Source organism: Haplochromis burtoni, unplaced genomic scaffold (genome assembly GCF_018398535.1).
Source record: "Haplochromis burtoni strain Fernald_Lab_line unplaced genomic scaffold, NCSU_Asbu1 Contig_24, whole genome shotgun sequence".
NCBI classification, from domain to species: domain Eukaryota; kingdom Metazoa; phylum Chordata; class Actinopteri; order Cichliformes; family Cichlidae; genus Haplochromis; species Haplochromis burtoni.
Window position 1 is genome coordinate 907,818 of NW_024582385.1, and position 72,089 is coordinate 979,906.

Here is a 72,089-nt window from a genome sequence, read left to right on the forward strand (position 1 = left end):
TTATTAGGGGCAGTTATGATCATTTTCTCCTATCACAGCAACATTTCAAAGCTCATGACATCTGTTACCTTTATGGTATTTCATAGTTTGTGAACGCCAGCGTGGGGGTCTTGCAAGTGTAAGGCACTGAATTCAGCTGTCCACATTCTGTCCTAATTATTCAGACCGAGATAATAACACCAACATCCAAACACTGGGCTTTCAGGTCTGTCAGCTGTTATTAATTCAGTGCAAGATGGAAGAGAACAGTCCTCTCACACAGAACTGGGTCATCCTTTAGATGTTCAGGAATAGCATTGTTGTAATAGTTATAACTGTAGCTGTCAGCATGCTTTGTTAACATGAACTGTGTCATCTAACTAGTACATATAAATATTAATGGGAAACATCAGAACTTTATGATGGCACTGGAAGAAGGATCTGGCAACAGAACTGAGGATGTAAACAGGATTTGATCAGTGTACATTTTGTAGTTTCATTATAACAATAACTGCGATTTAGCTCAAACTGAGTTTGAATTTAATTCATATCCATAAACATATAGTAATATAAATATATAACAGTATTAATACATTATTTTGTCATAGCAACAAATCAAGGTTGTGCTGTTACCCCATGCTATTCAGCTTTTCTCCCAGCAGATGGCAACATCCTCCTTTGGAGCACCAGCTTGCATAATCACAGCCCCACACAGCAGCAGCAGAAATGTGGAAAAAGGAATGAAACATGAAAATGATTCCACTTGCCAAATCAAGTAGCATTATAAATCACAGAGTCTGTTTCCATTTTTCAGCACGGTGCCTTAATCAATATTTTATACTTCTATGTGCAGTGTGCTGAAATATTCACTGACCACCACAGAGTGTGTGAAGGTTACCTTAAACACCCAGGGCAGCCTCTTAAAACAGCCTTCTTGTCTGAGCAGACACATCACACAGTTTGACCTCAAGGCAAAAAGTAGAGCTATCAGTCAGAGAATCGGGGAAGCTGTCAGGAAACCAATCAGAAAATAAGTTGATGAATCAATTGGCAAAGTCAAACAGAAGCCGCTGCAGTCTGAATAGATCCTTGGCTGACAAGCTGATGTCTGCTTGTTTGTTGAAGATCAAAACAGATCCCGAAAGTGAGCCCGAGGGCTGTATGATAATAGCTCCACTCGCACCAGGACATTGAAAATCCTCCTTCTCGCTCTGCCCGATACAGTAATCCAACAACAACGCATGTACATTACAACTGTCCTTTAACACAAGGATGTAGCATTCATGTTAGTTCATGGGGCCCATATGGTCTAATCTGAACTTCAACAAACATTTTATAATAATGTATTTAAAGTTTGATCCAAACTACATGCCGAGATCCAGAAATATTTTCACTCCTGTGTAGTGATGCCAGTGCTACCAGCTTAAGAACAGCCGAGCATTTAATTGACAATTTGGCTCTATAAATGACTCCACTGTAACTGCCACACTTTGCAGACACATCCATCGCATTAATGACTTCATAAAGGAGTAAAATGTTGATACTTTCTTGCATCTTGTCACAGAGATACAACTGGATTTACTTATTGAAGCCATTTAAATATATTGAAATTTCTAATATATGTGAAAATGCAACAACATGATGAGCCCGTGCTCCAGGACATAGACCTGCCTTTTAGACCTGCCACACCAATATGTGGGATAAAGGTTTACCCCGCATACTGAATAAAACAGTTACACGTTATTGTATTGTAGAATTCAGTTAATCCACGACTGCACCGATGAGATTTCACAGTCAGTTTTGCTTCTTTAATTTAGCAAATGTTCTGGCTATACCAGCTCCGTGGAACCTGAAAGATAATAAAAATAAGCAGAACTAGAAAATTAATGCTTAAAAATGTTTTGAGATGTGCCCATTTCCCCCCAGGATCTCCCTCTTTAAGCAAATGAACCAACTATGGTGCTTCATTTGTGGCTAAAATAAGACCCTTTGCAAACAGACCAGGTTGGGTTGGCTTCAAGCAGACTTTCTGTATACACATTATATTGCAACAATGTTTTGGAAACAAAATGTTGAAATACCTGTATGGTTATGGGCCATGTGCTGCTCTTGAGTCTGCTTTTGTACCTGCCAGGTTTTCTTCAGTTTTTTTTCCTCAGGGGTTTTAGACACGAGCCAGTGTGCAAGAATGATTTGGTTTAAAGTCTATCTATCTATCTGAATTTTTTTATGAGTCCATGACGTCTTTAAGAAAAAGAGTCAGCATAAAAGTACATATAACTGCGAGGAGTGCAGGTTTTCCGATCGCACTGAAACACATCATTTGTTTTAAAGGCTTATTTGTTAATACAAGCCATTCAGGTGAGGGTAACTTATAAACAGGAAAAGAAAATACAATGCATCTACAGAAGCTGCAAAGGAAAGCAGACGGCCAATCAGTAAATCAATCAAATCCAGTCTTTGTTTTTTCATGCAGCAAACCTCAGTGGTTGTTTTCAACACTACTCACTTATTGTTCCCCAACAGCAAATTTATATGTCATAAAACATGAAGCTGTAAAAACTGATGGGTCATCTGAAAGCATTTTTCTTCACACTAAAGCAGGACCATGGTTCTGCTTTAGTGTGGAATATATATATATATTTCCTGGAAACAAGCAAGATCCGTGGACATCTCGGGATTTGATTTTCTTATTAAGTAAATTAGAATACAGACTCAATGGGACTACCATAGATGTTCCTATGTGATATGGAAATGATCAGGTGCCTTAAACCGTCGCAGCACAGCAGCGTCTACCGGCAGTGAAGACATATCACTGCATTTTTTCGGGAGCTGTCGTGCCAACAATAATACAAAGCTTGTTTCATTTTAAAATAACACTGATTGTGTTTTTCCCCTTTGCTTTTTTGAAGCTTAGAGTGCAGCAGGAGCATTGATTTTATGACAGCGTAAAGAATGAAGTAGTTAAACTCTGTCGTGGCTCGATGTCGGGTATCCTGACAAGATCATTATTTTTGAGGATTTCAGCCATTTTCAAGGTGTCTTTCCCAGATAATGGGCAGGACTTTCACCACTTCCCAAATAAACTATGTTTCAAATTCAGTACATTTTTTATAAAGCTTAACAAAAGCAGCATTAGTCTGTGTTTTACTGCTCATCTCGACCTTGTTGACAGAAATTACATGAGGATTGTTTAGTATCATCTTCTTTGTGTACACAATTAACTGTCACTCCCTGCACGAAAAAATTATTTGGATTCACGTAAAAAATGGAAAGCATTTCCACGGGACTGATTCTGTTGTTTCAACTTAATTTACTTGAGTTAAGCCAACTTAATTAATTAATGATGAATTGACTTATTTACTGTAGTTGAGTCCAACTTCATTGAGCTGATCCAACCCATTACATTACATTAGCCCAACAAAAATACTTAATGCTAATAGAAAGTCATTTATTAATGTAGAAATCTTTTCTGTGATTGTTTTAAGTTCATTTAAGGAGGTATTTTGTGGCGTGTTAACATAAAATTTATCATGCACACCTTTTTTCCCTCCAATTTATAACAAATTCACATAGTTGTCCTTATCAGGGTTGCCGGGGGGCAATGGAGCCTATCCCAGCTCTCACAGGGCGAGAGGCGGCGTACATCCTGGACAGGTCGCCAGTCTAATGAAGACAAACACAGACAACCGTTTTGATTCACACTCACGGGTAATTTAGAATCACCAGTTAACCTAATCCCACTAACTGCATGTCTTTCGACTGTCGCAGGAAGCCAGAGAACCCATGCACACTCCACACAGAAAGGCCTCGGCCAGATGGTGGATTCAAACTCAGGATCTTCTTCCTGTTAGGCAACATTTCTAACCACTGCGCCACAGAGCTGTCACTCAAAGCTTGAAAAAAAAAGTAGGGAAGCTATGATTACAAGGCTTGATACAGAATTTTCTTCACGTTTTTGTCCTTGACAGGTTAAACTACAATAAATAGCAATAGCATACACATGGTGTGTGTATGCGTTTCTGCCTCTTATAACCTCAGTGAATAAATTTTGTGATATCTTATGATATTGTGAGTCCAGGCAACTAACCACTGTTGCTAGATTGCATCACGTCATCTCAAAAAAATAAGTTTGTTCACCATAGAAATCATAGAAACATGAAATTATCAGCATCATTTATTGACCACGACGTACCTGAGTGTTGTTGCTGACCATGCTTCGAGCAGGTTACAAAATTTAAATAATCACAAACTGGTTTCTTGAGCTGCGTTGATACTAACATGTTAAAAAGGACCAATATCTGTAAGTGATGCTTCCTGCATCTTGTTGAATCTATGACATCCAGAATGAAGGCAGTTCATAATGCAGACAATCATACAACAGTTCTGAACAATAAAATTAATCACACTCTTTATGATGACCCCATTTTCTTTCCATCTAAAGCAGCGGTATCCAACCCCCGGGCCCCGGACCATTACCAGTCCGTGAGTTGTTTGGTACCGGGCTGCGAGAGTTGAGGCTCAGGTGTGAAATTGATGGTTCTCAGGGTTTTTATCGGTTTTTAATGTTATTATTTTTATAATATATAATCCACGACACCTTAAAGGTTGTGAAAATATTGTCAGTCATAAACCGGTCCGTGGCGTAAGGTTGGGGACTGCTGACCTAAAGCACATAAATGCAGCTTCAGAAATTCAGAACTCCAGATTGAACAAACGTGGCAACATAGTGTCTGCGTGCTGATAGGTGTGGTTAGTTTTAGAGGTGATTCACTTAAGTTGTGCTATTTTCTGAAGCACAGTCATTTCATTTCTATTTCATACAAAGAAAAAGTCCAGCTGGCTGTAAATTGCATGTTGCAAACATTAGAAAACATTAGAAAATCAGTTTGTGCACTTTAAATATTCTGGGGTTTTTTTTTCTTTTGTTTTTTTTTTTTTACACCAAAACCCAGTGTGTGCTGGCGTAATGTGTTCGTAAATCTGTCCCCCAAATTTCATCAGTCACATCTGATCTGTTAAAAAGATGAATACCTGCCGGGTCTGAAAGGTGATGCCAGTGAGGCACTGCCTTGAACTTGACTTCTAATGACCAGAAAGGGATGACTTTTGTGAATGAGAGTCTGTTGGAACATGACCCTTGGGCTCCCTCTTCAGTAAATGCTTTCCTAATTGGTTTATAGTTTCATTTACTAGCTTCAAGTTTTATTTAAAACATGATCTTAATATTGTAAATTAAGATAAATTAAGGACATGTATGCCTTACCCTGTAACTGCAAGTTTCTAGACTGTGTCCCCCAGTTCCTTTGTTAGCTCTACGCCTCACTCATCCAGCCTTTAAACAGTAACATGGCAAAAACACCCAGCTTGAAGCTACACAGCAAGATTTTCCTAAATAAAGTAAGTTATTGACAATAAAGAAAAATCAAGATTCATTTGTCCTACAAAAATGGGCATCTATGCTCCATCTGCAGTTGCTGTGGGGCCCAGTTTGAGAACCACAGTGATGAATGAAGAGTCGTGGGATTGTCAAGATCATATATAACCTGGTAACCATGACGTAAAATGTCATATTTAAATGCAAAAGAGAAAAAAATTCAGTTTCTGCTGGTGGCCCTATAGTTAAAGTTCCTCACAGTCGATAAGATTAATCTCCTGTGAAACGTAGACATCTGTGCAAAATTTCATAGCAACATCAAGACTTTGTCGTCCATAAACTCCTGCTGCTGGCAGGCTGAAAAAACTCAACACTAAACAAACAAGCTAATGATTAAAATATGAGGCATGCCACACGAGTACAGGGGCAGCATTTATAATCTGGAGCTATTATATTCCCATATAAAGGTAAACTGGTGTTCCTCCCCGTGTCTTATGGATCGTCTTCCCTTCTAAATATTGTATCATGCTGTCAAACTAATAAGTGCTCTTAACATAACATCTTCACTTTCTGAAATGCAACCAAATCCCCTCTGACTGCCAGATACAGCTTCATTCTGTTTTTTCCCTTTATGACTTCACACTGAGTTGAATATTAGAAAGCTAATTCAACAGAGTTAAGTTTGGCAGGCTTCATCCTAAGTCTGCACAAAGTTCACATCCCAAGCTGGTCTTAGCCAGACTGGTTGACACTAAACTGCCCTTTCTCACTGTACCGGGGATTTTGAGAGATGTTTACTTGAAAAGTTCATGACCCTGCAGATCAACCACAGTGTCACGATTCATACAGGAAATTAGCGGTAAAAACGTTTCTCGAAGATGACATCGTTCACATGAGAGAGGTGGAAAATAAAGAGATGGCAGTTCATTGTTTGCTGTCACTCGATTTCAAACTGAGAAAATTAAGATTCAGATCAAGCGTGAGCTTAATCGCCTATGAAAACAGGAATGCTCGCTCCCGTCATTACTAATCGAATACCTCAGGATGTGTAAGCGAGAACTTCTTTGAAAGGAGAAACTTTCTGAGATGATCAGAAGCAATACAAGACGCCGGCAGACAGGAGACTGACACTGCTAGCTCTCCCTAGCCAGTTTGTAAAACATTTACCCTTGTGCTTATCTGACATGGCAAATACCATCCATGTTCTTTTAGTGTCAGCCAAGATCCCTCAAGCTGACAGCCTGCTCTGTGGACTACAGGGACTCTCACTCATCATGAATATTACATCGGGCCTGTTTACAGGCCTGCACATGGACATAAGTAAGGAAGCTTTATAAAACTGCCATCGCTGATCAGAGCTGCTGTATTTTCACTTGCAGTGTTCACCCTCTCTGCAGCCTCTCTGCACATTTGGGCTATTAGTCATTCGTGAATAATTACCACATCATGTATGAGGACTGGGAGGCCATGGGAAACAGTGAGGGTCAAGAGGCTATCGAGCTCAAAAGAAAAGAAAGGGCTTGAGCCATGCCGCCACTTGTCATATTTACATGAGAGATTGCGAGAGTGGCCTGAGTGTATTGCTGGGGAGCGGAAGCAGGGAGATGTGGTTTGTGGTTTGAGTGCATATGTGTGCAGAGGAGGTGTCGGGGGGGTAGGAAGAGAGGGGAGGGGGAGCTACAGCTGCGGGGCCAACAGTTGATCCTGTCCCGGGAAACAGGATCAGCCAGGTCAGGTCGAGGGAGGTGAGGCAAGAGGTCATGACCCTGGAGGGGGGTTAAGGGAAAGACTTCACAAAGAGGTACATCTTCAAAAGCCTCGGGGAGGGAGGGCTAGTATAAGGTTGTGAAATCAAACGTTGGGACCTTTTTTTCCTCAGTGCACGACTTTCCCCAGGTGTTTCGCTTCAATCCTTTTGAATACTGACTTGTGGCTCTGCTCATCCAGCCTCTGGAGAAGCATCACCTCAAGGCAAAGTACAGAAACAGTTGGACTGGTATCTGTGAGGCATATCAGCCTTTTATTTATATATTCTACTTTAATGACACTCCAAATGGGACATGAGACCCATAAAATGCTAATTAGATCGTATGTGTGACAGAGTGTGTGTGTGCGTGCGCACGCGTATGTTTACATAACATTTGAGGTCAAATCACATGCTCAAAGTTCAAAGGCTTCGCTAAGAAAAGGGCGATGAAACATCTGGGAGCGGATTTATCACACCCATCACTAAGACGACTGGTGACAAGTGTTAGCTCTGTATGGCCTCCATGTGAATAAACAAAGCACATAAAGAGGAAAGCATCTCATTTACACTAAAGTCGTCAGGCTTGCTGTTTCGAACAAGTTCCCATGCAGATAAACCCTTGGCCCAGCACGTTAAGTGCAGTCATTAAGTTGTTTGTCAGAGACTAAGCATCTGCAATGCCAGGAAATCATTTCTGGACATCTCGTAACTATGAAAACGTCTGTCGTGGGACTTCCGAGTGCTTGGTCTGCAGTTGAGTCGCTGGCGGCCTTATGTGCAGCGTTTACATCCTTTTGGCCTCATGCTGAGGTCAGGAAATCAAAGAGCGAAGCCACAGACAAACAGTCGATTGTCAAGTTTTACACCTTGACCTCAGCTTAAACTCGCAGCCGCCTACTTTAAGCTTGCCGCTGCTCCGGCAATCAGAGGAAATCGAGAGGTTACTGGTAGTTCAGCGTTGATAAGAATCTTGAAATGGAGAAGTTCACTGAGGGGAAAGGTTACTGGGAGTTTAAAGAGAGTGCAGTCAGTCATGGGGAGGATTAAATAAAAGGGAAGTCAGGGCTGAGGAACTGTGCTGCAATTTCAAAAGTGCACTGCAGACAAAAAGCTGTCTGTTCACTCGCTGGACTTCATATTCAGACGGTGCAGGGGAAGTTTAGCTTGAACTTGTCCTCACCTTTAGGAAATCTCACGCTACAGGCTGTTTTTTCTCAAGTCGAGAAAACTATCGCTAAATGGACAATTTTCCAGATGGGACACGAGAATTAAGGTTTTGTAACGACCGCACAAAGAAATCTATTGTAGGCTCTAAATCAAAGATATATGTTCCATTTGTGTAGGGCACATCCTTGGGCACTCCGTGTGCATCTGGTGACCTTCACGTGTCCTCCCTTCTTTCAGTGTCTTTCCTGCCTTTGTTAAAGACTCGGCAACACAGTGAACAGCAGCCAACTCAGAAGCAGGGGTTTAGGGGCAAATACAGGACATCCTCTCACTCTTTTAATAGATCGGACTCTTTGATTGCACGCAGCGCTGTTTGGCTTTGATGTCATTTTCTTTAAATAATAATGTGCTTTAATGTTAAACCTTACTCTGATATTGGGGTGCAGTAGTTGTTCAGTTTCACTGCTAGTTGCTTTGGTTGTGTTAAAGTGACTGCTCACAACAACTAGGCTGATCATGTCAATGAAGCAACATCTGGGCTAAATCTAATCGGCCTGTTGCAGCCTTAAAAAGATGTGGTTGTGTCTAATTTTGGCTAGAAATGTCATCTTTTTATGATCCTGGAATGCCTTATTAAATACATGGCCTGGTCTGACCCTGTCTGTACAGTTTACATGTTCTCCCTGTGCAAAAACATGCATGTTGGGGTAATTCTCAACTGACTGTGGCTGTGAGGGAGACTAAAGTGTTTGCAGTGCATTCGTAGTATCAGTCTGTGTATGCTAATGTAGCATGTAGTTTCAAAATGCTTTTCAGCAGAACCCACTAGAAGAGTGCTATTTGAAGCTGCTAATGCTAAATGTCATTTACATACATTCTTTTTTTCCATTGTAGTGTTATTATTAGTAGCTGTAGTAGTAGTATTCAAATTTAAAGGCAACCAGGCTATCATTTGTTTGTATACATGGTCAGAGAGACTTTTAAAGTTGTTTCTAAAGTACGGAAAATCCAGGTATGAAAATATTAATAAATCACAATGTAAGCTTAGTAAATGAGGCTCAATGAAAAGGCCTTGCATTTTTCAGATACACAATTCCACCAGCAACATAGTAGAAGATTACAGGTGAACTGGCCTGCCCTGAAACTAAAAACATTTTGTGCATCATGGAAAAAAAGACACAGCACTGTTGATGGTCTGGAACAGTATAGGACAGCATGCCTCCATCTAAAGTTCAGCTTCTACACATTCACTATTTGACTTTGTTAAAAGAAGAGGGGCGCTACAAATGAGCAAACACTGTCCCGACATTGGTCCCAGCACACTGCTGGCTGCTGAACTGGAAAGAGAGGAACACAGTCATACTAGGTCATGCATTTTAGTCCTTTATTTTTCAGATATCAGTGCAAATGAACACCAAAAATGAAAACATAAAAAAATGAAATAATGTTTCAGGTCTTCACATGAAAAAAATGAAACATCCTTTTTTTAATATATATATTTATATATATATTTGCTGCTACAAATGTATTTCTTAGATGCACAATGCAGATCTATGATTGTACGTCAATCCCCCACCTACATCCCCCCAAACTCTTCCACAGAGCTTTGTTAACCAGTAACAGAAAAGAATAATCACAAAAATATTCAATGCACATTTATTTTTCCACACATTTTTTTTTTTAAATCAACTTGCTCAACAGTCTGTGGTTATTTAGGGACTGTTCATATTCTAAACCAGCCTCTCTCTCTCTCTGTGATATAAAAGACCTATTTTAAGACTTGACATTTTCCCCCATCACCAGTAGGGATACACAGGTAGTTCCCATGCGTCTGCATGCAACAGGCAGCAGTGAGGAAAGTCAGACATTATTACACAACACAGCGCAGGATAGATTATCATTTACCACATAGAGACACATGCAGAGAACAAACCAACCAAAAGAAAAAAAGAAAAAAGGAAAACGATGGGCATAGCATCCTCGGCCTTTGTATGTACACTTGTACGCATATAATTCATATTTACATATCAGGGCATTAAAAACTAGGGTAATATCTTTTCTTAAACATTACAAAATAGTCATCTTTCATACTGAAAGTACTATTTACACAAATATATTTAACCATTGTGAAAATGTATTAATAATTGAAGAGACATACTTCATATGTAGTAAAAAGATCACGAGACTAAAATCGATAAAGCAGTATGTGAGATCAACTGAAAAGAGTACAGTACGATCCAAAAATAAGGAGCTAGATCAACCAGATATCCCTCAAGACACCAAAAGGTCTTGGTGATTGCTGGGGGCAGGTACACACATCCAGCTGCTTTCAAAACAAAGATGTACCTGTGGTCTTCTCTTTATTATCATGCAATTCTTTTGACATTTTATGAGATAAGAGACTGCCACAAACAAATAATAATAACAATAAAAAAAATCTATAAACCACAATAGTGAAGAAATAAAGGGAAAAAAAATCACAAACTGTCAAATTCTCAACAGATAACAATACTGACTGTTTTTTCTTTTTTATTATCACATGCCATTAAATGATTCTGAAAAGGACTCCAAGGACTCGATAGTGCAAAGTCTGGGTACTCCTTTTAAGTGAAATGAAAAGGAAAAAGCCATGTGCGTCACACTCAAAAGTTTCTGTGTGCATGAAGAAAAGTGCCTTGGGTTTAACCAGGGTCGCAAGATAAGTTTCTCACACACTGCCTTTTTAACTGTTGCTCTAGAAACCTGCTTACACGCAGTTGCTCAACTGTAAGAGCCGCGCTCGCTCTGTTGACCCATCTGCTCCAAACGGCTCAATCTGCAAACATAGTGCCCTGAATTTGCACTGTCGAATATTGGCCTCGAAACACGCACTTCAAATAAAAGCGAAAACAATGAGTTGTGACCGTTTAAAGCGCCAACGATATATTCCTTCTCCACTGGTAATTGTGCCACACCGTGAATCCCGAGGAACAAAGCATTCGTCGTGACAGGATCTTCGCCAAATGCCGTTTTTTAAGGTCCTCTGAATGACTTTAGCACGGACACTGTTGTAATAGACCGCCGTGACTATTTGGAATCTTATCTAAAATTGATGGGTCTCTGTCTATCTGGAAATGTTCTGATGGAGAAAATAAATAAATGTCCACTGAACTGAGCACTAACATTTTTAGAGTCATCAATAATGGATGTTGCTTGAAATGTTCTTTCTAAATGTTTTATGGCAGGCAACAGGAGGACTTGGAGTAGTGATATGTGTACAGTTCAAATAGTAAGAAAGTGTAAAAAAAAATAACAATAATAAAGGAGGGCTCCGTAATTAACATTGTAGTACAAAATGTAGTGCATGACAATCAGTGATGGGAAGGTTTGATCTGTGACTGATGCACAGTTTTGGCTTTTGTGGCATTCTGCTAAGATACAGCTGTTTTGTACCGTTCCATGACCTCACTATTTAAAAATCGATGCAGAAGTGCATCTGAATTTGCTCTATGCCACCTGAAAAAAAAAATCATTCAATTTGCATTCTTTGTCATTTGTCTCATCAGACCAATTTGGCAAGTCATTCAAAAAATGAAAAACAAACAGAGTCAGTGAATTTCTTTCCATTTCTATTTTTCTGCAGTTGATACAAATTCTACTCAGACGACTGGCTCAGCCCCTGGCTCTCATGGCTGTGCTTGTCGTTGTGGGTGGGTGATTGAGGGGTAGAGCTCAGGCTGCGTTCATAGGCATGCATGTCACTGATAGGCTCTTCTTTAACTCTGACCACAGAATGGGCTCCCTCTGCCTGATCTCTCCCCTCCTTCCTTAGCTGGATGCTGCCCTTCTGCAGCATGTAATATAGGATGGGGTTGGACCGCGAGAGCCGTGGAGAGTCTGGGTTTGAGTCACAACCCTCGTCCTCCTCTTCGTTCTCTTGACTACTCCACCGCACAGGGCTCTCAGGCTCCTGTTTGACTAAAGTAGGCGTCTCCCGTTTTTGAGTGATGGGCCACGGGGACGGGTGGCGACTCCAAGGGGAGCGCAGAGAACTGTCACCTGGAGGAGGGGTGGGTAGTGGTCTGAGATTACTTGGAAACCCTGAGTTGAGGGAACCGTGGGGATGCCAGCTGGGCAGTTGGAGGAAGCTGTGATTTTGGGCAGGCTGAGTGAGAATGCTACCGTTGGCCTTGCCGTTGGTCTGGAGGACGGAAGGACTGGGCGCCCCCCGGGGCTGCTGGGACAGCTCCTTTAGGCAGTTGTCGGAGAGCAGCAGCTGTTTGAGCACATTGAAGCCCCGGCTCTCTCGTGTAAGGGTTTCACTCGGTGGGCTCTTTGGAGGAACCTCTTCTTCCTTTAGAGTCCTCTGCTGCTGAGGCTCTACCGGAACAACAGAGGAGGCAAAAATATTTGTGTCACCACTGTCCACTGCTCTTGGAGAGCTGATGTTACTCAAATTATCAGTCCGATCTGAACAGAGCCGCCTCTTCTTAGGGCTTGGGCTCGGATACTCCCTCTGTTCCTCTTTAACCTGTCTGAGCTGTGTGTCAGCCTGCATAGCAGCACTGGTATAGTAGGTAGCAGTCTGTTGTTTAAGCAACTGGCTGAGGAGGCCATATTTTGCTATAACCTCTGCAGGCCGGGGTTCAGCCTTTAAGTCCTGCTGGGAATCTGAGACGAGGCTATTCTTCTCATAGCAACTCAGCCTCTTTCTGCCAATCACGTCCTCAGACATGGCAGAGGATGGTCCCACGTCCTCCATGAGCTCCGATTTGACCTTTACATCCAGAGGGGGGCCATTGGAGCTGTCGCAGGTGACGTGAGCACCAGGGTTCTTCTCACTGCATCCCCCCGCTGCCTCCACACTCCTCCTGCCACTGCCACTAGGCCTGTCTTTGCGGCTCACAGTCGCTGTAGCTGAGCTTGTTCCTAGAAGGAGCTGCAGCACGGTGCGCCTTTCCAGAAGGTTCTCAATCTGTGATGAAGGAGGAGAAGCTTCCTTCCTACTGAAGGGTGTGCCACTACCTGAAGCTCCATCAGAGAGTGGAGTGGTGGTGGTGGTCCTGCCGATTGGAGCATTGAGTCTTTCCAAAAGGGCAAGGGGCCTGCTGGCATCGTGCTCCTGGCCCAGCCCTTTACCAGAGGGGGTGGGTGGGGAGGAAGCTGTCCCACACTGAGCCAGATTCTGTAACAGTTTACTAGCACTGAAGGCGGGCTCTGAGGCCTTCTCAGCAGGGAAGGTTTTAGATTTACACAAATCCAGTGGGCTGGATTGGACGTTGGGGGAAGGGTAGGAATATGGGGACAGAGCACCGCTTGGGTCACGGCCAAGTGAGTAGAGGGGCTGAGCTGGAGCTACAGACCTATCTATGGGGCTTTGTGTCCTCGCCTCTTCCCAAGATACCAGTCCTTTTGGCTGGTTTCGAGACATGGTGGCTACAGTTACATCAAGAGGTGAATCTTGGTTACCAACATTTTTCTTAACCATCTCATTATTTCTGCGCTCAAGAAGAAGCTGCATGAGTGTGACTTTAGGGTGGGACTTTAGGTCTGGGCTCATTTCAGGGTCCTTGCCCTTGGACACCTTTGATCCTGATGGCTCTGGCTTCCACTTGTTTATTAAAGATTCTGTTAGTTTGTCCAGGGAAGAGGTAGAGATACAGGAAGAGGAAGAAATAGAGGTGGAAACAGAGGAGACAACAGTAGAAGATGGAGATAAAGTTGTGGTGGGGGGCTGAGCAGAAGCTTGAGGAGAGAATGCACCTGGGGCGGAAGTAGAGAGGGTAGAGGTGAAAGAGGCGGAGGAAGAGGGAACTGTAGTTTTGAGCCCTCCATCTTGCATATTGACACGGCTTCTCATGGAGAGGTCAATGGGTGAGCAACTCGAGTAGGAGCTCTCGGCATCGCTGCTGTCCTTGGTCAGGCTCCGCTCCTGGGTGGAGCATTCGCTGTCTGAGGTGACTGAAGAGGAGCCACTTGGTGGCAGAATGCCACAGCTGTCCTCCAAATGCCCATTCTTGGTCAGCTGCTTCTGGTTGTTGTGATTGTTCAGCAGCAGCAGCAGCAAGCTACTGCATGTCTGGGGTGGGCGGGTTGGACGCGAGTCAAAGCCTCGTTTCTCCCGAGGTGGCTGGCTGTGAGTGTGGCTTGGAGCACGTGGGGGAGTGGGTGGGGAGCTTTGGCTGTGGCCACGCAGCAAAGAGGGGCTCTGTGGATTTGACAGGGCCATTCGAGGGAGTGTTGTCGTTACTGTGGTGGTTGTTGTCATTCCATTTTGGGTTGTTAAGGAGCTTAGCGTGTCTGGAGCTCCGGGCAGACTGGGTGGCCTTTTGTCCTGGTTGTGCTGCTGGTTTGCCATGGCAGCTAGTCTTTCGCTGGCTGATCTTCCAGAGAGCTGTGCTTTGAGTGCATGCTCCCTGGAATACTGCTGGAGATGGGCTTCGCTGGACAGCAGCAGGGCCAGCTGACTGCAGGCGACACTGGGCTTAGGTGAAGGCGCCGGACTAGAGCGGATTTTCACTATGTTAGCCACGGCCTTCAGTCGCTCTGCACAGGAAACTGAATCTGCAGCTGTAGGAGCAGCAGGAGGCGTGGCACTGTGTGCTGAGCGAGGTGATTCTGGGGGTCTGTCCTGGCTGTGTCCACGACGACTGTAAGGTGTGTTGCTATGATTCTGAAGTTTGCTCTTTCTCATCAGGCCCTTTAAGCGGCTTGAGGCTGTCCCGTACACAGGTAGTGGCTCTTTGTCTGCAGGTGGCGCCTTGGATGGAGACGAACACTCACTCGGGGGTTTATTAGAGTGCTGAGACATCGCCACACTCTGAAGTCGTGAGCTAAATGACTGAAGCAGTGACGCAAGCAGGGTGCTCTCTCCAGCATGAGGAGATCCCTCTAGTGCTCCATTCTGCATCCCTCCCACTTGGCCATTCAGCTCCGCTGGGGGTGAGCTCATTCGCTGGTTCCCTGGATCATTCCAAGCTCCCGAGCGCAGTAAGCGGGCTTTCTTGAGGTGCTGAGAAGAACCCAGAGTGGGCCCATTGGTTCCACCCTTGGGAGCTGTGGGTCCATGGTTGGGCAGTTGGAAGGGCCCACCCACCTTATCACCCTGCTCCTGATTGCTGTGGGCAGCCTCAGACCTCCCACTTGCCGTGGCCCCAGGCCCGGCCACCACTGGATGCATCAGTAAACCTTCCAGATAAGTTAGAACAGCTGAATCCTTGTGTGTCTCAGGGCCAGGCTCCTCCCCATGAGTCATGTTCAATACTAGGATCCCCTCGTATGGCTCAGCACTTCTTACTGGGAAATATGTCCACTAGGTCATCTGGTTGACAGTGGCATGTACTTCCTAAATACCAAAAAGCGGGCAGGCTATTTCACCGAGTCAGTGTACAGCAGAGGGGAGGGGTGGATGCACTAGATGGATGTGATCCTCTCTGTAGTGGGCACAGTCACCACTGTGTTAAAACAGCAACCATGGCTGGAGACAATCCGGGGCAGGTAGGCCTCCCAGGCATTGTTGTATGCCTTTAAACGCCGCAGGATCCCAGAAGGCCCAGCTCGAGGCTTATGTGAAAAGCAACTGAGGAGTCAGCGGGATTTCACCACAAAGATGTTGACACATTCCGTGGCTGTGGATGTTTGGGATGTCTGTCCTATGGCCTGGCTGTGGTTCTGTCAGCGGCGCCTTTCAGCTTTGCAGATCTCACATGGGGGGGACCTATGGCAGTGAGCGAGAGACAGAAAAGAGGGAGGACGAGAAGGTTGGGTAGAGTGGGGGGGAGAAAAAAGAGAAAAGGGGAGAAACTGTGTGAGAAGCAGGGATTTACACAGCACTATATCACATTCATTTCACCACCTTGTCTGCCGTCTCTGTTACTTAGCAACATTTCAGATTGACTGCACACGGCTCCTTCTCCTCTCTGCACTCTCCCCTCACAGCCACCGAACAGACGACAAATGTAGATTAGGCCTGATTGGATCCAAATTGAAAATTCAGGCCCACTACCTTGAAAACATTCAGGTCTCGAGCAGTAAGCCCCTCGCAGCAATGTCTTTCAAAAGCAAAGGGCCTTGTGAGAGCTGTGAATAATTCCTTATGCAGCTTGTCATTTCAGTGGATTATCCCCACCACCACCACCCCCACCGCCCCCTGCTCCTTATGCACTTGAGCAGCATCGCACACGACACAAACCTTGGACTACATAAAGCATGAGCCACCCACCCGCTCCCCATGTCACATGCACACTAGTAAGCCTTTAAGCGTTCATGCCTAGACACAGGAACGAATGTGTGCACGGAGGCACATATAGACGCATGTATAATCTTACTGCTGCGTTATCTTTATTAACACCTGGCCAGCTGGGCTTCGCGTTTTTGACCCCGATTCTTTTTCCTTTAATCAGAAGTGCAAAACCAGAAGTAACTTGATTTATGGGAGGAGTGCTTTGAGCTACAAATAATCCATCTATTTACTTCTCCAAATCAGGGTCCCTGCTGCCAGGGGGCAAGAGGCAGGGTACAGACAGGTCTGCCACAGGGCTAGCAGAAAGACAGACAACCATTCACACTCACATTCACACCTAGGGGCAATTTAGAATCACCAGTTGATCTAACCCCACTAACTGCACGTCTTTGGACAGTGGGAGGAAGCCTGAGTGCCCGAAGAGAACCTGCGCAAACACGGGGAGAACATGCACAGCTCCACACAGAAAGGCAGGAAACCTTGGAACCGTTTTGCTGGGAGGCAACAGTGCTAACCACCACGCCACAGTGTTACCCAAATAAACTCAAAGGTTCACACACTGAGCACTGTGAACTTTTTTTTTTCTTGAAAATTCCCCTTCCTTAAGTATTGTGAGTTTGTGCGACATTTTCTCCCTATAGCACATTTTATAGTTGTACGTCTTTATTAATTTTGTGCATTTAGCCATGGTTTTTTCTTTTAAATCTACTGTAAACTGCTCAGGTTGTGTTTTAGCTGTGGAGCCACGAGTGAAGCAGTTTGCAAGCGTCACTTCCCATCATTGCTAACAATTGTTCACTCTTTTCAGTGTGAAAAAAAAAATATTTGTAGTGAATTTCAGTATCTTTTACATGCAGAACAAGAGCGGAGAATCATTCTTGTTCTGCAAAGTAATTGTCATTTAATTCCCTTTGATTGTAGCATGTAATGAGTTACATTGCTCATGCATACCTAAAGTAACAGAATTACAGTGCTACACTACTTTTTAACAATTAAACGAATAACAAAGAGAGACCAAATAAGTCATATGAACTGTGAGACAACATTTACATTCCGAAAACATTTCCACTTATCCACTTATAAAATTCAGCTTTATAATAGTAAGCTCAACTCTTACTATTCTAAATATTCTGCACATTTTGGGAGCTTTACAGTGCACCGCACATAAACAGAGCAGAGCTGCATCAAGGATATAACAGACAAGGTGCACTTAACTGTCGAGCACGTCTATATTATTGGGAGGGGTTGCTTAAGGTTCAGGTGCACCTGTCACACCACACCACTGTCAGGAGGGCAGAGCCAGTGACACTGGGGTGAACATTGTGCCAGTTGCCATGACACTGTCAGCAGTGCTGCTCTGGGAGACCTCTGCTCTGAACCCTGTCAGCGTGGTTTCCGTGGATACAGGGCACCGCCGACAGTCCTGGCCGCATCCCGTAAAGGTTAATTAATACAGAGTTTCCACCTCGCCTCAGCTGCTGTCCGTGTCCTTTCCCGATGCCGTCCTCACCTTTGGTGTCCGCTGAGCGGACCGACATAGCGGGTCACACGACAGGACAGCAGCCAGTGATTATGACGAAAGGCCATGGCAACCCACCACACAGTCACCGGGCTGAATATTTCACATAGAGGGCAACAGCGAGGGCCAGAAACAACAAGGTGGCAGGCTTCTAATCAGCCTGAAATCCATCCTTGGGGCCAAGGTCCACAGGTTGTCATGACAGTAAGGGCAACAAGGTGGCACTTTTAATGCCACCTTGGAAGTGAGCTGGGATTAGACGCTGGATTTAAGATGATCAGTCTGAGCAGCAGTAGGAAAACAATCAGCTTGGCAATTTAAAAAGACCTTTTCATACCAAAGGTCTAGAATAGGTTGATTAGACTCTTTGTGGTGCACTCCCTCGAAGTGAATAAGTTAACTGAGACTGGCCCATCAGCGTCAGTTACAGTTCAAGGCCATCTTTAAGCTGGTGACCTAAATCTGACAACAACAAAAGCCAACCTGGTCACACTGGGCCATCTGACGTCTGTTGTCATGCTAATCTTAGATGCTCAGGATTAGACTATTTTCCTGCCAGCCTGCTTAGCACAATCATAATAGAACGGCCTGTAAAGACACGTTTGATGGGCACAGTAAACATGTACGCATGTTTACCTTCCACACAGCCTGGCAGCATTACTAATATGCTGGGAGTCAGCCCCACAGTTAGTGAGAGAAAGGGAAACAAAAAAAGAGCACTGACAGTTTTAACACAGGGAATTCTGTTAATCTCTGCTGCTGGCAATGAACCTTTGGAATTACAGTTGACCTTGTCTATGTTTTTGCCCAAAGACACTTCTATACAGAGCAGACAAGGTAGCATGGGGACACACTGACACTGCACTATATCAGTATATATACAAGAGGTCCAAAGCTGCTGCATTCACTGCATCACATAAAGCACAAATTACTTGAAACAAAAGCGAGGCCCTTCAGGCTCTCGAGATGCATTTAATGACAGAGCCGGTGTCAAAAAGCCCTGCCACAGCAAGGGCACGGGAAAATGCGTTCTGCTCAGTGGCACAGCTCTGTTAACAAATAAATGACCTTAATATAGGGAAAGCTGTCCTCCATCCTGAGCCCCTAAAGCACACGACCCTCTTCCTCTCCACTTTCACAATGCGTGCATTACTTTTACATGCTCTCCCCTGGTGTATACATTGAAAATGACCTTACACATCTGTTAACATGTCATCTCATTGGTGGTGGCACCCAAAATGCCTGACCTCCACCCCCTCCTCCCACAACACCAATGAGCTGCTGTATGGTTTCTGTGGTGATTATCCATTATCCTTGACAATGTCAGCCAATGACAGAGCAGGCACCGGTCTAAAATGATTTTTACCCCTACAGTCAGCCACGTACATGCGCGGGGGAGGGCAAATGATGGGGATGGGGGTGAGGCTTCATCATCCCTTGGCTGGTTGACTCTTCATCTATTTCTCTTTCCGTTTCACTCCTCTGGTACTTAAAAGACACTCTGAACAGGAAAGGTCACTGCACTCTCGGTCGCACCACAAGGTCGACTGAACGTGTCGATGCAGATGTCTCGGATTAAGTTTTAAAACGTGAGCTTCGCTCTCCTCCCCTAACCCCCAGATTACACTTCCTCCACCACCGCCACCAGGAACAAACAAACACACTTCTTGGTAATCCAGTGTTTTTCCCCTTTCCCAATCTTTAAAAAAAGCGAGTTTCTAAACGACCTTCATCGTCAGCAATGGTAATCCACTTAAGCCATTTAAAATGTATGAGACCAAACAAAAGAATTAAAACGGGGGTAAGAGCCAAAGGAGCGGCAGTTAAAGTCAAGGTCATCCATGCCGCCAAGGCTTTTCCACTTGATGCAACAGCTGGTGTCCATGCAAAGCTCTGGGCGTTAATAAAAAGTGACAATGCTGCCTGAGCGGTGTGTATTACTAATGTCTGACACCAGCCTGGCAGATGTGTTCTCCCTGCATTAAAGGGGAGTCAAGGTTAAAGGAATTTAAAAGGAGAGGCAATGCCTAAACACTATTATATCATGTAATCTGCAGCCCAGCCCTGCTGCACATACTCAACAGGGTAGCTCACTTACACATGCAGCGTGACCGCTATTTGTAAATTCAATATGGCCTGACATGATTAAATAAGACAAAACATAAGCTACCTGACCAAATGCAGTTGCTCCGAGCCTTCCGCAAGCGAACGAGTCCACGAGAGGAAAGTTGAATTAAAAAGCTCGTGTTCACCTTGAGAAAGGTAAAGAAGAGGATAAACATGCTACTGAACAGCGGGAGAGCCTGAGCAAGAAAATGCTTTTGCAGATAAGTCAATCGGGACAAAATAACACTGAAACGCAATACACAGAAACACGCACGCCCACACAGTGAGAACTAGGGCATACTGACCCACTTCTTAGGATGCATTGACCAAACAAGTCATGCATAGCCCGCACACACCCCCCGTGTGAGCGCGCTCAAACCCATGGATGCACCCCGCATGGAGGAAATGCGATACGTGAGTGCAGGAAAGTCAGATTTCTTGACTTAAGCAGCACAGGTTGCCTGCTGGAACATCCTACTCAGAGTGTGCTGGGGACATTTCAGAAAATGGGACCAGAGTGCTAAACTTCTCAGGCTGCATCTGGCCTTGGATGAGGAGCGGGGGCGGAATTTAACTTCATCAGTACAAAGAGTTCTTAGGGTTGAGAGAGAGACAGGATAGAGGAATTCATGCATGCTGATGAGTCATCCAAGCACTTCATAGCCCAGCTGAGCAGCTAGCCAGACTAGCCTGTGTATCCCTGCACTGTATCACAGCATCGGACACTCTTTACCTTACATGCCCAGGCTCGCGTGGATGTGCTTACCAAAGTGTTTGCGTCCATAGTAAATATTTGTGTGCCATTTGGAAGACCCACCCAAGGGCCATTTCCTGAGTGGCTGAGAATTAGCGCATCAATTAAACACACACACACACACATTCCTTGTTAATGAGCCGTGGCTGCCATCAATCTATACCTGATTCGTTTCTATTGGGCTCCGAGGTAATCTTCTGCTTACATCGCCTGTCTGAAATGGCGCTCATTTCCCTCCCGAAACAACACACATTTTCCATTTGTAAACACTGTCGCTGGAAATAGGAACAGCTGATTGCCCAACGGCCAGCTCACCAAAAGGCAGAGCTAGGCCCTTGAAACAGACTGCAGTCACTTTGCAATTGAGATCAAATGTCCCACTGTCAGACTGCCCTGAAAGCTGGATAAAACCAGCTAAAAAACCTTGGCCTTTAATGGATCATTTCCATAATATCCTTGGCATCATCCCTAAGAAGGCTGGTGCTATGAGTCAGCAAGATGTCTGGTTTTATTGGGTTAAAAAGAGCCCTGCTTCTTTTTTTCTTTTACTGTAAGTGATATAGGATGGTTTGGAGTATTATAGTGTGTGACAGAGGTCTAAGTGACAGAAAAAGAAGAGGACACATCTCTACTATCATTCCGCCTTTCATAATGCTCCCATTGACCTACTTTTTAGTTTTTAAATCATCCTAATGCTTGCTCCGAGTGAAGCCGGAGAATGGTATCGCAGGGCATAATGGCCTGTGAAGGGACATTCCATTAGAATCATCAAAAACACAACTTCTTTTTTTGTTTTTCCTCTAGATCAGCAAGAATGCAGGGCTATTCAAAGTTCCACAATTAAGGGTATCTTTTAAATCAATTAGACACATTTAACCCAATAAAGTATAAAACAATTATGTGCAACCTTTTTTCTGAGAAAAACCTCTCAAGCAGCACCAATCCACTTGGCAGGGCAGAGCTGAGCGCAAGACATTTCAATAAGATTAGTCCTACACCTGGCCTTAAAGCCTGACCAGTGCTCACACGGCCAGAGCTGAGGCAACCACAAAAACAGACCCACTCCACGGCACGGACCGCACAGAGGCAAACTGTTTTCGCAAATATAAAAAGTTGCATTCCTGCTGGCCACTAGAGAAAAGTGTAGGCTTCAGACGCTGACAAGGGTTTCATTTTTCACACTCGGGAGCAACATCCAACTTTAACATAAACAAATTAACCACGTTTATGTGCAACTTTGTAACGTGATAATCAGTTTGTATATATGTCGTTGTTGCTGAAATTACAAAGGGACAGTAAGGCGTCGAAGACGGTTAATAACTTAAAAGGTTAACTATACTTTAAATATACCAGGCAAGAGCTTTAGATAACACTGATGCAAACAAGCTGCTGTATGCTTGCCATCTTGCAACCTCAAAGGACCTTGTGCCACTGTGCAATCTTTTGTTACACAACCTGGAGAAACCTCAATTATAAGCTGCGGACACACAACCTCAGCTATTTAAACTTGTGTTACAGTCCTCGTGTGATGTTTTTTTCAAGCAAAACACAGAGAGAACGGATTTTAACCAATTCCTAAGCCGAGATAACCCCGATCAATTACACTGGAGATTATAAAGGCATACTTGCCAACACTGCCCTATGGGCAAAGGCTGCCGCAGTTTCATTCGGAAATTCTAAAAAGCCGTTTAAAAAAAAATAAAAATCAGGTGTCCTAGATAACGTTAAATGTTCCACTGAGCCTAAATAAAGCACATTTCATACTGAATAATTTATATACTGGTAAAATGTGTTGATATCACCATAATTTGATAGGACATATTTTTTGCTGGAAAAAGAAAACACTGAGCGCTAAATGACACGGTCACTACCTGTTTGTAGGCACAGGCAACAACAGGGCTGAAAGATGATGACAATAACGTAGTGGCGGAGCGCTACTTTGCAGTTGTGAGATGAACTAATATTGAAGAAAAGATGACAAAGATGGTTTGAAAACTAAATATCACAGAGGAGAGGAGTGACTGCTGCAAGCTGACAGCCCATACATGCCCATCTGCTCTGACTTTTAGGACACACATACAGCTTTACAGCTAACACACAAAGAGAATCAGATTGCCTCATTTGAAAGGTTTACATCCCTGAAATAAATAATTTATATAAAATGAGCAAAATATCATTGGGAACTTGTTGCATCTGTTGCATTAACCTCCTAAGACCTGCACTCAGGGCATACATTTTTAACTTCTCTTTGCTATTTGGGCTGATTAGGACCTGACGAATGTAAAAACAACCAGATTTCTTTTTTTAAACCTCATTTTTGTTTCAGGGGAAAATCAGATCCACATATGAGGACATTTGTTTTAAATTTCGATAGAACAGTGGCAGTATAATGTCCTCGTAAGTGGACATCAGGCCCTTGTAGAGAAAAATTAAGTATTTTGGTCTAGACAACCCAAAATGTGATGTCCACATATGTGGACGCCAGGTCCTAGGAGGTTAAAGCTTTTCTTTAAAATGCTTAGACATGAACTCATTCAGACAAGAATGAAGCTGGGATATAGAGCAGGGCGATATGACCAAAAATATTTATCACGATACACATTTGAAAATTTGCGATAACGATATAACTGACGATATAATTGACACTAGTCAAAATACTTTACAACTCCAAAAAAAAAACCCATCAATGTATTTTCACTTAAACAAGCAGCTGTTTTTATGTGCATTAAAGTTATATAAAAATGTAACAGTGCAAATGCAAATTCCTCGCTGACAGTTTAACCAAAAGGCATTTCCAGTGGAGACTGCCCGACACATCCTCAGCATAACCATGTATAACATCCACAAAACTTAAAAAGAGGTTATACACACACAATACGGTAACATTATGTTGAAGCACAGCACGTATCACTCCACGAGGCTCCTGCCTACGATAGCCGTAACGCTCCGACAATCCATCAAGCGGTGCGGCTTCGTAGCTCAGCAAAGTCGTACTGAAACATTTGACAGATTTTCGAGCGCCGTGCACATAAAATCGTTTCGAGGTCAGTAACACAACCAGAGTTCATACATAAGGCACACGGGATTATAAGGGACACTGTTTGCAAGTATGTTTATATTTTCCAAACAACACGGTAATAACGACGGCCCGCTAGCATGCTCTACCAAAAATAGTGCTTTGTTGTGTATCTGACGGACGAAAGCTAAACCAGTTCCACCACTGAAGCTGCAGCATTTTTACAAACCAGTTCTGGTTCATCTGTTTCATTCAACGATCCGCTTTCGCTCTTCTCATTCTCCGTCGCCGCCATGTATGTATGAAAACAAAGGCACTGCGCATGCATGTTTTACCCATATTCTATCGCCATATTCCATTTTCTTATCGTTGCCCAACATTATACCGGTATTACTGTGAACGGTATGATATGGCCCAGCCCTACTGGGATATTTTTCATATTTAACACACAGCAGGAAAAATGTGTTTGCACTACTGGAGATGGATGGTGTGCAGCACACCTGCGACTCACTCTCACTTTTAAAACCTTTAAACAGGAGACTTAACTATGCACAGTCACTTGAACTTTGTCTGGTTCAAATCAGATAAATGATCAATCCAACTTCATACATGCACCATCAGGTTAACTAAGTGAGAAATTATTTTAAAGATTTTTTTCTTAACTAACAATTTGGAAAGAAATTAGATTTTTATTATTTGGGTTTTGGGTTGACAGACAAAAAAGGAGCAAAGGAAATTTCTTATTTTTAACAATCTTTCCCACTTAGCGTTTCATCAATAATGAAAAGGCCCATATGGTTTTACTACAAAATATTATATATATGACAAAAACACATTAGATAAAATGCAGTCTTTTACAGGGATTAAATGTAGCAGCAAGCTAGTGTTAAACTGCAACAAACTGCCTGCTATAAGACCTTTTTCTAGATGTGTGCCAAGATCTTCATGATCTCTGCTGAGCTGTAGATAAATCCATATCCTATAGACACAAGGGCAAAACAAACTTTATTTAGCTTGACCTTCTCCTTATATTTAAGCCTTCCCCTCACCGGTGAGTCTAAGCAGTGGGCTGCACTACTTACTAACTACAGCAGGGTCACTTGAGTGCTAGAATAAAGAAGCAGCGAGGCCCTGCCCGAGCTGCCCTCTGCCTGTCCAGGACTTGTGAGCTGCCCTAGTTAGGAACTAATTTCCAATGTTGGAGTAAAAAATATTTGCCAGACTTATATTTACATAAATATCCCACAATAGAGTTAACAAAAGCCATGTTTATTGACTAGAGTGTTTGGAAAATAAACTATCCATAGTGAAATAACCAACTTTATTAATAGAACTCCCTAAATCAATTAAATTTTATTTATATGGTGCCAATGCACAACAACATGTGCCCCAAAGTGCTTTATATTGTAAGCTAACGACTCTCAGTCACATGACTACCTATGAGCAAGCACCTTGCAACAGTGGGAAGGAAAAACTCGCTTTTAACAGGAAGAAGCTTCAAGCAGAACCAGGCTCAGGGAGGGGCGGGGCCATCTGCCATGAAGCTTGAGGGTAAAGGGAGGGAGACAGAAGAAAAAAAACATACTATGGGAGAAAGAACCAGATTTTAATATTTGCTAATGACTACATACAGTACTGTTGAAAAACTAACAGGGAGTGAAAGGAGAGAGTGAAGATAAAACCCTCAGTGCATCATGGGAAGCCCCCAGCAGCCCAGGCCTATTGCAGCATAACTAATGGCCCAGGATCACCCGATCCAGCAGTGACTATAAGCTTCATCAAAAAAAGTGGAGAGAGCGTCTGTCTCTCACAACCAAACTCAGACTTCGTTCCACAGTAGAGGGGTCTGAAAGACTCTACATCACATTCTACTTATGAAAATGCTAGAAACCAAAAGTAAGCATGCAATTTGAAAGCAAAGTGCTCTGTTAGGATAATACGGTACTATGAGGTCTGCACGATGTTACAGGGCCCGATTATTCAAGATTTTGTATGCGAGAAGATTTTTGAATTCAATTCTGAATTCAACAGGGAACCAGTGAAATTAAGCTAATAAGGGAGAAATACAGCAATTCTTTGTAGTCCCAGAACTCTCGCTGCAGAATTCAGGTTCAACGGAAGGCTTTTCAGAGCAACCTCATAATAATGAATTAAAATAGAAGTAATAAATGCAACAACAATTTTAGACAGGACATTTCTAATTTTAGCGATATTGCCCAAATGAATGAAGGCAGTGCTTTCCTGCTTTTATACTGGGTCCTCTTAAATACATGGACCAGGTCAATTTGACTTAATCAACTTTTATTGGTCACAGTGATTGGAGAGTTCATGATTTGGGCCCTGCCTACTACACATGGAGAATATAAACATACTTGCAATGCCTGCTCAGTATTGACAGCACAGTGAATGCCACTGACAGGCTGAACAGATTGGTGTCATTGGCTTGGAATTTAAATTTCATAGTGGAATGCATGCACTGGGCTAAAGGGGGGGGGGGAATTATACATATCTAACACTGAATATCTATATATCCTTTTGCATATCTGCTTTAATTAGACAAACTATTCAGCTTTAATCGGGCCGCCAACACAAATATGTTTCAAAGTTTGGTTTGAAATGCAACTCCAGTTGCATTTCTACAGCTGTGGATCAAGAATATTACAGTTAACCACAACTAGATGTGAAAAGAAACATTTTAGAAATAAAAATGGAAAACTGGACTAAAGGGAGGCAAACTAACTGTGCACTTCAACTATACATTAAAAAAAAAGAAAAATATACAACAAATCTTGTTCCTTTTAGACGCTGCTGGGTCAAGCCACAAATTTGTACTAAATACTTTTCTCATTTGCAACACACATCATACCAGGAGTGACAGACGCAGAGCTCAGGCTGCTGTTAGAGCACCAGGGGTATATCTGCTGGGGTTTGTGTACAGCCGACCTTTGCTTCGTAGTTACTGACCCCTCGGCTGTTACCGCAGCAACCTATCCCAATGGGCTAGTGATGACCACACACAAATCTGATCTGATCACTTGCAAATAGCAGTCTGCACGATCTGTCTCTACAGATGTGATTGGAGAAACAAATTTGATTTCCCCGCAGCCTGAACAAAGCCTCCAAGCTTTCTTTCTGGTCGTCATTCCTCAAACTGCTGCTGCTTTTCCGTCTAAGCAGAGGTTAATTGCAATTAATTGCCTTCACCTGGCAGCCCAGGTGTAATCAGCGCTCCATTGAGTAGCCAGAATGAAACCCAGCAGGGCTCTAAAGCAGAACCATACCCATCATTAACACTGTGTTGATGGAAATTGTGCAGTAGAAAGAAAAATAATCTCTTTTTTTTGTAATTGCCTTTACTGTAACTAAGAGAAACCTGCTAATTATCAGCCTAAAAGGGCCCAGACCTGCAGGAAACAGGAAACAAGCATGCCCTTCCCTCAGTCAGTCACTGACTGTTAAATCAGACCGAGAGACTGGCGAGGCTCGCACCCAACCGCAGTAGGCATATCGCTTCCTGTATTGAATGTGACTGAGAAAAGACGATCCAGTGGTGGTAAAAAGTAAAAAAGAGGGTAGCAAAAAAGCATTTTGCCTAGTGTGGGTTTAACACCGCTATTGTGCCGTGGCTGTGGGGCGAATGCAGACACACATCATGCTCCCGTACCTTGTCATCCTTAGCTGTGGAGGCTGATACAGGTAAAGTGCAGTAATCAATTTGCTCCACTGGCAGGAGTGCTCCTTTAGAATACTAATCAGGTTTCTTCCCTCCCCTCTTCCCTCATTCTAGCCATTCCTCCACTGCTGCCCCCTCTGCCTTTCTCCTTTCTCGTTCACCTTTCTCATGACTTGACACCCCCAACCCCCCTGGTGCCCCAGACCTGACCAAATGCTAAAGGAGGGCGGGCTGTCTTCTGCACAGATAACTGCTGCCACTAATCAAGACTACGTGCACCGGGGCGTGGGATTAAAAGAGCTTGCACAGCTTGACTCAGGCACTGAATGGTGCTGGTGCGTGCACGTACACTTGCACAAGATCAAAAATTTAAAGAAAAAAAAAACGAAGCCAGCAGTGCAGCAGTGTCTTGTCCTAGAAACACACATGCACACAGGAGCCTCAGACGAGCAAACAACACAACAAGGTCAACTTAAAAGCTGATGTTAGGTGAACATTCTCGGGCTATAAAAGAACACACACAAGAAGATTAGATCTAATTTGCTCCGCCAGTCAAAACGGGACTCAGTGGCGAGCCACCCATCTCTATCTCTCAGAACACATGTCACGCAGGGAGCCGCAGTGTTGTGCGCATCTAAAGCGAAAGAGGAACAAACTCGACTGCGAATTGACAGGGCCTTAATTCCAGTTCGTTTTTCATTTGGGGAGATGGCTTACAACAAGAGGGGAGGGGAGGGGTCTCTACACCATATCAAACACATGCTGGAGTTGCCTGGAGGCTGTAACAAAGCATCCTCAGTGTTGTGCTACACACACACACACACACACACACACAGAAGTATATTATGTATATATATATATGTAGGTTTGTGGGTGGGTGGGTGTGTGTTTCAGAAAAAGAGGAGACAACGCCACCCTATGCATCAGCAGGGAGATTTCATTATGTACATAACGAGTGCCATTAATCGCTCTTAACAAGAGGACACAACCTCACCTTGGCAGTCTCACATGCACAGCAGGAAGGTGGGGGTGGGGGAGATGAAAATATCTATAGCACGCACCGAAATTAAAATTCACCACACTCAAGGACCCGCCGCCTCCTTTTGACCGACCACATCGCGGCCCGAGGGTGCGTGGAGGCAAGCCAGCAGTCATATAGGAGCTGCTCGCCTGATAGACGCATAAAAACACATAAAAAAAAGAACTTAAAAAGAAGAGAAGAAGTGTTAGGAAAATGTCGCAGTGGCAGTTGCCAGCAGGGGCTCGTGCCCTTGACATACTGACACGGGTGGAGGAGGGAGGGTGTCATGTGACACTCCTGTCATTCACCTGATCTCCCGCCTGCCCTCCTGGCCACCTGGCAAATGCACCCACCCCCGCCCCTTTGTGCCGATATATCACCCACCTTCGTGCGACCTCATCCTCCCTGACCTGGCACGGGTACGCCCCACCCTCCCCCTCCCCCACTACAGCACCCATGCCCACTGCCACCACCTCTGCCTCTCTGCAGTACCCTGTCAGCCCCATCGCCAGCTCTCAGTGCTCCCCCCCTCTCCCCTTCCCTCCCTTCCCCATCACCACCACTACCCCACCCCCGCGGCTGTGCAGCAAGGTCAGGTGGGTCACCGTGTCCTCATCTGTAATCCGCTGCCATTCGTCAGCAGCCCCGGCCCAAGCTGGAGGAGAGAGAGAGAGAGAGAGAGAGGAGGCTCTCCGACGAGGGGAGAATGCCCAATTAAGCAGCTGTCACACACACACACAGCTCAACACAGCAGAGCAGGAGAGAGAGCCCGAGAGGGAGGGAGGCTGCAGAATCAGCCTACTGTCCACAGACACAGGGGTGTGGTGGGGGAGTGTACATGAATCCTTTCAGCTGTGAGTGTCTGTGTATTGTTTGGGTGTGCGTGTGTGTGTGTGTGTGTGTGTGTAGCAGTTGGACGAGGTCAACTTCAGTTTAGACATATAGGACTGCTGTCTGAAGTATGTCAGTGGCGATGGGGGGGGGATGCAGACTTTAGAAGAGATGCTAGAAAATTTTAGGGCAAGTAGTCTTAAAATGACAAAAGTGCTGAAAACGCTCTTGAGTACTGCTTTTATGTGTAACCACAAAATTAATGAGATGATCGGGGAGAAGGGGTTAGATGCTCCTTGGGAAATTAAAAAAAATTACCCCCCAAGAGATAATCATTGCCTAATGGCTGTAAAAAAAATAAATATCCAAAGGCCGGTCGACACTAACCCCACAGTGGACTGCAGGTTTGAGCAGGTAGAGTTACACTGAAATTCTTTACAGTCACAGACTAGCAGCAGATATCAAATGGGTGACAAATATCCCATAATTGGATCATTCATCACCAGCAAACGCGTCTGTTTTGAGTAATGGGAAAACTAATCAGCAAAAATGATACAGAGACGACTCCACGCCAGGCAGCAGGAAGATTTATGCCAGAGCGATTCCAGACTCAAGCCTGTACCTATTGATTGTTTAGTCTAAATGCTTTTTCGTTTAATCAAAAGAAAGAGTCAAAATGGTACTATGCCAGCTGGGTGATGAACAGGTGTGATCGAGCCTCGGGTCTAGGGCACAGAGGGATTCTTAGTTGGTGAGAGGAGGCTCTTTCCGTACTTGTGTCTTCCTTAGTAATACCTTAAAATGTCAAAGTTCAGCAGGGTTCAGTAGAGCTTCAAATCCAGCTTTGAGTGGTTAGAAAGGATTGCGTCACAAGTGTGAGGGACACTTATCCAGTAAATCCTGTCTGAGTAGAGAGTACAGGTCACGGGGACTTAAGCTAGATGTCATACAATGCTGTGAAGTATTCCTGATTTCTTATTTTCTTGCATATTTCTCACATTTTAATGATTCAGATCATCAAGCTAACCTTAATATTAAACAAAGATAAGCTGAGTTGGTAAAAACAGAAAAAAAACAACGACTTTCTAGTTTTTAATTGATACATTTTATTTATTAAGGGAAAAGGCCTATCCAAACTGACTTGAACCAAACTGGGGGATATGGACTTTTTTTTACCAGAGGCCACTTGATTACGATTAGAGTCCATGAGTTATTACAAGTTCAGCCTGAAGCGCTTCAAACATCAAGGCTAGCATGCTTTAACATTAATAGCCCTACATGGATATCACAGAGCGGGAAAACAGTATTGCTACAACTACAACATCACTGAGTTTTGCATCGTGGTTTCAGAGCTATTCCAACCCTGCTAAGTACAACTGGACACTGTGTAGCTGCGGGAGAAGCTACATTAGCTGCAGACTACTCGTAAATTAGGATTTGGAGTTGTATGTTTTTCATGACTTTTGCTTCTAAATAATCAGAAGCAATTAAGTAACCATTCTAAAGAAGCAAAACAAATCTGCTATGTGGTATTAAAAGTTACTTTCCGCTGCTCCCTTGTGACAAAGGATCTACATGTTTGATGTGAGTTTTACGCTGGATGCCTTTCCCGACGCAACCCCAAAAGATATTTGTGTGACAGAAATAGTTTTACAACGTAACACACACCGACTCCAGATCTCCTTACATTCTGCATTTTGTAATAATGAAAAAGATTTGTTTGCCTGAATCATTCCAAAAACAACACAGTGGTACCAAATGAGACTAAAAAGTCTACTATTAATGTCACTGCAAAATCTCTATGAAGCCCAGCAGACTCACTACAAGTCCTCGTAGGTATACTTTAGTCATTTCTGTCAGGCCGTATCACTGCACAGCTCCACCCATCTCTGTGATTGTTATTATAATGACTCAGTGTTTTGTCGGCCAGTTCTTCCTGCGTTCTTCCAGCACTGAAAGTACCTAAAGTGCTCCCAAAGTCTAAAGATTGTAATCTGTGATGTCATATTGATGCATAGCCTGAAGCAGCTCCATTAGCGGCCCGGGAGACTGACTTTGTGGACTCATACAATGTCTGCCTGTACTTTTACATCTACAAGGAAATTTAGATGATAGTGGGGCTATTAGTTCTGTTCCAGAAAACATAGCCTTATCTCCGTCCAAAAACCATTCTCCATTACATTCACCTTGTACTTCTTTTCCAATAGTTGTATATTGGTGTAAAATGATACATGAGGAGGCGATAGATGGGCTAGCTCAGGAGCACAATATACTCTCTTGAAGCTAAATTGCATAGAATAATACGCTAAATGGATTCTGTTCACCATGTGAGTCTTTAACGAGTGAAATCCTCCCCACATTTTCCTGTCACATGGAGGTCAGAGGTCAGCTACGTAATAGGGCCCCAGGACAAATCAGCGTAGCATCGTGCCAAAAACAAGGACTTGAACCCAGATCCTCAGGCTTAAGTCAACCACGAGCCTGCCGCCCTAAGTGCAATCCTGATATGTACAGCTGTGTGCTGTTGTAGGACAAGGCCATATTCTCACGCAGCGTAATTGGCGCCGCAAACTGATACCTGATTGACCAGCAAACACATGATGACAGTGTAAACAAGCAGCACACGAGATGGTGAGCCTGTAGATACTAAAAAAACCCCCCCCCCCCCCCCCACACACACACACACTATTAATGACCGAGTTTAATATTGCAAACAGAAACCTAGGATCTGCCTAGGATAGAGCTGTCAGGATAACTGTAACTGTGTCATTTTAAAATCAAAGACTGATATTGTGGCAGTAATGCAGATATGATAATGTAGCTGCTCTTTTTGTATGTTTTTACAGTGAAGATCCCCTCCACCTGCATGTACATGGATTTTGACTTTAATTAATTTGCCATGAAAGGTAACACAGAACACAGAGTTATAGAGGAATGACAGCATTACTGCAAATTTTCGATATCATGCAATAATATCAAGAGATATTGAGACGATATTGTGCATTTTTCGACTATGGTAATGTGGACGTGAAGCAAAAAACAAACAGATAATAAATAAATGCCATAAGGTAGATTATGTTAAATCACGAGAGGTGCAAAAATGCAACTTCTGATGGTATTTTTTTTTTAAGAGCAAATGTTGGCTGGAAGCATCAGTTAGCATGAATTAGCTAAGAACTGTTGCACCACAGTATGTGAAGAAGTCATTTCTAAATTTAATAAAATTTCATATCCAAGTGCATAATGGACACTGGACACGTAGATGATTACATGTCTTCAGCAGACCACTATTTACTGGTAATATTTAAGGAGTAATATAGCTTCCAGCTACATTAAACATAAACAAGAGAGAGCTACACTTTTCCTGTATCACGTTATACAGTCACACACACACACGCTAACAGTTTCATGTCATTTGTGTTATGATAACATTCCCATTGAAAGAAGCCGAATCAGCCACCATTAATTTTTCTGACACCTCTGTCTCTGACACCATAGAGCCAAACCGTCACGGCCTGTTGTCACATTTTCCCTTCACCCGACTGCACCTATATTTCAAACTCGTGACACTCAAAACTCCAAACACTGATGCTGAAAGGTGCACTTTAGGAACCTATCTGAAGGATAGCGTCGTTTTTTTGACATTAAACTGCTGAGTAATTATTGCAGATGCTTAGCTGCAGCTGGAAAACAGTTTAATACGGAATAAGAGCAACAGTTAAAAGCATGACACTCCTGGATGTGCCACCGCAACTCTACTTCCCATCTGAAACCACCTGCCGGTGCACTGTACTTAGCCCGAACGGCAGCGTGCGCTCTTTGCAGGTTAGATTCACAAATGCTAGGACTACCTTTCAGCTCAAACTCAGAACTGAAGGGCACTTGCCATTGGTTCCCTGTCCCTTTAAGTAACTTTGAGACCCCTTTTCTCTTCTCTACCTCCCTCCCCTGAGGTTTATCACAGTGACTCTTCTCTCTTCCATCTTCTCCTCTCTCTCCCCCTCCTCTCTTTCACACACACACACAAACCCTGCCTGTATGTGTGGCTGGCAACTACAAAGCAGTTAGCCAAGCATCTCTTGGCTCTGTGCAGAGAGAATAAGACACTCTCATTACTGCCCTTAAAAAGCTCTTGCCCTCACAAAATCCACTGTAGACCCAGACACCAGCACAGAAAGTCACAGGAAAGACTGAAAAGAGTTAATAAAGGCTACTTTTTCACCCCTCTTACAACTCAAGTCACATGCGACTGTGTGTGCTTGTCTGTGGAGGATGGTTTTTGCACCCGCCCCCCCCGCCTTCCAGCCCCCTTTCCTGTTCCTCTTTAATGTCACAGGGCTGGCTCATATGACCTTGAGCAGCAGCGTTGGCATGGCAAGAGCGAGAGCTGCCTCGCCTGCGGGCGCCCTTGAACTGGATCTGCAAGACAAAAAAAAAAAAAAAAAAAACGGGGGGAGAAAAAAACCCTTCATGCGGCCTGATAGACATCTCAGCCCTCCTCCTCCTCCTGCCCCCCAACCCCCTCCCCTGCACCTATCCTCCCCCTTTCTCCTCAGCTCTTTTATTCAATCTACGCCACTCCTTATCTGTTCCCCCTGGTGGGAAGAGATTTATCAGGATGCTGTATCTTTAACCTCTCTATCAGACGGAGATAGAAACAGAATTTCAAAATGTCTGACCGGCCCTGCGCAGATTTATTTTTAAACCTCCTCCTCCTCCATGCACAAGCCCCGTGCCATTTCAGGAAAGGGGTTTGGAGAAGGGTGTGTGTGTGTCTGTGTGGGTGAAGGGTTGCTTTATGGAATACACCTGTGTGATGAGACTGCCATCCACTCCAGGGGTGTTGTTTACGCATATGGAAATCCCAGACCGTTTCCCTCCTGGCTCTGCTCTGAGCCTTTAGCACACACGGTGACCCATAGCTTCAAAACAAATATCCCAGCCTCTGTTTCGGGAACAAGTGCCAGCTTAATGACCAATCAAGGATCTCGGCCTCGAGAAAGGGGGCGGTGAATCAGAACCAGTGTTTTGACAGGTTGATGATGATCTGCTGTGTCCCAGTGAGGACCTCTGATTCTCTAAAGTAAACACCACAGTCCACAGTCCAAAGTCTGACTCTGCGCTGTCCAAATCTTGCTATTGCCCGAGAGCACAAAGAAGATTTATTTATTTTTTTGTAAATCAGCAGTAAACACTGGGACACCCTCCCTGCGACTGACACGCGGGCCACCAAGGTTCAAGTGATCCTGTAAATATTTGCATCGCCCCGTTACTGGCAGTATGTTCAATACTGAGCTGGAAATTCATAAAAGGACATTTCTCTTGAATGTAACACTAATACGCTGCAGAACAGTGTGTGCACAGAGGACAGGCCCTCCTTCTAGCCCTCCTACTGGTTCTCTTCATGCCTGACCTTTCAAAACTGTAATATTATCACATGTCATATGCAGGCCTGCTGGAAACCATCTGCTAAAGGCAATGCGGTGGCTCCCTATCACCAAAAAGAAAAAGAAAAAAAGGAAACACCGGCTAGATTGGCCGAGCACTGGTTCCGACTGGTTTACTGCTCAGCGTGTCTCACCTTCACACACACAAACACACACATAGAAAAACAGACGGGGCCACGCACACACGCCCTCAGAGGCTGTCGTTGAGCGACATGAGCCACGAGCGCTCTCCTCGATTACTGTTAGGGGCTTTCGCGCAGAGACACGAAGTTCTGGGGCTAAGAATAACATTAGGCAGGTCTGCTTCCCGGCAGCGGCAGAAAGAGCTCGGGAGCCACGGAGGGGAGCTGCATGTGCGGACTAACACGGAGTCTTTCCTGCTAATCCAATCCCCCGCCATGTTTAGCCCCACCTCGGGATATTATGTTATGTTTGTTAGTGGGACACCTCTGCTAATAAGGCTGTTTTTACAGAGAGCGAAACCAATAAGATTAACATGAGCCAGGACTGATACAGGCAAAGAAAACAGATTTTTTTTCATATCAGGGAGATGGATGTGCTGAAATATTAAAAGGCCCACTATAGATTCCCCCTGCACCCCTCCCTCCCCCCTAACTCCAGAAGAGCCAAAAAAACAGACTCGTTTGTGGAGGCACCACAGTGTCCTGAGAGATTCATTACAGGCAGATTTGTTCCACATAGTGAAATATGAGTGAGCTCTACTGCCTGAAAATTGCATTGCTCCATAAGCAGGCCCCGACGCCAAAATGAAACCCCGATTTTCGGTCCTAAAGGTCTTAGCTCAGTATGACAACCGCGGCAATTATTTGCGAGGAGGAGATCAAGCCCAGTGTTTATCCCGCTTTGTCTGTCTGAGGCACAGCGGGAAGACACAAAGGCTATGAAATAACAAGCAACGCGTAGGATCGATATCAAAAACACATGGTTACTGCGGCTAGTCCCTTTCTCTGCCACACTGGGTCCTTTTGCCAAGAATCAGCACGAGCAAAATTGATCGAACCCTAATTCAAGCGTCTTAAAAATTAACCTGTAGTTGGGGGAAATTGCAGCCATGCTTTACAACCATGTCAGTCCAGCTGAACAAGCATGTGCGCTGCTCCTCTAAACCACAGTTGAACTTGGTACAGTAAATAACCTGACCCAAATAAAGTCAAGAAAATCCTGGAGAAGGCAGGCTATATTTAGCAAACAGCAGCCCGTATGTCAGAGAAACAGAACCAATAAAGAGCCTTTGCTTAAAAGCATGTGTGGCTCGGGCTTTGAGCCTGACAGGTCTGACTGCAGAAATCAAACGCTATTACTGGAGACTGAGAGGGGAAGAGAGGAACTTATAGGAGGTGGCAGTACTTTAGAGACTCGTGCACTACTGTAAGACTTATACTATATGCGCGAGTGTGTGTGTGTTTTTTTTGAAGTGTGGGTCTGGGGAGTGAGGAGAGACCTCAGCGCTCAGCTTGGGGCGTATAATCTATGGTTCATTTGCAGCTTTTCTCCCCGGTATGACAAGCCGTTTACAAGACATAGCCTCTGCTGCTGACCCAGTTCTGAGTGGCTGCGTCTCGCGACAAGGCCCTGCCTCCCCATCAGGCCCTGCTCCTCGTCTAACTGACGATAACACCACCACCCTCTGCCTTCGTGAACTGTGGGAAAAAAAATAGGTCGCCCTGACCCACTTTTCTTCTTTCTTTTTTTCTTCTCCTTTCTCTCCCCTCCCCTAACGTCGTGCGAGGAGTTCTGCAGAGCATGATCGAGGGAGACAGTGAAAGGGTGAGGGCGAGAGATAGAGAGAGAGAGAGAGAGAGAGAGAGGGAAACAAAGGAATAAAAGAAGTTAAAAAGACAGGCTCAGACTTCTCTCTGATCTTTCCCCACATTCTGGCGGCCTTTGGATTACAGCCGACCCTTATCAGCTGGCCTGCTGCATGTTTGGCAAAAAACCCTCCCACGCCTTGAAACAACAACTGCTCCTGAGGTTAAATACATCTACAGGCCTCTACCATTCCCCCTTCCCACTTCTACCTCTCCTCTTCCAGGTGGCCATTATCTCCCCTCTTACTCAGAATACTAAATAGGAACCCTTTGCCTTATTTAAACGCAGACGCACACGAGCTACTTTGCAGTCATTTGACACCCATGAAAGGATGACCTGTCATACAGCCTAAAAAAATTTTTTCCCGGAGTGGTGGGTGGCTTTACTAGAAGGCTAGCTGAAGCCAGGAGCTGCCTTAATGCCTGGTAGCATGACACTAGTGCTCTCTGAATGTCTTCGCCACGGTTAGCCCAGCTCATGACATGTCTGAGATCACATGCATGGTCCTCTCATGCAATCCTCAGTAAGCTGCACCCGCAGTATATGATCATGACTCTCTCTCTCTCTCTGAGGTTAGTCAAGAACAGCTGAGAGTTTCATTCATTTAGAAACGTTTGTTGTGGGACTCGCTGCGTCTTCAGTGTTGGATTCCTGCTTGAAGCCACAGTGAAATATCTCGCCAAAGCACACGGTTTTTTGCTGCTGATTTAAGTATGAATGTATCTGTCAAAAATAAATAAATAAATCACCAATCATTAGTCACTACTTGCTGTAGCTTAGCAACCTTTTAGCTTAGCTTCTCCTCGAGACCTATACTTGTAGGAGGCAACCTGACAATTACCTTTAAAAACCTTTAAAGCGACTTACTGAACAGTTCAGCTTGAATGATAGTGTTCCACTTCGTTTTTATTGCTGCAGCAAGCCACTTGTTACCTTGCATAATACACATTAGGCCTTTTAAAACCACAGGATGACTTGCAGAGCATTTGGTTACACAAATCTCTTACAAGTAGACTGTCGAATAGCTCTCCTGACATTAGCGTGCCTTATGCTGGCACCCCGGCGTCACAGTGTGCCCAAGCTAGAATATTAGTCCCGCCAGATGCTAGTGACGACATGTGTTTTGCGTGTACTCATTTGCATCAGCCACAGTTTGACACTTTTAAAAACCAGAGGAGGGTTGACCTGCCACTAAACTCTCACCAGCTTGGTGCTAAGCCCCTGCGTGCTAATGGTGACCTAGTGCACACAGACATGTTGGTGCCTCAGAGACAAGCCATGAAGAACGCTGCTCCACTTTCCCATGCTGCCAGACATGCTGCAAAAGCAGCAGAGCTGTGCTGTATCCCTCTAAGTGCACCAAATATGACCAGAGAGCAAATGGCTGTTGGAAAAAAAAGGAGAAAAAAAGCAGAATAGGGTGTCAGGTCTCTTTATTCAACGGGGGTTGGTGGAGGTTCTAGCTAAGTGGGTGGATGTAGGTCAAGCCCTGCCTCTTCGTGAGGTCAACGCTGAATGGAAGGGGAAGGTGGCTTAGACAGAAAGAGGCCCTGGATAAACCACATTCGTCTGGCTCTTGTGCCAGCGCTGGCCCTAGACGTGTAAACAAAGTTACACAAGCACACAGCTCCTCAGTGATAACGCTAGGTGTGTGTGTGTGCGAGTGTGAAAAAAAAAACATCACACACGTTACAAAAGCTCGACTGTTGCTTTAACAGTCCAAACGCTCCCTGTTTAATGGCACATAAGTTGGTGACACTTGTTTTATTCTACATAACACAGTTATAGGTGAAGAACACCTCCAACTGGTTGACGCTGTAAACAATCAACCAAATTATACAAGCTACAGGTTCATCTTGTGTGTGTACACGAGCTAAAAGCGTGTCAGGCGGGTGGCGGCTGATGTCTGATTTTAAAATGTCACATCCTGGCGGGTGATCACCTTAATTTAAGTTGCTCCTAACAAGCGAACTCCCTGCACTTAATCAAGAAAGCTTCTGAGCAGTTGGGACTGCAGGGGAGGCCCACTGGGTGGTGGGGGCTGGGGGTTATCTGTGATTAAAAAATACAAACAAGTGCTGATTTTCACTTTTTATCCAAATTTTTAAAAAGTATTATTCATGCGCTAAAGTTAACTTTAAAAGAAGAAATGATGCATCTCAAAATACAGAGGACACGCAGATGGTGACTGACGTTTACAATCATAATTTGGCCAATAGCCAACATCAATACCAAAATATACGCCATTTTTTTCTATTAATTTTGATGTTTTCATTTTATCTACTCTTCCTTCATTTCAAAATCTTGATTTCAAAATTACTGGCCAAAACTGCCAACAGATAAATATCAGCATTATCTCATTTGCTGATGTGCAGATATTAGTCGACATATTGGCTGTTGCTGCAGTAGACTGTTTGGCCCTTATAAAGGTGGAAGACCCTGATGCAGGTACAAAGAAAAATGGTTCTGACAACAAATATTTACTTATAGTAGAGATTACAACACCATGTATGAAAATTAAACCTATTCATAGTTTTTGGTTGTTTTGGATAAACATTCTCACTTTTCTTCCAGTGGCATAAACTATTTTCCGATGGATATTATCTGGTCCACTTAAAGGGGACTAACTTGGCTAATTTCCAAATTCAAAGTTTTATTTGTGGACTTCACTTGAGTAGATTTGCATGATTTACAGTTTAAAATAATCCTTATTTCTTGGCCTCGGTGCAGCCACTCAGTTCATCTCTTTCATCTGCTGTCTCAGCAAGCCGCTTCAGCTCTTTTTACGATCAGGCACACTTTAGGTGAACTTTCTTCTGATTGGCTGCCCCTCGTAAACCATATTGTGACATCAAACAGAGCCAAGAGTAGAAAAAAAGGTTTGAAAGAGAACAATTAGAGCAGTGTGAATCCCAAACCTTTGGCTCACAGGGATCACATATGCCATGAAACCATGTTTAATATGAACACCCACCACTGTGACAGTAAAAAAACAGAACTATATGCAGCCATAAAGGAGCTAATGAACACAGTCTTGTATAACTCCCAACTCCCTCCTGGATCAGTTAGAATACGGTATGCCACAGTCTGCTTTCTAATAATGAGTGAGATGAGAGGCACAAACACATGAGAATGAGCTCCACAGAGAAGAAGGAGGAAGAGTACGTTCCTGTCATGAAAACAAGACAGGAAAATTAGTCGTTGGCTCTTCGTAAAGCTGCCACAGATCCCAGGTGCCACTGAAGCCGCATTCACGCTCCTATCGTGGATAGACAGGTAAACAAATAATCATATAAAGGTAGATTCATTATTTTTGCATTTTGATGCTAAATGTAGGACTCATTTAACTGATGCGACACGATATTTCATTTTCTCTGAAAGAACCAAGTTGCTCCTGATATCAAAGCATCCTGGAATTTAAGGAATAAATAAAAGAGTCCCAGTGTCTTTCACCACACACACAACACTGAAGCATCATAACAGGTCCCAATTAGCCTCAAACGAGCTGAGAAACAGTGGCCCTCGTTGACTGTCCAGTTCTCCCAGCGTAATATCAAGACAAGTTTCTGGGGGGGGGGGACTCCATGTCATTTGCCTAAGGTTTATTAAAGCAGCTTTAACAAAGTGGGCTGGGATCCCTATTTACACAGCCATATGGTAAACGTATCCAGGGGCCAGATATGTTAACATTTGAGCATAAAAATACTCTGAAGCAGAGACAGGAGCTTGCTCTAAAGTGAGACAGTGAGCCAGCGTGGTTTAAAACAGCGGGGCAGCTGTGGGGAGTGAGGGAAGGCAACTGCAATAACACACATCCTAGCAGCCAGCTCGCTCTGGACATGAATCACTCTGGACATGAAACGACCTTTCCCTGACATATGCTGGTATCAGTGATTGAGAATCGAGTAGATGACTAAACCTGCTCCTTTCGTCAGCACAGTCAGAGTGGAAACTTGTAGCAGCCATTCTCAAATTCAGATAAAGGCTCGCTGCAGCCGCACTACTGGGTCTGACACAACCTCGACCCTGTTTGACCTTGGGAGCGATTACCAAACTGAACGACGGCCCCCGCGGCGACACACATGCCTGTAGCGAGCGTCTCCGCCCCCTCATCCTGGTAGACATACAAGGTTGGGAGAGAGGACAGGGGGTGAGGCTGGGTGAAGGGTGTCACATGATTGGATCTCCTTCTGGAGAGTTACTTAAAGAGCCTCCTCAGCAATCAGGTCAAGGTCACGTTCTAGCCCTAATGCCAAAGGAAAAGAGAGAAGTCTGTGAATGTGCGTACGTGTGTGTGCGTGCGAGTGTGTGTGTGTTATGGAAGAGTGCATAAATAGAGAGGGGAGGAGGAATGACTACATGTTCAGCAGTCCTGGGTCCTTGACAACTCGAAAACACAAGTTATAATTCTATTAGCTGTATTAATCTTCCTGCTTAGTGGACACTTTTATTCAAAGTCACTTACACGATTATCACTCTTGCACATCTCTTCCCATTTCTACTGCTGGATATTTACTGGAGGAATCCAGGTTAATTACCTTTGCTCAAGGGCAGAGGGTGAGCAGTGTATGAGCCAGCAATCTTCTGGTCACCAGTCCATTTTCCCTAAGTAATAGGTCATATGGCTGCCTCAAGTCATCAGCCCAGTGCTTTCCATCTCCTCTCAAATGGCCTCTCTACCACTGGAAGCCTTCTAACACAGTTATGAGAAAGCTGTACTGCTGAATCCCAGTCTTTCGGTCTGTTTACCCGGCTGTAGTGAGGACTACAGTGAATAACGTCACCTCGCTAATGGATTTACAAGTGGGCTGAAGGTTCACAAAAGGACGGCATGTTTCAGAAATTCGAGAGACAACTGTGAGTGAAGGAGGGATGCTGGGGTTATGCCAAATGTCCCCAGTCCTTCCTTTGCAGCATGGGCATGCATTCGTTTCTCATTTAGCTGTGTACCTCCTATTTAGCCACGTTCTGTTAAAAAGATATTTATTGAAAGTGCAATGAATCATTTCTCTTTGCTGACAATTTTTAAATGGACCGAAGGGAATCTGTAATGTCCAAGCCATTAGAAGGCTGCTCTCCACGAAGCTCTAATGGAATATTATCTTGGATGAATGACAAATATCTACCTTGGAATTGCATGCAAGACACTGAGTGTTTCAAGGGAAATTTTTTGACATTCCTCTATTTAAAAAAGAAAAAAAAAGGATAATGTGCTGCAGATCTATCTGAACTCGCACAGCTCGACTCTCCATGGCCACCCGCACAGGTCTCTTGTTGCTCAGCAACAATTCAGCTCATCACTAGCAGCCAAAAAGTTACACAATTACAGTTCAAGCCAAACGAGGGTTAGAGGTGTGCAGTGCGTAACATTATTAAGCGAGATATAGCCATCTTTCATAAGGTGTGGGTCTGAGTGAATGAGGAAGCGGGGAAACCCCAGGTGATGCATTTTCCTCCTGCAGGAACCAAGCAACGTGGAAGTGTGTGAATGCTCGCTGGGTGACAACGCCGCCCTGCAGGACGAGGTGTCGTTGGGCTGACGGCATCCAGCCGTTGCACCCGGGTACAACAAACGTTTAACAAAGTCTCAAACTGGTCTTGAAACAGAAGCTCATAGCTTATAGTATATATATGTATGCCCTCTCCTCCACCACCACCACTCACCCCCCGCCCCACCCCTCCACTGTGCTGCGCTATATATCCATCATTCATTCATAAATTCTAAAAACTCCTCTTTAGTTAATTGCCTGGGAAAATTTAATTTCAAACGAAAGCTTTTAAAAGAGAAAGATATAATTAAGTTGCAGGGATCTCTCTGCCTGCCCCCCCACCCCCCCGTCCAGGGGTGCCAAGGGGACGTGTGCTGTGAGCTGTGGAGCTCTGCACCGCACTGCTCCGTGTCAGGGAAGTCATGCACCCATGTTTAAAGCAGAACGTTACGTAAAGCCTCCCCCTCTGCACAGGCTTACTGCACCAGACGCTGTGTCCTTGCCTGGGCTGCTCAAGGTTCCCAAAAGGACAGGCTGCTAAGAAGTTAGGAAGGACAGGGCCCTGTGATAGCCTGCAAAAAAAAAAGAGAGGGTAGGCGGGAGGGTGGGTTGCTGCTTGTGACAGCCTTGGACTTTGAATTCAGCGCCAGACAGGCTCATGCATCAATCCCTCAACTTACAAAGACAAGGCACTAACCTTGACGAGGCCAGGGACTCTTCAGGAATGAGTGGCATTTTCACTTAGCCCCAGCTTCTCCCCTGTAGTCCTGCCACATAACCTGCTTAAAATAAGACACAGTTGAAGAACAGTTGACCTCAGTCACTGGACTCTGTGACCCATCGTTCTACTCCTCAACCCTCAGGTTTCTTCCACCGCCCCGGGCGGGGGGGGGGCTTCGCTACAACACATGGGGAGGTCGCATAAATAGCATTTAGTGCACAAGGTGCAGCAGCCCATCCTGATGCCTGTCAGAAAGTGTTTTGTTTGAGTCACGGCACACTCGAGTGAATCCACGTCTGCTGTGATGCTCGGGATTATCACAGACTTAATTACAACCGTTCCTCCAACTGTTGCAGCTAAACAATTCTAACAAAAACTACAAACATGCAGACAAGCATCTACTGGCATTATGCTGTTTATGCCACTGCAGGACAACACGACAGACATCCTCCATCACGTGCGCGCAAACAGGCTGGGCATGCCTGCCGTCTATGAGCATCTGTCCTCGTTCCCTTTTGCAGCCTGCCCACTCTGACACGCCTGTGACACTGGCCTGCCTGTGGCGAAGCACTTTCCCCCCCTCGTCTGACTGCAGCAGCATCCTGGCTGCACACTCACCACAAGAGTAGAGAAAACCTCCCTACTGCACCTCCACAGCCCCCGGGGTGGCAGCTCTGCTATAGGTGCAAGAGAGGCAAAGAGAGCCAGAGATGGGGGGAGAGAGCAGAGGGAGGGGGAAGTCAGTTCCACTCCGCTCCGCCGCTGTGACCGCACCAGCCCGGCCAGGAAAAGAGTCAGCTTCTCTCACATCACCCAGGAGGTCTGCTGCTCCACGCTACATCTCCTCGGTCTTTACTTAACGTACCAGAGGAGCGGTACAGTGGAGACTTGATGTTACCACACTACAGGCTAGCTTGATGCCGTTTCCCTCCTCCGCTTCATTGATCTGCACACTGGGCCTTGGCGGCGGTTGTTTTCGAAAGGGGCCGATGCTTCATGTGGGTAATTTATTTGACCCGTGGTATCTTGCTCTTTCAGCCTTCCGTCCCCGTTTAGCGAGTAATTTCAGCAAAGTCTAAATAATTCACGGCAACTGCAATCAGCAGCGATCAATTGGGGGAGATAATTGAAGGGCCTGTCATTGCAGCCAAGGCCAAGGTGAGGTGTGAAGAGGGGCGGAGAGTTGGAGGTGAAGGCGAAAGTCAAAAGGGAGGAGGAGACGGTGGTGGGTGCAGGGGGGGGCGCGAATCATTCAACAGCTGAGTTCTGGCTAGTATAGCTTTCAGGGATTGCAGAGAAGGAGTCCATCTTTCTTCCTCACATTTCCTCATTCCAGCCTGCATCCAGGAGCGTTTAGCAGTTACTGCTTTGTCATCAAAATAAGTCTCATTGACTTTGGCTGCCTTCTGCTCGTGACAGAAGCACCGGCAGAAGCGCTGTCTCTGAATGAGACACAGCACCTCGCTATGACTGAGAGCAGAAATCTTTTAAGTGGGAAGACACCACAACTGCCCCCACGGTGATGTCATTTCCAAAAGCAACAGCAAACTTCTGTACTTCCACATCACTTTCTGACTGTGTAGGCATTCTAGGGGGAGAAAATTCAGAGAAAACGCACTGAAAATACACCCCGATCAGTAAACGGTACACATGCATCTTTATGTGTGCTTATCTGCGTGCACCATTTCTGCTTGGTTTAGAATAGCGGTGTTCCAGTAGTAATTTGAATGTCTATTTTAATTCAGCACTGTTGGCTTCCATCAGTCTGCATTTTTGCTTTAGTCACTCAAGCCCTGATATTTTAGCCTAGTGCTCACCATCATTTTCAAGAAATTTGCTTATGTAAAAGCCACTGACAGACGATCGGTACTAGGGAGGCACTAACAGATCAGCTGAATATCGGCCGATAAGATATCAGCACATAAGTCTGCATTTACTGATATCAGTTTGAGCATTTAATTTTGGGGGGTTTTCAGGCTGTAGTTACTCAGATTTTGAATTTAGTATGAAAAATAATCACATTATAAGACAGGAAGAAAAAGGGGAGAAGGAGAAATGTCATTACAGATTACAGGTTGGAGGGGTTTGGCGTGTGGGTAAGGTTGGTGCATTCCTCTAAAAAATGGTAAACATAACAAAATAGGAGTGAAACAGTATAAATATGGAGGATCAGGCAAACCTTTATTTGTGACACAGGCACTGGGCAAGAATTTGTATGGAAGAGGGGACAGAAGATTACCAGTACTTAATAGTAAATCAGAGAGAAGTGATCATTTCAGTTTGTTGATTGAACACAACACTGACTTCTGTCTTGTTAATTAGAGATAAATGTTTCATTCTGACTGTGAAATTTACAGCACAACTGTCACGGTGTAAATCTTTTTCCTGTTACAGCAGCACTTCTGACCATTGTTATTAGAAGAGTGTCTGCTGAACAAACAAACGATAAATGGAACAATAAAATGATTTGGTTTAATGCACGCCCCGCACTGGCATTATGGAGCCCAAACAATTAGAGAAATGAGTTTGTGGCCCAAAGGTGTCTGGTTTCGAATCCTCAGTGGGCTGACAAGAGCGCGGGCCTGTAAGTAGATGAGAAATGCACTTCTGCTCCTCACATCTACTGTCAAAGTGCCCTTGAACAATGTTCGGTGGCCAACAACACAAGTGCTGGGCATCTCCCAGGTCTATAATAAATCAAAAACTCTGCAGTAAATGCATGACACTTGTTCTGGTAGATTGCACATTAGTTTTTCTTTTTTTTTTCTTGCTGCCGAGTATCTCAGCAATCAAAAAGCGGGACGCCACTCTCAATTTCTGTCCGCCCTGTGCTCGTGCTGTGGTCTATGACAGATTTACAAACACTAAGGGTTTGAGCTGGCACAGTGGCAGTAGTTAGAGAAGCTGTTAGTAGAGGTAAGTGGCTGGGCAAGTACTCTGTGGAGTCATTGTGTGAAAAAAAAATACATTTTTTACAGCGATTTCTCCTTTACATAATTCAAAGTCACAAAGTAGCAACAAGCAGGTGGATTCTGAAATTACTCTGTGTTTTCCACAATGTGCAAAAGAGATGTGCAGAACACACCTGCAAGAGCACACACACACACACACACACACACACACACACACACACACACACACACACACACACACACACACACACACATAAACACTCATGTCAAAACTTGCCACTTTCATACAGCAGCGGCGGCGGCGGCAGTGTTTTGATGGCAGATAAGATTCTGCAGTAATGAAAGGCAGCCAGTGGACAAGAGAGGAGAGAGTTCAGAGTCCAGTCTTGTGACTGTTGAGCAGCCTCGGCATCATTTGCATTTGGCCATTTGAATGTCCTCTGGTTCTGTTGCAGGCTACTGCACATCACTCAACAGCAGCTCCCGGGACAATAGCAGATGGCAGAGTCAAATCAAGCCCCGTCCAACACAGAGGATCCTATGAATTGCAGCACGCAGGCCAGACCATTCAAACACTCATAAAGCACAACTTAAAAAGTTGGGCTACAAACGTGGAGGTTTTACGTTATCTGTGGCAACAGAGGACAAGCCGAACTACCTTGAACATCTTGTGTAAGTTCAGGTCAAATAATTAAGCAGCTTAAATGTTCAACAAAAGAGAGGCTAAGAGGCAGACCCCCAGACACAGGCAGTATTTAGAAGGCTTTAAAAAAGTTTGACTCTTCTCTGCGTTACTTTAGATTGGTAGCCTAAGTAGTTATGTGGAAGGCAGGAAATTAACTGAACCCTTTTTAAAAAGCCTCATATTCCAACATCCAAACAGGTTATTTCAGAAGCTGAACTGCAGCTTGTACTCTGCCCTCTTTCCGGTAAGTCTCAGAAAACTTCAGCCCCTGACCTTTTGCCTCCACACGGATCCAAAGTCCAATGAAGCAATAAGATATTTGTGAAAAAAAGGAACACCTACGTAAAGGCCACTCAGAAACTCTCGCCGAGAAAACATCCAAGCCTTTGAGATCTATCAAAACACATCTGACATGACGGCCGGGTGATGTGACAGGCTGCAACAGACCAACTTGAAATGATGGGTGTTTTAGTCTGCAGACTAGACTAATCTCTCTATCAGAGGACCCTGGGGAGGGTAGAGACATTCAGACATTTTCAGAGGTGGGGTAGGTAACAAACAAAAAAAAAAGAGTATTAATGGGAATCACCAACTAAGCCACACATCAAGTGCACACCTTTTTGAGTGCATTAAAAAAAGCATTACCTTGATCCTGACTGTGTAATAAAGTTGTTGTAGCAACACTGCTTTGCAACATTTTTAACAACCTTCGCCTACACTGTGTTTACTGTACATGCTCAGGGGTTAGTGTCACTGTCCCTGCTTTCCCCTGAGTGCTACTGCAGTGACACATGCAAAGTCTTGCTCAATGAATATTCAACCCAAACTCATTTTTACACCCAGTGGGCCCAGGTGGCTTTTAGCACCTTGAAACAATCACATATGAGTCAACGTATAAGACCCTTTACGCTCGGAGGGCCATTAAAAACCCCTTAAGACTTGCCAACTGTAATCTACACACCGGTGCAACTGTGAAGCGTTTCCCTTTGGTGGTGCTAAAACTACAAGATGGGGGGCTGTGCAGTGTTTTGACCCGACGTGATGAACTACATTAACTGTACTAACGTTACATTACAGCTGCCGCGCTCCAAGCAGAAGACGGTGCGCACTGTTATTAAATTAAGCCAACGGGTGACATTAGTCATTCGGTGTTCGTACTGCCAAGCAGCCTGACAGCCCAGAATACACTGTGAAAATTAGCAGGAGGGTTTCAAGAGATTCAGAGGCGGTGTGTGCGTGTATGGGGAGAAACATTTATAGAGAAATGCCTCTATCGTGGGCCTAATTTGAGTCACTGATCCGAAGGATACGGGCACTGGCTGCCGTCACTGAGCGGCTGTGCGGGTAAATGGAAAGCCACACGGGCAGGTTTATTCCCCGCTTCTTTATGCAGCGATTTCAGCGACACATCCATAAGCGCCCCTGGCCGCCGTGCGACACACAAACAGCGTTACCGATCCCCGACACAAACGCACACATACACACACAGAAAAAAAAGCGCACGATCTAACCACTGCCCGACATACGCGCACCCGTGTACGTTTCCACCCGCAGCAGTATAAGAATAACATTGTCCAGACGTAACAGTGCGCTCGCTTACAGATCCCCTTACCTGCGTTCGTCCACCCCACAGAGGCGCATCGTTATCATTCGACAGGAGGAGGCAAATCCAATGAAAACGGTCGCGACACTTTTGGCAGGAAGCAGAAATGGCGAGGCAGGCTTCGAGGGAGGAAAAAATCAAGTCCGAAATAATTTCTAAAAAGCCTCCTTTTGATTTGATTTGATTTTTTAATTCTACAAATGAATGCTGCGCCTGTGAGCGAGCCGAGGTGTGGAGCGCGTAGTCTGTGGAAATTGTTTATTCTCGGAGTCCCCTCGCTGTGGAGAAGTGAGCGCAGACAGCTACACTCCTCCTCCTCCGCCTGCCGCTGACACCACCCTTAAAGGAACAAGCCTTCACCGCTGCCCACATACTCCCTCTGCCAACATGGAAGCACTTTTTAACATTAGATGTACAGCAAATGGTCTTAACGCTGTTTTTTCCCCCATTTTAAACTAAGTAATATACACCGCTTACGGTTTGTCTCACACCAAGGGACATACAATGGAAATGCTTAATTAGCAGATTATTATTTAATCATTTCAATTATTAAGAATAAGCTGAGTTAAAATAACCTACCAAGGAGGGGATCTTTTTGGTTACGTCTCATTCTGTCTCACTTTAAAAAGGACTGTTCAAAAAGTTATGAATAAATGCTGATAAAACTTTGTAGGTGTGTGGAGTGGGGTCATGGTAATAATCCAAAATTTCCACCAACATCCACAAAGGTCTTCGAGGTCAAGTTAACGATTTGTTGGTTGAAAACTGAAAAAAAAAGTCTTATAACTTAGAAACTATGATTCTTACAAGTGTGGTGTGTATTAACATGTAAAGATTTAAAATATCTTATATGTCATATCATATCTCATTTGACCTCTGACCTCTCTGGGTCAATAGATTGATCTGAAAAGTACTAATAATTGTATTCAGACCTATTAAAAACTACATTTCTTACTGTCAGCGTTTGTATTGACCACACATAGGCAAAAAGGCAATGATATATGGAGATTCTACATATCACGTTAAGTTGGACCTCTGACCTCTTCTTCAACGTCAAACAAGGTCAGACTTTCATAAAATATCTGTTTTCTTTAAAACCTACTGCCCATGTTTGTCTGTCAACAACTAAGAAATTATACCGGTATATGGAGATTGTCAATATCACATTATAGCTTGCATCCAAAGTGTGTTCTATCTTTAAAGAAAGAACTGTCAAGAGAAGGAGAATGAGCTGCCTGGTGAGTTAGATACATACTGTACTATAATGTTATATAATAATCAATACCTGTTATCCATTACCTACTGCTACATAATGCTTACATACAAAATACAGCACTTTTCTCTTAAAAGTAAATACTGCCCACAGAGTGAGTGATCATTCTCAGATTCATTCTTTTTATTATTATTTTTGCTTCTTCTTCTTTTTTTAAATAAAAGCATGTCTATGTAAATAGAGAGTGTAATTCCTCAAATGGCCACTTGAGGCTGCCTCAGAAGACGGTCAAGTCCCAGTTTAACATCCTTAATAAAAATGGCTGACTTTACAACAAAAATCACCATTTTTACAGCCTGCGGATAGCTTTCACCATCGTAACTATTATGCTGGGTGATTTTTTTCATGACCTTTTTTTCTGTAGCTTAACATAAGGGTGCTTTCTTTAACAGGTGTGGCCTTTCTGCAAGGCACACAACATCTCAAGTCCATTGGTGCTTTTTATTAGCCTGTGACTTAGGACTAATAAGCACATATCTGTATGTGTTCTTGCACCCATACAAATGATGAATGCTGCTTGCTAGCCTTACTCTAGTCCAAGTATATTAACTGGATTCTACATATTGAACCCTCAGTGTTAGCATTTCAGCCATGACCATTTTGAAGTGACCCTTCTTGGACAAAGCAGTGGAGTGATATGTTATTAGCTAGCTCGCAAACTTGAGTTTTAAATTGGTGGTTGATGGTTTCAGACTACTACACTAGAATTTCAATAACAATAACTTTGTGGACGGCCAGTACCACGCATCACAACATATTATTTGCCTGGTAGTTCAATTAAAAAAGTTCCATAAGGCACCAACATGGTGCAAATATGGCTGAGAGGTCGAGTTGAATGTTTCACATAAGTGACGGTAACAGCTGCTTATCGTGGCACATCCCAGGGCCTAAACCTGCCATTTTAAACACATTATAATGTTTAAAAAAAAATGCTTTCTTAATGATACAGAAGTGGACATTTTAACATGGGAGTTGACCAATTCACTATTGGAGCCAGCCCCATGTGGTCACTAGAAGAACCGCAATTTTTGGCACTGGTTTCACTTTGGTAAATGGACTGGATCTTATATAGCGCTTTTCTACTCTTCTGAGCACTCAAAACTTGTGCATTCACTCAAGCACATTGTTCTAAGTACATTGGATGGATGCATCAGAGAGCAAACTGGGGTTAATATCTTGCCCAAGGATATTTGGCATGCAGACTAGGGGAAGCCAGGAATCGAACCACCAACCTTCTGACCAGTAGATGACCTGCTCTACCGCCTGAGCTACAGCCACCCCGCTTTGCAGCCCTCAGGGTTGCCACTTGTTCAGTATTTGGTATAAGCCTGTGTTACCTTCTTAAAGTCTTTGTTTTATTTAACTGTATTTGGATGTATAATTTGTAATCTAATTATTTAATACTATCGATATAATTTGTTCCAAAGGGTTAACAGAATCATGCTTGTAGTAACAAATGCTACATTAACATCAACCATAGTGGTAACAGTTGCAGTTTTAAATGTAACAGCAGCTGGATATGTAATAATCTCCAAAAGGTCCTTTAAAATGATAATAATAATAATTTTTTTTAAAACAACAGCAATTCTTAAAGAGGGACTTTACTGTACAAAAACTGGTTTATTTGTCACCATGAGTGCCACATTTTATTTTATTTTCTTATTTATTATTTTCTATTGTTATTCACAGAAGTGCATGTGTAATATGGCAATGCCAGAATTGACATGCAGGGAAAAAAGAGCTAAAAAAGAAAAAGGGGAAAAATTAGAAAGACTAGAACATAAAGCCTGGATGCTCATGCCTGGAGCACTTAGGTGGCCAGAGAAGTCTGGTTAAAATGTCTTGAGAGAAATTAGCATTACAGGAAATGTATGAGCCTGCAAGCAAGAACTTCAAGTCTCCTTACTTTGTCAAATTGCAATACTAAATTGGTGAATTTCGCCTTTAAGGAAGTGCTTTTAAATTCTCCTTAAAAATAGCATTGTAGTAAAAGATAATCCACGATTCACATTTTGCTTTGGAATAAAAATTGCTCTCCCCTTTAGATGAGTTAACAGAAACAGTCACAGGCAGACTACAGTAAATCTAAAAGACTAACATTTCTTAATCTAGCCATCTAAAGCAGGTTCAATTATAGCTCTTCAGTTGGATGGAGGATTAAGTAAGAAGTACCCTAAATAACCTTGTTGTGAGCATTCCTAAACAAATCATTAGGTTGCTCCATATGAGACTGCCATAGTGCTGGAGCTCTACTGTCTGCCTCACAGTGACCAAGTGGGGGAAAAGAACAACATAAATGGCATCAAAGCACCTTTGGATATATGAGACGTCTCCCAGGTGTGTCACTTGACTGTGAAGCAGGGAGCCATTCACCGAGCAGAAGATGCGCTCATGGAAACTTTTAAAATGTTTCTCGCTCGTCATTATTGTAAACATTGTAAATCTAAACCAATGATTACGCACCTTATGCTTCCAAATACCCCCCCCCCCTTTTCTTTGTGTCATCTTGTGCTAATCTGTGCTATCTGGTCCACTGGCCTGCAGTCTGTCAACTCAACATGGCCTTGAACAAAATGTCTCTAAGGACCTGGGGAACATCAGTGTTCTGGTGAATGAGAACACAACAACATAACCTACTTCCAGCCATTCCTGTCTCTATTTCCCCTTTTCAAATCCAGGATCGGGGGGGGGGCAGTGTGTGTTTGTGTGGGTGAGAATGTGAGCGAGACAGAAGGGTGTGTGTGTGCGTGTGTGTGTGTGTGTGTGTGTGTGTGGGAGGGGGGGGGGTTGCTCCTCCTCCTCCTCCCACTGCTGTGTTATCACATCATGCTGTGTTATTGGCCACTTGTATTCAGCCAGCTGGATACTGTGCCTTCTAACCTGCGGTAACCCCACTGTGGTGTTTAAACAGTAATTCAGTTCATTGCCAGTAGTATAAACAGAGGCGGCACTCAACATGTCAGTCAGGTAAATTGGATAGTTTTCTTTTACAAGGCTGTTGTTCACAATAGGTGTTACCTGCAATTTGCATTTTGAGTGTAGCAGCAGTTAAAAGTCTGAGCAAAGTCCTCGCCAAAGTGCTATTCATAAAAAGTTGATGTTGCTGCTGTTTTTATTGTTGCCGTCTGATTGCACCACAAGTGCTGCTCAGGATCGCGATTTTGTCGAGACGTCAAAAGTTGGACGAGCAGGCTCCGCTCGGCAATCTGGACGGTATCTTGTACCTTGTAACCTCTGAACTGGAGTGACCTTTCATCTTTGAACTCTGACCCCGAATGCCACATAAATGGAGATACAATATTCTCCCTTTCATTCCCTCCCCCTCCCCCTCCCCCTCCCCCTCCACGAACTTTGCCCCTGAAGCTTTTCACAGAAATGGGTTTCAGGAAACTCTGTCCTTTGACCCTGAATTACAGGGACAGATTGTGACTGACGAAGAAGAAAAAAAAGAAAAAAGTCTGAGGTCCTCATGTGAAAACAGTTTGTCTTGATGTTATTTATGTATGGGATTTAACACATTGTGTGGTGAAGGTTGGTTACAGATGCTCACGGGCTGGTTGCAGCTGTGTGAGGGAAATAGAAGTGCAGAAAATGGCAAAAGCTTTAAAAAAAGAGGAAGCTCACCAAGTGTTTGAAAGACATTAGGAAATGGAAGTTGCTGTTTTACAAGACTAACTTTATTGTCTCGTTAACGTGGTGTCTTCTTTAGTGTGTTCAAAAGTGCTGAGCTGTCATTTTGAAATACGATATTATTTAAATATTAAATTAAATATTAAATATTCAACAACTGTAGGAAGCAATAAAAGTTTTTCCGATTTCAGACTTTTTTTGTGCCATAACTTCGGCCTCTTCTAGAAGGTTGTTTCTCTAATTAAACAAGCAAATACTTGGCAGTAATTAGTGAAAAAGAAGATCTCATTGGCAAACATATATTCCAAAGTTTGCACTATGTTCTTAGTGTAAAATCCGGTAGTAGACGGTTCATCTGTGACTCATCTTTTGTCGGTCTGCATGAGTTCACTGAGTGGTCACTGGGGCAGATTATCATTCAAATCTTTGGATGGGATATGCAGATTTGATTTGTTCATCTCTTCAGAAATGAAGTAATCTGACCCCACAGGACCCTTTGGAATTGGTTTCCCATACATTTAAACTGTATCCCAGTGCATATTTCAAGGTAAAGGAAAAACATAGATGGAAAACATATGAATCCGCGGCCAAGGGTCAGCTCTGCACCGGCGTCCTCCCGGCCCTGCAGTACAATCAGAGGAGAGTTTAGAATCAGACGCCCGATTGTCTCAGAAGGAGGGAGGTGGAGAGTCAGCAGACATTAACCCTCCACCTTTGACCTCTACTCCCCAATTTCAGCTGCAGTATCTCCTAAGGTTTGGAGTGAGCTAAAGCCCTCTCGGGGAGGAGGCAGGTGCGAGCTGCGGTGGGAGGGCCTGCTGGAAGTCACACCATACTGTAACCTTTGAACTGGAATGCATACGAAATGGTTGTGACATTCCCCACGTATACAGCTGCAGGGGAGGTTTTACTAAAACCATATGAGACAGCAAAACCTGCCTGCACACAGACACACGAGGCGTATTTGGATTGCTTAACTGTTCTGCTTGAATGATTGAGGTCAACAAAACAAACAAAGAAAATATTAAAGCTTTATGTGCCACAGCCTGCAATTTACAAGGGAATGCTGTGTTATGAATGTGGAATAATACAACACTAGCTGGTTTCAACTAATAGATATAGAATTAAACAACAACAACAACAACAACAACATCACAAATTATGGAGGACAAAAAAGCACATAACCTTTCATTACTGTATATGTGAAATGCACTTTTCACTTATTAAACAATAAAGTATAACAGAGCGGTGATCAGATACAGTCATGCTCCAAACCTCTATCACTGATATCACTGTAGGTTTGGAACAAGCAGGAACCTGAGGGTTCAGGTGTGATACCAAACTGCAGTTCCTGAAATGGCCACTAGAGGCAAAAAGCCAATTCCCCATAAAATCCTGCGTTAATTTCATTTAATGATATTTTTTTGTACTGTTTATTCTCTAAGAAGATGACTACATAAAAACGAATACACAAGGGCAAAAACGATGATAAAATGTATGGAAACTTAGATAAACGCACACATCCGTTCACTGGGAAACGGTACAGTGTAAAAAATAAAAATAGAATAAAAATTGGGAAAAGATACAACTAACTCATTTTCTCATGAAAATGCAACAAAATGCCAATGCTTGGAAGGAAGACAAGAAAAGACAAGTGGAGACATTTTGCAATAAAATGTCAATAAAAATAAGACGCTGCAAACCACGTGGAGGAAAAACAACAAACTTTTACACTTATGGTCAACTGAACCAGCTTTAGATTTAATTTTATCATCTTAAGTCGACTAAAATTAGATTAAAAGTAAAATAATTTAGACGCCCAAATTATGACTAAAAATAAATAGTAAATAAATTCAAGTTTTCTGTTAACATTAACACTGATGTGCATTTTATAACAGCGTTTACATTCTGACACATTACAGTGGAAGCACCTTTTAAAATTAGAAGTCTGAAACTCATTACAGTTGTGGGTTCTTTGACTGACAGGTTTCTGCCTTCACTTCAGCTAATTTGACACACTGAACTGAATCCCTCTAGTTTTACTAACAGATTATTTAAGAAGCCAACTTTGCAGATTTGTTATTACAACAGTTAGCCGTCTACATATCAGTGCTGCTGGAAAAACCAACCAACACAGCTGTGCAATGAGGAAGAAACTATTATTCTCCCCCATGTTTCTATTTCTATTCTATTTTAATAATTAAATGTTATATGTTATTTTGCTCCTTCCATTTCCACTTGTTTGCTTCCTTCCATGTATCTATATGTATGAGCCCAATTCATACAGCTATAAACCAATGAACCAAATCTACATTCACAAGTAATAATGACAAGGTCAGCGTCGTAACTACGCTGTGAAACTGCCATCCTCTTTTACAGACTCAACTCGAGGCTTGAGATGCGTGGATTATTCATTAACAAGTGAAACTGTCTTTATTGGCCCAACAAACTACGGATGCAGAAGAAATGCATGACCTCTGCTCAAAATAAACAGACAAGAGTGATTATGAGTGGATTATGGCAGACATGCTAAACAGCCATCTCAGTAAATATTCCACTTTTGTCCTTGAAGTGTGTCAGGGAGATGAAACTGCGCCTGATAGACAAGACAGATAATTCCAGTACAACGTAGCACCGCGCTAACAGAGGAGAGACATGAAAGTCACAGCTGCCACATTCAGAAAAGGTGCACCAAGCTACTGATTCAGTGTGATGACCTCCATCTCTCCTGCTTCACATTATTTTCCTCATCGGACTCACAATGAGTGAGTAATTTGAATTTGAGCTGCCGGTCCTTGAATAAAGCAACATTACATTTGACTAAGGTCACTATAGGATGTTAAGAAATGTCTCCTGGGGTGCTGAGGCTCAGACGGTTGAGACTATGTTCCCTGTCCAGCTATGTCAGTGTTATTTATTGCAACAGCTCTGTGCTGAGTTTCTCTAGGGGGCCAGAGATCTAACTAAAAGGATCCGCATAGAGTGCTGCGCCCTACCGAAGGGATATCATTATGTTGGCCTCACAATGGGGATGGTGTCTGCTTTCCCATTCAACAGTTTCTTCAGTCTACTAGTGGCACAGAGCAGAACAGGCTTCATAAACAACTATGGTTGTTTCAACAAAAAAAAAAATCTCCAAGGCCAATCTGCCTGGAGCTGTTTTGTTAAGGTGTGACTGTGAAACTACAGAGATGCTATTTAACAGTCTACATGACCCGAAGACACAGAGCATGTACAGTTTAGAGTTGAAGCAACTAATCTGCTCCGATAAAGGACATTCTCACTCTTTAAACCAGTTTCATCATATTATCATTTTGCTTTTTACCAAGCAAAGCAAATGTTCTGCCAGGGAATCAATTGTAGGGCTGCTGACAGCAGTGGGAATGTTTACATCTCCCTACGCCTGGCCTCATATCTGATGCTTAACCCATACCCACTTGCTGTGAAACACAAAAATCAAGAGGAATTTTGGAGTTGTTTTTGGATAACTGTCAAAGTATGGGAAAACAGGTCACTGCGTAAGCGTGGCTGCCTCTGCGTGTTTGTGTGTACATGTGTGTGTTTGAGAGCGAGAGAGACGGGAGCACAGGCAAGACTAGGCTGACTCTACTGTGTGTGTGCGTGGATTGCATCGCGTCCCCCTGAACATGCACCGGCCCTGCATCTTGTTGACCTAGTTGGTGCTCTTTGACTAATCCCTGATGATACTGTGGGTGGTCTGGGAGGAGCTCTCCTCCAGTTTCCTCTGCATTTGAATATCAGATGGCAAAGGCGGGGCCTGGAAAAAAAAAATCTAAACTGCCAAGGGATTTGACTGGAGCGCCTGCCAACACAACATGGAATGTTTTTTTAGTGCTCCCTGCACCTTCTCCTCCTCCTCCTGCTCTCTCTTGTGTGCTATCACAGGTCTCCTTCATTCATCCACTTGTCTGACATAAAAGGCAGTCCTATTTTCTGCCCATATTGACCCACTGATTCAAAGCGACACCGATATGCTCATTGTGTTTGTGTGTGTGTTTTCGGAACAATTAAAGGCCCTGGTTGTAGTCCTAATCACGTAGGCATCCATGTGCCATGTGCGACAGGAGTTATGCTGCAGCTGACATGCTGTCTTTTTCTATATGTGGGTGATCCAATTACTCTTTGGCTCTTCTCACACACTCATTCACTCAGTATGGGCCATTTGCAAGAGTAATGAGTCACAGATATGCTATCAGTCCACACACTTTCAGAATGATCTCAAGCCAGAAGGAAAGTGCAAAGAAAAGGCCTAATTTTAATGCCAGGACAAAGTTCCTGCCACTGTTTTATGATATGTATGTATGTGTATGTGTATTTGTGTGACAAATGTAGCAGCAGAGCTGCCACTAATCCTTAGTCAAAGCTGCTGCGATGATGTTAGTTTTGGGCTGGACAAGCTGCTTTGTTTGAATGAGGCTTTGCTGGGAAGGCACAGTGGGGGCAGAGCTAAAGAGTCAGATATCAGGGACAGAGGCACCTTACTGTCCCCGCCGCACACAGATGGTGGCGAGTGAGGACAGTGAAAACAGCTCTGTGTCCCTGGGCCCTCGTCCTTGCTCCACCCATCCACCACCAGCCAGTTGTTCCCACGGGGCTGTTAACATCCTATTGACCCTGCTCACTCATTATCAGATCAGCACAGAACACACTGGGGCGCTTTAGCCGCCCCATACGCGCACACACAAACACCCTCAAACTTCACGCTGGTCTCACGACGTTATTTGGGCCCGCTGCTTCACAGCAACCCTATCGTCAAACCCGCAGCAGGACCCTGAGCTGGTTTCAGTGATCGTTCCTTCTTGTTGTTGTGTTTCTACAGAGCGATCCACCAGGAGCTCAACACCCACCGGTAAGTCTCCTCCACAGATGCTGGCAGGCCCCGTGGGATGGCCACTGTTTCCCTCCATACCACGCTGATTGTCAGTTAATGTGTCGACATAAATGTAGTGTGGCTACTAATGAGCTGGCAACCAGCAGCCACTGTCAGCTTCTTAAGACCTGTCAATACAAAACGGAGGCTGATTTTAGCTCATTACACAAGGATGTCTAACAATAGATTAAAGCTCACAGTATTGTATTCATCTGAAGGCCACATCATTAGCTAGGAAACCATCTTAAAGGCATTAGAATGCAGTGTGGTCGTGTGGAGTCTGTGACGGCCCCCTTCCAGCAATTGAAATTCATGACAGGTCCGAGGTAGTGTGATACTCATGTAGGCACAAAGCCTGCACATGTTTATTGATAGCAAAGCCTACATAGGCTGTTATTATTTCAAGGCAAGTATGGGAAGGCTTAGTGTCAGTGTCTGCATGCATGCATGTGTGTGTGCATGTGTGTATGTACGTGTACACGGGCTCAGTGTTTGTTTGTGTCACACAAAAAACAGATTAGTGAAAACACTGAGGTAAAATAAGCAGCCTGACCTTGCTCTGAAACTGAAAGGCAATCCTCTGAATGATCCGCGGGTCAGTAGCTTTGTCCTTCAGACAGTTAAAGTCTATCCTTCTCATCCCCTCCCTCCCTCCCTCCCTCCCTCCCTCACTCCCACCTGCCTGCCTCACTCTTTCCTTCCTCTCTCCCTCTCTTTCTTTCTCTTTCTTCTACAACACTTGTATTCACATTAAATCCCTTATTTTCTGCACCTTATGCAGAACTTATTCTCCTATATTGTCTGTGCCTGCACATCTGCTCGTCTTAATGTGACACACACACACACACACACACACACACACACACACACACAAAGGCATTCAGAACTCTTGATATGCATGTCATCTTTTCATGTCTGCTCTTTGAACATGGCTGTTTGTGTTTTTTCAAGACGTGATTGTTCCTCATGACAAGCAACGATGGCACTGATGTGTCTGATCCGCCGCTACGCCTCAAAGGCAGACGAGCAAGACGCAAAGGCGGCAGCAGCAGATACTACCAGCCATATTAAAGACTTCCCCCGCAAACTCTTTGAGCTGTGAAATGTTTGACGCTTTAAGAGAGCAGCCAAAGCAGGTTGCCAGGTGAGAGCTGGCAACCCCCTCTCATCCCTATCTGCGCCCCCTCCCGTTTCTTATATAGGATGCTTCGCTCGTTGCTGCAGTCACTGGAAATTGCAACTGTGTCAGCAAGTTCCAGATGTCAGTTATGCAATGATGTTTAATTACAGCAAGCGTTACCTAGATGATGCGTGTGCTCCCGTGTGCACATGTGCTCCTTTAAATGGCGGGTCACTGAAGTTTGCATTTCAAATAGACAGGGTGCCTTTTGAATTCTGTTGGTCTCTTTTGCATTTTAAATCTGCTACAAGTACACATTGAATTCACGAGAATTTTGGAAGTCATTGTCTCAGCCCACAGCTTCGTTCACTCTAAAAGTAAAGCGCGCATTTTACCGATTATGTTCTGGAACTGCAAAAACCCAACGAGGGATTCATGATGGTGAATTTGCACTGATATTTTCACACTTTTAACATTTGTCAGGGCCATAAAACTGAATGGAAAGATTTGCAAGCCAACCAGCAGCTGTGCAACAGTTATTTTTCTCTGAGCTGCTGAATAAATAACAGGATATACGGTGCAAGATTTATCACAGCATCTGAGGTTAACTGGGGTGAATAAAGCAGTGAGAGGTTAATCCGCAGATCTCTAAGGCCTATTAGCATACCTTACTTATAGCTTATCGGTATCTTGTTATAAAGCCTATTAGATAAAAAGATACAGTACTGTACACTTTTTCAAAGGTAGATAATCTCTATTTACCGTTTTCCTTAGGAAGATGACAGTCGGTTGTATTTGTATTAACAGTTACTCCTAACAGCACAGAGCATGTCACATTGTAGATCTCTTTAAAACTGAACGGGGGAGTAATATTTAGAAAGTATATGACAACAATAACAAGGGGTATTTGAAGTTTAATAGCATTGCCATTAGGACTAAAACAAAAAGTACGCCTCCTGTCATAAAAGGCACTTCCTGATTTAAAGAACTGCAGTTGTTGAGACATTAAAATATTCCTGTGATGCATTTTTACTTTGATCTTCTGATTTCTTTATCTGTCAAAATGTGCAATCAGCCTAAAAATGTCTCAGCAACCACTGCGTGAACTGAGCTATAATTTTAAGCAGACATGTTTCATATAATTAGTCAAATAAATATATGTAATTTTGCATTTACATAGAAGCAAATCACACTGAATAAAGATGCTAAGCATTAGCATGCTAGCGGTATTGTAAGCACTTTGCTTGACATCTAGCTTTAAAAATGTCTGAGTACACAGCTGTAGACTCTTGGTCGTGATCCACATTAAGAATAAGAATTAATTGTATTTTAAGCTTACTAGTGTATCACAAGCACTCTGAGGGAGTACTGATACAAATTTAACTTATTTTGTAAAATTGTTTTTACCTTCTCATGAAAGGACCAATGAGCTCACGCTGTTGTAAGGTGTTGGTTCGTCCAGCCGTGGTTCACCAGAATCATTACTCAGAATTTAACCAGTCTTAAAAACACTGATCACCTAATGAGCCTTCATCCAAAATGTGCTTAAGACCAAGGTCAAAGTCACTTTTATGAATTTAGTGGCTAACCTAACATGCTTCATAGTGATACATTTTGTATACACAAAATGACACAAAAGAAAAATCTTCATTAAATGTGGAAAAATTTAAAAGCTTGGGCTATCGCTCTGACAAACATGTTGCATGCCACTTATATCCTGTTACATGGTGATAAATGATTAAATGGTCATGATCATGGAGGCAGAGATTGTGCTGTCTGCCTCCCACATTACAAAGGTGTAATTAGGGCCTCCTATCACCATTATTTTAATATCAGTAATACGCTGTGACACCCTGACATGTTCAAATATGCCATTTTTATTGATGGTTACTACTGACCATGTGATCATACTATTCCTAAACTTAAATACCTTCATATGCTGTTGCCCTGAATGTGACTGTTTGTGAGCCTTCTTGACTCCTCATTGGGATTTGGTTCTCATTAGTTCGTGGAATACAGCCAACCGCTGAGTCACTTTCCTTCTGTACTTTACACACTACACTAACCTGCGGAGTGTGATTAATGGTGAACCGGATGAGTTACTATGCCACTGTCGTTCTGGTTTCTGTGAACCACATCGCTTCACTTTAAATAGTTGAATCAACACAAGCACAAAGCAGAAAGTGAAATTGTTGATGAAAAACAAATTTGAATCCGATTTTTTTTTTTAAAAGGAACCCCGACTATTATGACAAATTACTCTAAATATGTAACAAATGATCTCCACTACATAAAAACATACTTGAGAATAACTACAACTTTTTGGTTATTCAATAAATCTTTGTTGTTTAAAACTATTTTGGAGCCGTGGGAGTGGCCATGTTTTTTTGCACACAATGCATCCTGGGACGATGACATGTATTTGTTGTCAGCAGTATAGGTGCTTTCGTTCAGCTAACCTGTTTTGCTTTTTATAGTGTAGCAACGGTATTAATTAATTTGCCTATTAGTGACCTGGTTACGACTTGGTAGACCAGCACTATACCGGTCATGGAGGCTAACAAGGGCTGCCCGAAGAACATCTGGATTAAGACATACGGCTTCAAAGTTTGGTGCACTGTGTTGCATGGAGAATCTGTAAAAATGACGATATCGTAATTTCACTGTATAATAAAAATCAGAATTCTATTAATGTTGTTATCATGCGGTTATGCGATACCATGGATAGCTGCTGCCATAAAATTGAGCTCTTTACAACAGATGCTCTCAGTAGCCAGTAGTTTTCCGTCACTCTTGCGTCCTCGTGTGACGGATTGTTTTCATCTTTATCTAAACTAAGTACTGGTTGACTATTTTCATCCTTTCCCTCAGATTGCTCTGGTTCAAACTGGAACGGTTCAACCGAAGCCAACTGTGAACTCGATGCGGTGCAACCGTATGACGTCACTACCCAGAGTGCATTGAGAAGTAAAAACAAAAAAGTGCTTAAAAGGAAAACATTTGGCGTATTTTAATACCACATATATATTACTGAAAGCACAGTGCATATTTTAGCGCAAACATGTCTTAATAGCCGGGGTTCCTTTTAAATTCTTGGCAAAAAATGAAAAGTTAAACAAAATCACAAGACCTTTACTGATATAGCTGATAACAAAGTTTGATTAGGTCATCACTTCAGACACGTGGTGTCACAAAGTTCATTCAAGCTGAAAAGCAGTGTGGTCCGTTCTAATTTTATTTGGTGTGTGTGTGTACATGTTTAGACATCTTTGTGAGGACAGAAAATTGGCATGCTACTATACTTGTGGGGACCGACAGTCACTTATGCCATCCCCACGGCTTTGAAGGCTCAAAATGTGGTTTTAGTGTCAGGGTTACTTTTAGGTTATGGTTAGGCATTCATTTCTGATGGTTAGGGTAAGCGGCTAGGGAAAGATGTGAAAACGTGTGTGTGTGTGTGTGTGTGTGTGTGTGTGTGTGTGTGTGTGTGTGTGTGTGAGCGTGCACTTGCACATTTATTTTAAAGAGTTGACCTTTTTGACCTCGATTGGCTCAAATATGCCATCACAGGTTTGCACTCGGTGTCACTGAGCCACTCACTGGCTGTAGACCTGTTTTACTAGCTAAAGCTGACTTGGTTGCAGTAGTCTGTGTACTACTACTTCTGTTAGATCTAAGCATCGAATTTATTTCCAGTGCATATGCACATGTCCACTACTGCCAGTCGGGTATCACAGGATCATTTTCATGTAAATATAAAATCTAGAAGATATTCCTGATATTTACAGAGAACGGGGCTTTTTTTAAAAAACAGATTTGCAGTATTTTTGAATTCTTTGATGTCACCGATTAAACATCAGCACACTCTTTTTGTAGCCTTGCAATCGAGGCATTTATTTTTCAAGCTGTGACCTTTACATGTGTCATATTGGCACATATACCACAAAAAGAAGACACCTGTCACTCTGAAATGCATAAAACAAACGAGAATTATCACCTTGCAGTTGCATGTGTGTGCCATGTGTATGTGTATGACTTGAATTGTGCTGTGTGCCCATTGTACTAGCGTTTAGGATCACTAAGACTTGAAGAGCAAAACAAGCTAAATTGCTTGGATGTGCTCACATACTTAGCCAGTAAAGCTGGTTCTAACGAATACAAGGTTGTAGTTATGGCAGTACAGGAAACACTGTAAAACATGACTGCTTCACACAAACCTTGAGTGGCAGAGAAGATCTACACAATCAGCACATTTTCAAGGTGGGTGCACAAGATTAGCGATTCAGTATCGAGCCTTACATGAAATACGGCCACAGTCTCTGTTTCAGAGTTATATCATCGTAGGACGGCCAGATTTGTTTTGTTTGGGAACACGATGATGTCACAGTGTGTCACAAGATGACCTTTACCTTTTGAATATGAAACGTCCTCATTTTTTATTTATTATTGTGAAATGTCATTATAATTAACAAAAATGTACTTTGTGAATCCCAACAATCAACGACCTTTGACCAACAAATTTAAGCAACATATGCTCAGCTGGAGGATCCAGATGAGCATTCTACTGGTAGCTATGTCCATCTTTTCTAACCGCTGTGGTTCCACCGTGACTTCAACAGGGCATATGTGCCAGACATAATTACATTCCTTCCATGTGTGCTTGATAAATATTTTAACCACAACAAAAGAGAGATGAAATTTGTAACATTTAACTTAAAGTTGCTCCATGACAGCAGCAACCACTAAAACGTGATCAGTTCATCCTTGAGTCCAAATGAATATTTATGCTAAATTTAAAGAAATTCCTACTAGGCATTCTTGACATCTTGCAGTCATGAGCTGCGATCAACAGTCTGTAAATATAATGCCTGTGGCCACAGATATAGACGGTGCAGACACATAAAAAACAAGGCAACACCTCAGCAGAGATGAGATACTTTTTCTTTCTTATTTTCTGGAGGGCTCTTCTGACTAAACTAAAGTAAGCAAAGGGCCACAGGCTGGACTGATTTAATCACTAATAAAACACACTCTATGTTTTGAAATAGACAAATGGACAAAATGTCAACTGTTTTATAGTAAAACATAAAAATAATGTTACATTCATGAATATATTCTATTATTGCTTCAGAGACTATGTTTACTTGTATAGCTAAATCAAACTGTCAGGGCCACTATTATTATTATTATTATTATTATTATTATTATTATTATTATTATTATTATTATTATTATTATTATTATTATTATTATTATTCCATTGCTATAATGGTCCTGCGATACCAGCAATTTTTTAAGAAACCCTGGAAAGGTACACATAATACAACAGAAGTTGAATAAAACATAAGAATTGTCACTAAATCACACAATAAATAGTTTTTTTAAATCAACTTTGTGCTGTGGCCATTGGCTGAATAGCAAAGGTGGACCCAAAAGCAGAACCAGTGGAGACAACAAAGGTGGAGGTGAGTACAGGGAGGTTGCTTGGGTTTTTTTTTTTTCAAGTGTTAAATCCAGATCTATAGTAATCACAGAGGCTGGTTAGTGAGGAACAGAATTACTTTACTTTGAGAAGGGGAAGGCTTTCCAGAGAGGGAAACGTGTTACTGTAAGAGGGTAAGCAGGAAGGTGGAGAAGTTGTGGAGGATGATCCAGGTTGGTTTGATGGGTGAAGCAGCTTGCTTGCTTGCAATGGCAAAGACTGAAGACAGGAGGCATTTGAGCCGGGAGGAGGGACACTAAGAACAGGGAGAGGCACATAAGAGCAAAAACACAAGGTAGCCAGAACAAGCTGTTGGCTGTTTACCACTCACTGGAAGCAGACTATCTGGCAGAGACCAGCTGATAAAGCTGATACTTTCATATTGACATTGATGAAGTGGAGGACAATGAGATGTGTGCTGCTGAAGAGCTCGACTGAAAGGAGAGGAAGGAGCAGAGAGAGAGAGAGTAGGATGGTCAAGTTGGAGGAGAGAGGAACTCAAAACAAACCAATGCCCACTATGATGCTTCCACTCTGGTTTGTGTGCTTTTGCAGCAGATTTCTTTTTGCCAGTGGGTTTTTAAGAAAAAGTTGTAATGCATTTCACCTCTCGGGGCCACTGTGCATTACAGTGCAGACCTACATCACAATTAAATAAAGTTCTTAAGTATTTACTGTGTTGAATGTCTTAATGAGACTATAAATGACTGTTTGCAAGAGCTTCAAAGTCTAGTGTAAAGTCTGATGTTAAGATCTTAAATTATGCAGCACAGTACAGAGGATACACTTCTATCCATCAGGTTTTGTAGGAGCTCCGTCTTTTGGAATCAACCCATGTAGCCATACAGACTAATTACAGTCCTTCTCCTTGAGAGTCACTAACATAATGCTGCCTTTTATTGATTTTTTAGGGCTTGTCTCGGTACTTTGTAGGTGGACTGAGATGTTCATCCCAGTTTTGGCCTCAGGTCACATTATGCTCGAGTGTGATCATGCTACACTGGTGGCCAGATTTTGTAGGCCAGTCAGAAATATTCAGCCTCATCTCTTGGTGATGAGGTTTTTCAATTTTTTTACAGGTTTTTCAATTATTGAAATAAAATTTGTAGAAAATAAAGGTTTTGGATATTTTGAATTGTCAAAACTAAAACACTGACGTCAGGATGTCATAGTTATACAGCTTCAGTGGAACCACCTCTAAGCTCCTGTGTTGATCGTTACATGTTCTTCATAACATCTTTTAGCCACTTGTTAGCAAATGTCTTTGTTGGACTCTAAAAAACAGTCCGGATTCCCAAGGGAGCTGTTTACTGATGTTTTTGACAAACAACTTTGTGTATACATGAAGCCAGATAACACACACCTATTAGTTAAACTGCAGACAAAGACATAAAGACCTGGATGACCTCCTAAATTCCTGCTTCTAAATTCAGATACAATGAGGTTGTTGTACTCGGCCCTGAAAATCTTAGAAATATGCTATCTAAGCAGATTCTTACTCTTACATTGGCCTCCAATAACACTGTGAGGAACCTTGGAGTCCTTTCTGACAGACATCATCGCTACTTTTAAGATCAGGCTTCAAACTTTCCTCTTTGCTTATGCATATAGTTCAGGCTGGATCAGGTGACCCTGAATCCTCCCTTAGTTAAGCAGCAATAGGTGTAGGCTGCTGGGGGATTCCCATGATGCATTGAGTGTTTCTTCTTCAGTCACCTTTCTCACTCACTATGTGTTAACAGACCTCTCTGCACTGAATCATATCTGTTATTAACCTCTGTCTCTCTTCCACAGCATGTCTTTATCCTGTCTTCCTTCTCTCACCCCAACCGGTCGCAGCAGATGGCCGCCCGTCCCTGAGCCTGGTTCTGCTGGAGGTTTCTTCCTGTTAAAAGGGAGTTTTTCCTTCCCACTGTCACCAAAGTGCGTGCTCATAGGGGGTCATATAATTGTTGGTTTTTGTCTGTATGTATTATTGTAGATACAGGAGCCAGAAGTGCAAAAATACTAACTCATTTCCAGGTTTTAACTCATGCACCACTGTGAAAGGCTGCATGAGGTGTATGTTGAGCAGGAAATAGCATTAAATAGCCAAACAGCTTTTCCCTATAGATTTCTGCAGGCATGGTTAAAGCAAAGATCAATTAGCTACAGATTTTCAGTGTGGTTATAAATAGAGCGCTGTGTGTTATGTTAAAAAAGCCCATCATATTATTAGACATCACTGACCCCCCACTAACTCCTGGCCAACCCCCACCAGCTCTCCCACTGCTACAGAATGACGGATCGATTGAAGAGTGACAGCAGTGAGGAAATAGAGAGAGATTCGGGATTTACATTGTCCTCTGACACGCTCATATAAACGCCCCCCATGATAAAGAGACTAGACTCTGACAAGGACAGCGGTCCTCGTTTAGCTGCTCACAAGTTAAAAGATTTGCCATCTCCCCTCCCTCTTCCCCTCTCTTTCTCTCTGTCTCTCTCTTTTAGCAGATTTCAGTGCAAAGCACATAACCTTTGTGAATTATTTAGTTTATTGACCTCTGTGGGGATTTAATATGAAGGTCGTTTCCTGCTGGCAGAGCAAGTGCCGGCGGGGTCCTCAGGTGACACGGCCAAGGTCACTCGTCTCCCTCCAGTTAATAATATATTTGTCACACGCAGTGTGTTAGCCCCCGACACAGCGCTACTGCCTTCCACTTGATTAGTGCAACCAATAAGGACTGCCAAAGATAATAAAGTAGACATTGGCTTAAGGAGATGTGTCAAATGTCCACAGCATCTCTCCCTATCTCCTCCCACACATTCTCTGAGCACGAACACACACACACACAAATTCACACCCTCTCTTTCCCTCCTCCTCTTCCTCCTCCACTCTGTTCTTGTTTTATTGTTTCCTAGATGAAGGTTAAAGGGAGATGCTGAACAGACAGAACAGCCTCAGGGCCTTGGAGGGCCTGGCTGTAGCAGGCAGTGCACTGGGCACCAGTAGCAGCCAACCTCTGCACCTCTTCTGCCCCTACACAAGCCTATGTGGTGCACTGGTGTGTCAGGCAAGAGGCAAGAGGGTGAGTAGGCCAGAGCCAAAGGGGCAAGTGGCCTACAGCATCTGATGTAGATCGGGGGCAGTAGAGAGCTGCTGTAGCCTGGCCGTGCCTGTCACTGATAATAATCACAGAGAGCTATGGAGCCTTATTAGCGCTGCCGTTTGGCTGAGACAAAATGGCGCCCCATAGGTGAAACCCAGGTGAATTACGGCAGGAGGACAGAAAGCATTACAGCAGTGGTCGCAGATATATTCTGGCATGGTGCTGTAATGAAGCTGCCGGAGTCTGTGTGAATAAAAAGCACAGAATTTAAATCTTCAAGGGCTGAAGAAGCCTTAAGTGCAGAATTATTGATTGGATTGTATGTGTGCTGGTGATAATGGAGAATCCAGGAGGCAAAGCAATGACAGGCAGATGAGGGTGGCAGAAAAGGTGCCGTAGTCAAGGGTGAGCTGCAGTCTGTTTCACGCTTATCCTTTTCCTGGAATAGTTTGCATGAGGAGGGTCACTACAAGGTGAGTCTGAAAACCACACAGGGCCTACGCTTGTCAGACGCTGGAGACAGCTAATGACAGGGTTATCAGTCATGTATTACAGGTCCGATATCCATGTAGACAAACACATTAATATTCAGTGGTTGCAAAATATATCATCCTTCTACAAAATAATGCAAAAATGGCATTATTAACAAACAAACACCAAGTGTTCAATAGATAACACACTAGCCTTTATTAAAGAAATAACTACTAGAAAACTAAGAAATAGATATCAATGTCGCATGTGTTCATTTTAAACTAAAATGTGAGTTATCCACATGCTGTGTGACCAGTTATATTACTAGCTGTCATCTTCAGAATCTGTTAAAAATATCAAACACCTGAAAAACTTCTAATATGCTGCATTTTACCATTTAGGCCCCAAAATGACAAAAATGTTTGAATGTGCATTTTTACGTTTGTACAGTGTTTTCAATCATCAATTAGATGGGACAGTGTTAGACTTCAGCATGTGGCGCAGCCTCTCCTCCACACAGCCCTCATTTATAAAGTACTCTGCAAACTCAAGCATTATGGCGAACAAGTGTATCTTCCCTTTCAGTTTCCTTGTTTTCCACTGGGTTATTGGCTCTATCACTAGCTAACCAACCAGCAAACACAGTGACATCACATTCTGCACTGAAACAGGGTTGGTGCTACGCATGCTCTAATAAGATAAGATAAGATAAGATAACCTTTATTAGTCCCACATGTGGGAAATTTGTTTTGTCACAGCAGGTAGTGGACAGTGCAAAGGTTATGACGCAAAAATTAGAATACAATAAGAATAAATACAGTACACAGCTGTACAGAATAGAATAAAATAATATACTATATACAGTAGAATAAAATAGAATAAAAATATACAATAAGATAAAAATAGAATACGAATGCTTTAAAGTTAATCAGGTTAACTTTAAACACTTATTTCTTAAATCCAGTTTTAGAGTAGGGTTCCATGGTTAAACTTAGCTTTAATACAAGCAGACTGGTACATTGGCCGTGATGGAAAAATTCCCCATAACAAAACTATTGGTGGTTGGCAGGCGCTCTAATGCAGACAGCTGTAACTAATATGTTTTCTGCTAGGCCTCCCCTCCACTAGGAGGTGCTAAACAGGAGTTCTCCACCGTGAATACTACTGGTGCCTTTAAAAGTATTTCTAATGGAATTACCTTAGACATGGGCTGGTGTGTGGTGTGGTCCAAACACGTTTTTACTTTATTTTTTGTTAGTGAAATTCTAGTATTATTAGCCTGTTATGTAGCACTAAATAGCAGCTATGTTTGTCTATGCATTGCACCCACAAAGTTTACTGATGGCTCTTGTTAGTCAAGCTAACGTTGGCTGATAACTTGGCACTTCCCGCTTTGGTCTTATTGTGGCTCCAAAACAATATCAGGGCAGCAGTCAAAGCACACACACTTCGAAATTTAGAGCCAAACGACGTGTTGACATAATCATGGCTGCATCTGTGCTTTGTACACAGGTTATGTGTCATACAACCATCAACCTACTTAGCCATTAAGCTAGGGTTCGGATTAAGCTATAGTTCTAAGATTACAGCAATGTGTACTCAGCCTTGATGGCGAAGAAGACCATTATCTCACATTATTTTATTAAAGTAAGTTTTACTATTGTTTCGATTCAGAGACCCCTAGTGGATTAAATATTGCAGTTTAAAAAAAAAAAATTCTGCATTTCCACCAAGTCCAAACAAACAAACCAGGAAAAAAACACTTTTAAATCAAATTCTTAGGTTAGCACATAATGATAATAACATACGCACTGACACAGTTTTTGTGATATTGCTCAGGCACTGCCCATGAAAGAAGGTTCCGCCACCATTTAATTGTAGCTGAATGAGAAAAAACCCACAGAAACAATGTTGCTTTGAAATCAGCACATGTAAGAGTGCGTCAGGGGGAGCTGATGAAGCTGATATCATCCAAAATTAAACAGCAGAGAGCAAATCATGAAAGGAGGTGAAATCTGCCAGGGCATTAGCATGATCTATGATTGGACTGGTGGAAGGACACGGTACTTTTTCTCTGAATGAACAGATTTGTTGAGTCTGTTAATGACCTTCTATTCTAGACCTCTTTCCCTATTATCTGAACTGTCCAGAGCCATCCATAACCTGGCTGATTCCTATCTTATAAATCATTGTTCCTCTCTTTCATCTTTGCACTATCGTGACAATTAGGTTCAATGCTAGGATCCGTGTTTGCTTAATCCAGATTAACTCACATATAGCACATATGAGGAGGATTAATGGTTACAATACCATCCATTACTTGAGACTGTGTTGTGGTGCTTTTTCATCCCTGACATTACGCAAAGGGGACTTCCTGCTGCTCTATATGTGTTGCACAGATGCCATAAAATGCAAAAAGTGACTATGTGCAAGGATACAATGTTTTGCAAGTCTCATAAACTCATAGTAGTTATTATACAATATAGTACAAAACATAACAACTAGCTCTAAAAATACAAATGGCACTTATATATAAATATACCATTATATTATACAAAACTGAAATATGAAATAAAGCTGATAGAGGTTCCTCTCTTGTCACACTGACACCAAATGTTTATTAATTCAAAAATTATTTTGAATTTGATGGCGGCAATGATGGAAAAAGATGGCTTGTGGCCAACTAAAAGCTGGAAAAATAAGAGGTACCAAAAAGGAACAACTGGAGAAACAACTAATTAGGTTCTAGACAACAGGTCAGTAACATGATTGGGTATGAAAAGAGCATCTTAGAGAGGCAGAGTTAGGAGTAAAGACGAGGAGGGTTTTACGAATCTGCAAAAAACTGTGAGCACCATTGAGCTTGTTATCAGCACCTGCTTAAAAAGCCTGCATTTACAGTGGGATGAGGCCTCTGGGACTCCCAGGAAATGCTTTCTGTGTTCTGTTTGTAATAAAATATGCGTTTATGAGCAAATCATTGCATTTAGTTTTTTATTTATTTATTTTTACCGTTGTTGAGCTGAGGTTTGTGTGTGTACAGATGATGACATCCTCCTTGGTGGATTTCTCCTTTAGGACTTCACTCATGCATATGACCGAAGAGGTCACCAGTGCAGCCTTTTATTGGCCTATTCATTAAGGAGCACTGGGCCAGAAGTCTAGGGTAAGGTCTCCATTTCCAAAGTAACTCTGCGGCTCAGAGCTCATTTGCAACCAGACAAGCCCATTGTAACAGCAAATAAAACAATATTGATTTTGCAAGTGGCAACGGGGCTGTGCATCTTATTGATCAGGATCAAGCACTTATCACTCTCCAGACCCAGAGTGTGGCAGTGTTAAGCGCAGGTCTCAGGTCTTAATTACGATAGTGGCCTTTACATGGTTCCTTGTCTAATGATGCTCCAATAACATTGCTACGTTTGACCTTCCCTGTGAGCTGGCGTGGAAAAGGTGCCATTCTTGCAACAAAATGAAATTTTCTGTTCAGCGATTCCAGTCTTTGTTATACTTTTCATCTTAGTGCCCTCTCTACTTCTGCTGTGTACACCCAGATCCAAAAACACCTGAGAACACGGAGCGTTTACACACATGATCTGCTGTTATAAATGATCATTTGTCACCAATAGACTACATTGTCCACTGCTTGATAAAGTCACTACAATAAACTCCAAAATAATTGTAATAAGTGTTAATGTACTGCTAACAATATTCAAATAAAGTGACATGTACTACAGTTAAAAAGGCAGTTCCATATAAACCAAACTTTAGATATTTCAGGCATATTTTAACGATAAAAGCTTTGCACATGTATTTATCAAGCTATTTTTAATCTATTTTAATTGTAACTTTTATTTTATTTATCTTTACATTGCATATGGGAAAATAAGGAACATATTAGAGGTAAGAGTGAAGGCAGACTGTTTGTGATTAAGCCTTGATCCACCATAGTATACATTATATTCATTATTGCAAAATTCCACAAACTAAAGAAACTAAAAAGTTGATCAAATCCTGAAGTGACACCTTTATATT

General features: G+C 43.1%; 1 protein-coding gene across 1 annotated transcript; it reads right to left on the reverse strand.

The window, feature by feature from the left end:
* Positions 1-11,768: 11,768 nt before the first annotated feature.
* Positions 11,769-48,426, reverse strand: nrip1b (nuclear receptor interacting protein 1b). Its single transcript, XM_005935973.3, has 2 exons — positions 48,108-48,426; positions 11,769-15,966 (listed from the first exon to the last, which is right to left on the reverse strand). The coding sequence occupies exon 2, from the start codon at positions 15,502-15,504 to the stop codon at positions 11,905-11,907; it is 3,600 nt and encodes a 1,199-aa protein (XP_005936035.1). The 5' UTR covers positions 15,505-15,966; positions 48,108-48,426; the 3' UTR covers positions 11,769-11,904.
* Positions 48,427-72,089: the final 23,663 nt, after the last annotated feature.

Bases quoted from the DNA above. Each gene is read 5' to 3' on its own strand.
- nrip1b (XM_005935973.3), bottom strand. From the start codon at position 15,504: ATGACTCATGGGGAGGAGCCTGGCCCTGAGACACACAAGGATTCAGCT.